This window comes from Anomalospiza imberbis, chromosome 3 (assembly GCF_031753505.1).
Source record: "Anomalospiza imberbis isolate Cuckoo-Finch-1a 21T00152 chromosome 3, ASM3175350v1, whole genome shotgun sequence".
In the NCBI taxonomy this organism is placed as follows: Eukaryota; Metazoa; Chordata; class Aves; order Passeriformes; family Viduidae; genus Anomalospiza; species Anomalospiza imberbis.
In genome coordinates, this window is record NC_089683.1 from 72,710,942 (window position 1) to 72,782,389 (window position 71,448).

At 40.6% G+C, this 71,448-nt stretch overlaps 2 protein-coding genes across 4 annotated transcripts; one reads left to right on the forward strand and one right to left on the reverse strand.

Annotated features, from left to right (window-relative positions):
• Nucleotides 1-21,250: 21,250 nt before the first annotated feature.
• On the forward strand, nt 21,251-54,201 carry COG2 (component of oligomeric golgi complex 2). 3 transcript variants are annotated; one of them, XR_010997397.1, is made up of 18 exons: nt 21,251-21,409; nt 21,956-22,117; nt 22,847-22,912; nt 23,822-23,902; nt 24,516-24,619; nt 25,844-25,952; nt 27,659-27,838; nt 28,833-28,957; nt 30,244-30,370; nt 34,216-34,355; nt 37,806-37,867; nt 39,157-39,308; nt 40,544-40,744; nt 41,534-41,606; nt 42,725-42,867; nt 43,285-43,336; nt 43,426-43,530; nt 46,586-46,722. XR_010997397.1 is itself a non-coding variant. In XM_068185101.1 (18 exons), the coding sequence occupies exons 1-18, from the start codon at nt 21,341-21,343 to the stop codon at nt 48,484-48,486; spliced, it is 2,217 nt and encodes a 738-aa protein (XP_068041202.1). In that variant the 5' UTR covers nt 21,251-21,340; the 3' UTR covers nt 48,487-54,201. The 3 variants fall into 3 exon arrangements, 2 of the variants coding, with proteins under 2 accessions (XP_068041202.1, XP_068041203.1); XM_068185101.1 differs by lacking the exon at nt 43,285-43,336 and adding an exon at nt 48,385-54,201 and having other exon boundaries at nt 43,391-43,530; nt 46,586-46,766; XM_068185102.1 differs by lacking the exons at nt 43,285-43,336; nt 46,586-46,722 and having other exon boundaries at nt 43,426-43,459.
• Nucleotides 53,278-59,442, reverse strand: AGT (angiotensinogen). The gene is made up of 4 exons (XM_068185103.1): nt 58,585-59,442; nt 56,028-56,292; nt 55,441-55,585; nt 53,278-54,987 (listed from the first exon to the last, which is right to left on the reverse strand). Exons 1-4 carry the CDS (start codon nt 59,381-59,383, stop codon nt 54,796-54,798), a joined length of 1,401 nt encoding a protein of 466 aa, XP_068041204.1. The 5' UTR covers nt 59,384-59,442; the 3' UTR covers nt 53,278-54,795.
• Between the last annotated feature and the right edge of the window lie 12,006 nt (nt 59,443-71,448).

Here is a 71,448-nt window from a genome sequence, read left to right on the forward strand (position 1 = left end):
CAGGACATAAGGTGGGAAGTGTTAGTCACAGCATTAGGCATGTATGTCTTTAATCCAGCAAGAGGAACTGTCTGTGTAAAGGCATTGGCTTTACTTTCTAAAATTGTCTGGTACACTGTGTTTTGAAAGGGTGCAGTGAAAGTTCATGAAATGAGACTTTGAATGGTGGGGTATGTCGTGTCAGATGGAAATGTTAATCTTTCCCTTTACTACTGAATCACAATGAACAACATCTCTCTGAACTTCTGCAGTCTGGAAATTTCATCAACTACTCTCTTATGAAAACAACATCCAGCTCAGTTCTATTCACCCAAAGTGGAAGGACACACCACAGCTTTTTCTGGCAGCAATGCTACCAGAAGCTTGGAAATTGATGAGGTTTGCAAATACTTAATAATAATAATAATAATAATAATAATAATAATAATAATAATTTTTAAATCTGACAAAATGCAAAAGCATGTGACAGGTAAATTCAGACAATCAAAGTAACAGATCCATGGTTTTAATCCATCTATTTAAAATATTTTATTTCCTAAAGTTTAGTATCAAATAAAGATTTGAAGGCAAGAGCAACAAAAATTGTTCAAAATCTGACAACTCTTACCAATATTATTGCTAACAAAAATTTCAGCTTGGGCTATATTTATAGACCAGCATTCTGAATCCAGCAACAATCCAGCTGACTTTGCAGCTTTGTTTAGCTGAACTGGCAATGGTATGCATACAACCGATGGCCTGCTGCAAGTTATATTAAAAATGTGACTTTGACCAGGATATCAGAACTCAATAATATTTTCTACCTCGTACAAGGACAAATCTGATGTCTTTTGACTTCCAATTGTTGCAGAAGGATGCCTTGAGAATGCAAAAAGAAAGACAGAAAAGCTCAGCACCTCTTCAGCTTCAGAAGTCATGCTTAGAAAAAGTATGGCTTTAGGGAGTCTGTTTATGTCATGACTGTTTTCCTCCATTGTTAATAAAACTGAGATGTGAGTGTCTCTTGCAAAAGCAGTGTGCCCTTTATTCACTTATGTAATTCCTTGTGCTGGTTTTGACTGCGGTAGAGTTAATTTTCTTCCCAGCAGCTAGTACAGGGCTGTGTTTGGATTTGTGCAGAACACAGGACTGATAATACAGAGATGTTTTTGTTATTGCTGAGCCGGGCTTGCACAGAGCCAAGGCCTTTTCTGCTTTTTATATTGCTGTGCTGTCAAGGAGGCTGGGGGTGAAAAGGAAGTTGAGAGGAGGCACAGCCAGGACAGGTGACCCCAGCTGACCAAACAGATATTCCAGACCATATGGCATCAGGCTCAGTATATAAAGTGGGGGAAGAATGAGAAGGGGGATCCAGGAGATGGCTGAACACCTGCCTGCCCATGGGAAGCAGTGAATTAATTCCTTGCTTTGCTTTGCTTGCATGCATGGCTTTTGCTTTTTCTATTACACTGTCTTCATCTCAACTCATGAGTTTTTTCACTTTTACCCTTCCTGTTCTCTCCCCATTTCCACTGGTGGGGGAGTGAATGAGTGAGTGAGTGAGTGAGTGAGTGAGTGAGTGAGTGACTGACTGACTGACTGACTGACTGACTGCATGGGGATTGGTGGCAGGCTGGGGTTAAACCATGACACCCATAAACACTTCAGAGAAGTGAGGACCAGTCCCTAAAACTGTTGTGGCTTTTCTCTGGGCTGTGTGCCTCAGACTGGTCCATCAGGTGCTCTCTATTCACTGGAAATGAGGTCTGAGTCTGTCATAAATTGCAGACCTGACGTTACCCAGCCAAAGTAGGTCACTGATCACAGACCCCAGGGAAAGGTATTTTTTTTATTTGCTTTCTGCTGAGGGAGCTAGAGCTAAGGGATTTGGGCAGCATTTACAAAAGCAGGAGTCATCCATCCTTCACAGCAACCCAAGAGTGGACATGACTGAACTGATGGACGAGAATGAGCCTCAAACACACATCAGACTGGGGGCTGAGGAAAGAGATGGAGAGGCTCAGGGTAGAATGACAGCTTTTACACAACTCATCCTTCTACACAGGAGAGTTGGGATCTGAGCCATTGACAGGTGGAGTCAAAAGGCACTTCTGGAGTACTGCTCTCAAAGCACAAAGGAACAGTCACCTTGTGAAGTTAACATGCAAAGCCTGTCTGCCTCCTCACCAAAAGATGTGCCACTGCATTTGCAGCTCACAACATTGACTACAGCTGCCTCTTGCAAGGATCAAAATACATATAGAGGTTTAGTCTCTCATCTTCATCACCAGAAAAGCTGGTCACCTTTGCTGTCCTCAGTTTCAGAAAAATAGACCTGATGTACTGCACTGCCTTGCAAAACTGAGAAGTTGTCACATCCCATCACAGAAACAGTGGGTTCTTAAAATGGATAGGTCACTGAATAAGACTGAGGTTTCCAAGGACAGAGAATTGCTACCTAGGTTAAAGAAGCAGGCAGAGTTTTTTATTTGCTTATGTCAATGGCAACATAAATCATAATCCATTAAAAAGGCTTTTCTAGATGGCCCTGGTTTGTAAGATACCATTCTGGAATTTACTGTTCCAGATCGTGAACATCAGAGAAAGCTTCCCTGGGGTTTGTTTTCTGTTATTGAGTATTTGACTGGCTTAAAAAAAATAAATCTATTTGTGGCAGTCACCCAGCAAGGCATGTTTCATCCTAAACAGCTAAAGAGTTATATAATTACAGTCAACAGAAAGCAGTCTTATCTGGGAAGTGTCAGGCAGACTTACAGGCAGTGATAGGAACTCATTCCCTGCCACAATATGCTTTTTCATGTTTCTTCTCCTTTCCATTGCTTTTTCTTTGTAACTTTGTGTCCTGATTTTACACTGATTGGATTAGTTCATTATTAGTCTTCTGTAAAATCAGTGTAGCCTCTGAACTAAAAATACAGATTAAAAGAAAAAAGAAAGGGTTTGCCAACATAATATTAATGTCTTGTCAAGACAGCTAAGTTTGGCATATGAAGGCAGCTTTCTTTGTCTATCCAAAATAATTTCTACAGTAATTGGCTTCTTTCTCACATTTTTGAAGGTTGTATCCCCAGTACAATGCTATACAACTGATGATTTATGCTTCTCATAAAAGAGAGGTAACTACAGGGAAAATAGTGCCTAAGCCACACTGGGGGGAAAAATGGCTAAAACATAGCTGCCAGAACTTTCTTAGGCCACTTCATTAAAAATAAAGAGGTGAGTATACTGTAACAAATCCTTCAAATCAATAAAGCCTAGGCCTCTCACAAACTGCAAAGTCATTGCAATAGGCAAGTCATGGAGAAGATATTTCCCTAGGTGAGTGCAAAGTAACTTGTACAATACAATCTCTGGCGATTGTGGAGGAGGTGTTTTTAGCAGCTGCATTGTCCTAAAGGGAAACCACAGCTGGATTTTGGCATGCTACCCTTTGGATTTGGGCCTGTGTGTGTGTTGCACTCTGCCTTTGAGAAGAGTGGGAAATTGTAACAAAAAGAACAGGGGCTCTGGTATGCCTTCAGCTCTTTTTCCAGGTGGCTTTGTGAGGGATTACTCAACTGGACAGGGCAGAGCATGGCTGTGAAAGTGGGCCTGTGCAAGTGGGCTTGGCCCAGGCAGCTGCTGGTGCCATCTGAACCTCTGCACTTCCTCACTGTCGTGTCCTGGGTATGGAGCCGTTCAAGGCAGAAACACGCAAAAGTGATGCTCTTACACACCTCCCATGCAATGAGAGAAGCCTTGCAGGTCCTAGGAAACAGAGGAGCTATAAGGTAAACAATCATACACCTTTCCCTCTCTGTGAAACAGAATGAAGTCTAGATTATTTTCTATTATGGTTGTAAAAGGTTGTCCTTACCACCTGTAAGGACTTACAGCTAATGCACAGAATCTATATCATAGGTAAGAAGACATGGTTTTTCCACCAGCAACACAGTTTATAACATGAAAGAGAGCAAAAAATAAAAGAAATAGTACTGGGTAATGCTTTCTTGTAGTAACAAAATCATGCTAACACAATAGAAGATAGAGGTGTAAGAAAATGTCTTAGCAATTAATGGATGAATAATCCCCATAGCTGTTCTTTCAAAAACTCCCTATCCAGTTATTTTACAGAGGTCTTTATAAGGACACAGAAACCTGTTCCGGGTGATGTACTGATCCTAGGGTAGTATGACAGCTTGCAACAGCCACAGGACCAAATCTACCACCAAAACAACAGAGCAGTCACAATTACATTGTCTGTGATACTCTTCTGGGGTCAGCTTATGGGCTCTGCTTTCTTGAACTTCTATCTGCATTTGTGCCTTGCTATGTTGCTCAGAGCTGTTAGTCATTAAACCGTGGTTTAAGGAGAGGAGAGAATGAAAGACCATGGCCTTTATCATCCAGAGATGAGCAGTGCTCTACATGGAACTGCTTCATGTTGGGAATCAATTAAAAGTTTGTGGTTTTGAGGGAAGTGGTGAAAAAAGGGACTGAGAAAGTAGAGATCAAGCCAATTAACCTTTCACATTCCCTCAGATCTGGTGGGATGTCCAATCCCTTTCATTGTGACTTGTGTTGACACCTCAGTGGTATCTCCCAATGCTCTGTTTTTGGCAGACTTCTTCAGAGTGGCTTGGGTGGCTTCCTCCCAGCTTGTTGACTGGCTCCTACACTGTGCTCTCTGCCACTTAATCACATGCTGTCAGACACTAATGGGGATGCTAATGAACTAATTATCATCTATTGGTAGCTGATCTTCCTGGGAATGCAAGTGGAGCTGCTCTTCACCTATGTCACTAGAACAGTCTCTGCTCCCAACCTAATCAGCGATTTTCACCTGTTGTTTTTTTCTTTTTGGCAAAAACAAAGCTGGGAAGAGATACACTACACAGTCCTTCTCACATCACGGATCCCAGTAATGTGCATCCATCGGTGGGACAGGCAGCTGTGGGGAAGAGAAACAGAGGATCAGCCACTTGAGTACAGCCATGCATATTCCATAAATCATCCTAAGACATTGGGCTTGATCCCAATGGTAACAAGATTTAGAGGAATTCCTCTTTCCTACTGGCCACAGCAAGAATAATGAACTAAAAGCCTCATACATTAGATACAATAGAAAAATCAATTGAATGTAAAAGGACTTCTTAAAAAATTTGATTCTGGGTTTTAGTTTTTAGGCAAGATGCAGCTTGTCCAAAAAAGAAAAAATTGAAATGGATATTATCTTCAAGGGAATACTGGTACTGCTGTAATAAGACATGTTTACTAGACAGTCTGGATGTTAAAATTAAAAGAGCTCTGGCTAATTCAGAAATTAGGAAACATGCACAAGGCCTACAAATGAACTGTATCCTGCAAAGATAAAAATCAGCATATGGGACAGAGCTGCCAAATTCCAGTGTGTGATCTGTGCTGTGGAAGAAGACACCAGATATGCCAGCTGCCAGTTCCTGATATGCTATTTCTATCTACAGCCAGAATGGGGAGATTTCCCTTGGTTAAAATGGATTTTAAATCTGTCCCAGAATCCATTGGGATATCTAGGAGATTCTCCTAGGAATGTTAAAATGAAGAATTGGAATGGAAGGTGGAGAGAACAGGAAGAAAAAACTGCTGGAAAACACATGAAAGAGTAGCCAGGAAGAGACAATTACTGCATTTCACAATATGTATGTAGCCAAGAGTTACACCACACAAAAATAACTGAAAAAAGGCTACAGAAGTAAAGAAGAGAACATTTCTAATCTGCTCTCTCTCTGCTTTCTGAGAATATCGGAGGGACAAGGCATTAGTCGTATTAAAACTTCTGGTTGTAGAATGGACACATGTTGCACGTATGTCCCCACTTGAGGGAACAATCAAAGAATGACTGTGTGGGCTTTGCACGGTTTGAACAACTGATGGCTTGATAAGAAACACTGGAGATGCCCAGCCAGCTATGTGATTGCTTTTAGGTCAGGGAAGACGGAAAAAAAAAAGGGATGAGTTTTGGTGTACTTGCCATTTTTTTGTGCTATGCACTTCTGCATAACAGTCTCAGATAGGACTGAAATTTGTTAAAAATGTGCTCCTGTCTCCTATGTTGCAGTGTCCTATCAATCTTCATGGCAGTTTGGATTTCTATCAGAGGTTTACCATATGACTTTGAGAAAAGGACCCAAAAAAAGGATTTTTAAAGGAGATTTTACATAAACTTCAGGAACTGTTACTTTAAAATCATCGCTAGTTATCTGCAAAGAAAGGGTGTGAATAAAATGAAAATAGTAAATAATATTTTCAACAGTATATTTTAATATTAATAAATAAATTTCTATTTTTTCCATGTGATTGGATTTTTTACTGATTTACTTTTTTACTGAAATAAAATGGGCAGATAAGGAATTGGTAAAGCTGCATGATACTAGAGATCAGTTCTTGGGTCTATCATTTACTTCATGCACAGCCATACACAAACAACATTACAATTTCTGTGCTTTGGTTTCCCTATGAGGTAAGTAATAGGTATTTCTATTAATATCATCATGATTCCTTTAGAGGAGTGAGATGAGACTTAAATAACATTAAGAATTTTAATATCTACTGAGAATAAATGCTAAAAATATGTCAAGTGCTGTTATTACAGTAAATGGGTTTTCAGAGAAGACAATCAACAAGCTGAGAGGAAACAGTAAATTATAAGCCTCTTGAATGAATGGCCTGACTTCTCTAGATACAATTCATCCCAATAAGTTGGGTCTATTTATTTGCTTTCTCTTGTGTTAGGATCACATCTCATCCTTGCTGCTGCACATGTTATACCAGACTCCATCTTTTGTCCATAGCTGCATGGACAAAAGGGTGGGGGGAGAGGGGGAGCTGCGCTGCCTCATCCCATGTCACACAAGCCAACCACATGCCAGCTGAGCTATCTGAGCAGCTGATGTCCTTCCATCTGCATTGGGAAATCTGTGTTTCCTCTCTGCATTGAAGCTGTAAGGAGAAATAACTGGGGGAAAGTTCCAAAGGGCAGGATTGTGTAGCTTTTATCTCCTTCTTGCATAACACATTATGTGAGTGTCTGAAACACCGAGTTGACACTTATCTTGAATTTAATGATGCTATTGCCCCGTTCCATAGCAAACTGCAGGAATCACTAATTACATCTCTTAGAGGCCAAGCTATTCAGCTTACATCAAAAGAGAGACTGGAAAAAAATAATTACTGTTAACAAGTGAACTGAAACTATTATGCAAACTTCCCCAGTGAGCAAAAGCTGCAAGCCATAATCTGAATGAGATGGAGGATAAGAAACAGCAAATGCTGTTAGAGCATTTGTCCCTCTTTTAAAAACAACCACAAAACTAACCAAACAAAAATCTGAGAGGTCAGTGCAAAAAAATGCAAGCAGAGATTTCTGTCCTAGGGTCACAAAGATAAATTGGGATGCTGATGAGACACTGCTCTCTGCAAAGCCCCTGAGTTGAAGGAACAAATTACATTGTTGCCATCATCCAAACTGGTTGAAGACCAGTTCAAAGTCTGCTTTCCTTTTTCCATGCTATCTTCTTCCAGCTGGCCCTGTCAGCTCAGATGTTTCGAAGAAAATTCTCCTCCTTCTCTGGTGAGGGGTGAATGTGTAAAGGCTGTAAAGACTGGCCTGAAATAAAACTGGGCCATCTGCCAAACTTGGATTCAGAGCTCTAAGTTGTCTTAAAATATTTACCTTTACCCACGTGATGAGAGTCCATCCCATGACTGTTTTCATCCCTTCCACCTCTTCCATGTTCTCTTTGCTCACCTCCAATGCACCACTCCGCATTGTACCTGCTTCCCAAGCCTCACCAGGACTTTTACAGGGCAGTGCTGATCCTAACATGGGCTTCGTATTTCCATGGGGCACTGCAGAAGAGATTTGGGAGCTGCAAACCCACCACATCCCACAAGAACACATCTGCTGCTCCAGCATCACTACTAACTTGTGCTACAGTGCATATCAGGCTGTCTTTCCTTCCAAGGGAAAGGGATCTTCAATTATCTTCAGTTAAATTCTCCAAGCAGTGGCTGCTGCAGAGGGCTGGCTTGATAGAATGAAGGGTCTGGCATGTGGCAGGGTCCTTATAAGCACAAGGCTAAGATAGCCACTGGATCTGGCTGAGGCTGGATCTAACTGTAGGCCTAAGTCTTGTTCTTTTGTTTCCTTAATGAGGATATTGCAATCAATTTTTTGGCATAAGAAGAGATTTTTTTTGACATCTCAGATTGCTAATTTGCTTTGAGGCATCTGAGTCCCTTTGAGTGTTATCTAGGGAGAGATTTCAGTAGAGTATCTTTCAGGGATTTAATAAATAGTCTTATTTTTTTTAGACACCATCAAAGACAGAATGTGGGGCCAGCTGAGCTGTCAACCAGACTTTCTCTAGCAACTGCTATCATCTTAAAAAAACCCCAAAACCTGAATTAGAAACATTTTTAATTTAAAGAGGGGATTAGAGAAAACATTTTAGGACATGGATGTTGCAGAATGTGAGAGAGCTGGAACAGCAGAGCAGAACTGAAATTTCACCTGCCATACTTTATGAGATGATGGGAGAAAATAGCAATGAGTTTTATTTGTAGCAAGGTGACCTAAGGTGCTTTCACGGCTGGACTCACAACTTGCACAAAATAGTCATGGTTTAGGGTCTATGAGTCAGAAATAAATTTAAACCCTGCACTTTTTTATACTGCCCAGAGCACTCATTTCTTTCTTCTGTATTCTCCTGTCCTTGCTGAGTGTGACACTTAGAGCCTGTGATCTGCAGGACTTTAGAGAAGAGAGGCAGGTGTGATGATAGCTTTAGTCTATTTATATCTACTAAAAATGTACTTAAATGTACTTTTACCTTGAAAATTCTCCCAGGCTCTTTTCTCTCTTTATCAAACAATGTCATTGCTGTGGATGACAACATACACAGCTGGGAATCACTTACTACAGCCATGTGAAATGCAGTTTATGAGACTTCAGGGGTGTGCAAAACCAATCAGGCAATGGAGGTAGATCTAAGGGACCTGGTCAAGCGGAATCAAGCTGTGAACAGCGAGGGAAATTGTCATCATAGAGCACCAGATGACTCAGCACTGTCAAGAATTTTGAAGGCAACAATTTAGATGTGAGCTTCAGAAAGGCTTAAAGTATTACATTTTTTCCCTTGGAAAAAAAACAACTTCTCATTGTTTTCCTCATGAGTTTCTCCCATAATTGAAACAGGAACTATTCCTTCCCTTGAGTTCAGTCCACTTTTTTTGGTATTTCCAGATGTAATGTAACTCTTCCAGGTTCATTTCCCATGATTCTATTACCTCAAATGCTTCACACAGCACTCTTGGGCATCTTAGCAGCGTCTGTATATGGGATTGTTTAGTAAGATCAGACCACTCTGGCTCCTTTGTTATTTTTCTACCTCCATTTTTGCTCTCTTGCTCTCCTTACTTGAGATGCAAGTATTCTAAAATACAAAGTAACACTCAATATGTTATGTGGCTCTCCTCAATGCCACGACTTTTTAAAGACAGCAACCCAGACAACACTCTCAAAAACACCTGTCAGCCAAGCAGGTTGAGTGCAGGTTGCACCCTGTATCGGGGAGGTGTGCAACTCTGATCTCAGTCTGAGAAGTTCTCCTAATTTCTCTAATTGTCAATCAAACACATACACCTCATCCCCTGTACATGGCCCCAAGTACAGAAAAACAGTTGTTGTCTCTCTGCCACTTGGCTATGACAAAGAGAAATGAAAGAGGAACTCAAGGAAACAAATGCTGCATTGTGAGACTTTTAATGAAAATTACCAGCAAGCAGCAGGTGTGGGAGCACTGAGAGCAGCTGATATAAATGCCTCCCTCACACTGGCAGCTCCCTCACAGTGGGGTGACCCAGGGGTAGCCGGATCTGTCAGTTTAGAGAAAGGCCACAGGTGATATTGTATCCCAGAATCCTGCTCCCATCCTGACGTTCAGTGTGGGTCTGGGGAGCCCCAGCAAAAAACACCATATATCCAGTGCTCCTCATGCAAGATTTGCAGAATAGGACCACATGTATTCTCTCAGAAATTTGACAATGCCAGTAACCTTGATCAGTAAGGGAGGAGTAGTAGTTCCTCATAGCAAAAGATATTTAGCACTCCTTTTTCTAATCAATCTCCATTCCACATCTTTTCCATATCTCACAGGAACCATATACTCAAAGACATTGGAAAAGATGAAAACACAGTTTTTACATTTGAAGAACTGGGTCAGGATGGGAATTGCCTTTCTGGCACAAAGATTAATTTTCTTACATAAGAAATGGTGACCACTCCATCAAGACAAGTCCTTCTAATCTGTATAAAGAAATCATATCTTGCCTTTAGTCTTCCCCATGACAAATTTAAGCTTATTGGAGCGATTTGTGTTCTTTATTGCACAGCAATTATCCTGCTGTGAAGGGATGAACTTAATGACCAATCAGGTAATTTCTATTGCTAATTTCTTTGCTTATATCTCGGGAGGGTGCATGCTAAAAATTCTTTTTAATAAAAAGAACTTTCTTAACCCAGTGCATATAATTACACCACTGGTAAAGCACAGATACGTCCTACTTTTTAAATAAATGACTCATGATTGTGCCTGCCTTGCTTTTCAGATGCTGAATGTGGTCCATTTTATAGGGATCTGATTCATAAGAAGCCTAAAGCATGGATTTTAAATATGCAGTCCCTTAAAATGTTATAAGTTATCTAAACCAAAAGCTCCATAAAACTAGTTGATTGAAAAATTTCATCTGCAACTGCAATATCTTTCTATATTGCAGCTGAGGCCAGAGGAAAACTTTTTTTTATCAAAAGCACTTGGCTGCACAAGTGTCCTGACAAGAGCCATTTGTTAAGATTAGATGGCAGAGGACAAGCAGAAAATGGTGGAATCAACAGAAAATATGAGCTCATGTCCAATCATTTATTGCTGTGTGTAAATTATTTGGTAGTCCGAGTGAGAGTCTGACAAAACTAGCCTAAGGACAGAATGAAGATTGAAAATCATGGTCTTGTGGTTTGGGTTTTTTCCCCCCTATCTGTACAGCATTAGACAAAGGCAGTGACTCACAACCCTATGTGTAGTTCAGGATACCATCTGTCTCAGGTATGGTCTCTTTCCACTCAAAATTTTTTCTTGGGTAGAATGAAGGGATCTCTTACATTGTCCTATGATTTCTGGGCAGCTGGCATTATTTCTCACTAGCTCAAACCAGCCTATTGTATGTCTGGAACACAGGGATATTTCCTCAGAACATCAGTAGATTAGATTTGCAGTGCTTGGCCTGCAGGACCAGCACATGGCCATGTGGATGGTGTAGCATGTGTGCTCATGTCACCTACCTTTCTCAGGAGCACCAGCTGATGAGCACATCTGTACATGCTCAGGAGATGTATCATAGAAAACTTGAATATTCTATATGGCTTTTGGTATTTAGATGAGTCTTAAAACTTAGGAGCATCACCAGTGTTAATTTACCAAATCCAATACAGAGCCAGTAAAATTTTCTGAGCATATTAAAAAAGGTTGGTTCCCTGTGACTAATCGTGCTGACACTCACCTACCTGTGCATTAACTGGAAACCATGGCATGACAAATACAAAAAAAGAATGACACAAACATTATTTCTATGAGTTCTTGAAACTGTCAAGATGTGCAGGTTTTTCCACAAATATTTGAATAAGGAACAAAGAGAACTTTCCCCTGGTAATGAGTCAGACTTGAGTCCTTTAACTACAAGTGTATTTTTGGTGATTTGAGGGCAAATATAACATTTCCTTATATAGTTGCATCAGAAAGATGCTTTAAATGACTTCTAAAGTTCATGAATTTTTATCTTCTAAGAGAGTATTTGAATCAGTGATCTGCACAGCACTTGAATTAACAGCTGCCTGAACCTGGTTAAGACACTGTGAACATTGCCAATAGAGAAAGTTCATCAGACACAGTATAAAAATAATGGAAAAAACCAGACCATTGTCTTTCAAAATCACCTTGTCATGGTGCAGGAGAGCTTTGTGTGGAGAGATGTCATGCCAAGTAAATGAGAAGCGTCTGCTCCGACACCTGCTGTCGTTTACAAGTTGACACGCTGTAATCATGGAGCAGTCCTGGGGTGCAGCTGGGGAGGAGAAGGTCAACAGCACCCATGGGGCAGCCAAGTCAGGGAACAGGTTCTGCCAGGGGAAGCCAGGCAGAGTGTCTCACTGGCCCTCTTCCCTGAGAGTTCTGCCCGCAGCAGACAGCTTTAAATCCACTCTCAACTGATACACTGCCCTCCCCTGCTGATCCTATTTACTTCTTGGGCTGGCTCCCAGCACCTAGCAGTCATGAGAGATTGCCAGCACTTCATGATGCTGCTCCCACTCCCACAGGAGAAGTGGGAGCCAGAGGAAGATGAGGTGATGAGCAGATCTTGGTCCCTTTGGCAAACAGCAATAAAACTGTGGGGTTGTCAGGGACAGGAAGGATCTTGCCAGGAGGGGAGTAAGAAAGATTTTTCATTTCTTATTTCCACTTTGTTTCTGATCACTTGCTCTGTTACAGGCTGAAGTGCCAGTGTGTACTTCAGCACAGAAAATGGGAGGCTGAGACAGAGCCTGATCTCACTCGTTGCTAAGAGAGTAACCTAATTTGCAGCAGATGGTGTTTATTGTTACTTCCCATCTGCATGAGGATTAAGAATTCTTCTCAGAAAAAAAATGATGCAGCCTGACAGCATCCTGGTAAGAACAGGCAAACTTAATTCCAATCAAATATGACTTTCATGAGCCCTTGGGTAAGCTTAATTGAAATAAAGTTTTGGAGTATTATTTTTAGGTGTTTTTTAATTTAATTTTTTTTCAGTTGAGGATATTTCTTTTTTAATAATGTCACTTAAAGTTTCTATCTGTGCAGAGTAATTTTTTTTAAATATACAGGAATGTACATTAAAAAATATACAAGTAAAGAGTAAGCACATTGTCTCTGATCAAAAAGTAACTTAATGTCAGAGCTAAGATTTTATGTTTCAGCTCTCCAAGGCCTTAAATCAGGATAAAGTCCCACAAAGGAACTGATAACACATCTTGTAGTATCTGTCCTTGGCCCCTAGCACTTTTTAAAGGAGAGCTATGAGGACGGTGTCTGTGAATGATCAGTCCCTTAAAAGCACAGATGTCTCTCTTATGTTCAGCACCCATTGACTGATTGTGCCTCATGGCACAGCATGTCCTTTTGTGCACACTAAGAAACTAAACTTTTATTCAATTCATATAATCCATCTGAAGTCATAAGAGTTGTACCAAGGTGGTTAGTACATTGAGCCTTGTTAAAGTCTTCCTGAGTTTGTTTTTTAACACATACTGTAAAATTGTCACCTTGAATTTACTGCTACTATCACTTTCCATTGTGCCTGGGCTTTAATAAGCACAAAAACATTCACATGACTACAGCTTAGAAACTAGGACAAAACTTTAAAATAGAAATTATAATAGACAAACCAAAAATAATAGTATTCAAAACAGAGAGAGCAAGAAAACCCAAAGACTGAAATGACAATGTGTTCATTAATAATGGCAACTTGCCTTAACATGTGTGCCTTAACATGTGTGCCTTAACCAGACTGGAATGGTTATCCTGTATTTAGAGTATCATTGCCTAAACCTATAGTAAAATCTCTCTGTATTCTTGCTCATAGATTCATTTCCTGATTGGCATGCCCTCTTTTCCTTCCTGCATTTTATGCCCTAGAAGAAAAAGCAGAGTCTGGTTATTTTTTCTACAATTTCTAGAAATCAGGCATCCCCTGGCAGACGGCTGGTGGTGCTTGAGAAGATCGGCTGGGTATGTCAGGAAATTTGTAGCATTCCAGTCAAAAGGAATGTGTCTGAGGCCAGTGGACCTGACCAAACCCCTGCCTGGACTGCAGCAGACAGTGTCCCTTGCGCAGTGGCTGCACAACTGATCTATACATTCACAGCAAGTCTAAAGCAGCTGGAGTATGTCTGGTATCTGGCATGTGCGCTGTATAAATAGAAATCGCTCTCTAGGATTTCTTGAAGAGAAGTCTAGAAGTCCTACACACATTTGTAACAGGTATTGTAGAGGTTGCTAATTTAATGCAAAATTCATGACAGCATTAAGTCATTTGGTATTCTTGAGACTTGCATTGCAAATGGCACAGCAGTGGTGGCACTTATATGGGTATGTTGGCCAGAAGATGCTTTGCCGTCCTAAAGCACATTTATTAAAATCTTCAGATGTGTATTTTTCCTTTTAATTTGTTTATACAATAATCTGAGGCACGTCTGAGCCTTTTTCATTATTTCCTCTGTTGTGGTGTTTCTAGGTGGGCTCCACATGTGTAAGTACAAGATTACATGCAATTTCCATGATATATGGTCCAAAACTCACTCATACACTTTCCCATGCAGAGTTTCTCTTCCAGCTTGGTTAGCTCACACCTCTTAAATGAAACGTGCAAAAAACTTTGCTGGCTTTGTTCCTCAGAATCTTGTAACACAGTATTTGTTTGCCACCTTAAAAATCATCAAGTTAAGCAAAACTTGACAAGCCCAACCTGATCTGTGCTTACTGCAGGCTAATAAGATTTGCTCCCATTTCAAATGGAAATGCTTCTCCTCCAAATCTTGTGCTCTTTAAATAATTTTTTATCCTTTGGAAAAAGTGCACAGATCTCTGTGTTTCTGTGAATCATTAGTGACATCCAGTGGCTAAAATGTTAAAAATTCATAATTCCTATTGTCAAGGGACACCTAAATTTCCATCTCTTTCCCTATGAGCTACCTATTAGAAAAAGGAGAAAGGTGAAAAATTCTGTTCCCCAGCTCTTCCAAAACACATTGTGGATTTGATTAAATCTCACTGAACTTGCAACATACAGCTGTTATCTTTCCTTTGTGATAACTATAAGAAACTATAGAGCTCCCCTAAGGAACCATTGAGCTCCCTTAAGAAATCAAATGGCTGAAACCATGCCACTTTCAATCAAAACACAGATACATATCACAATGCAAAACAAACAATCAAACAAACATGAAAATGCTGAGAAATATAAACCAAATGCAGAATAGGGTTTCACTAAATAGTGTTCCAGGGAGGGCTGTGCGTGGCAGAATGAGACATGCTGAAGAAACAATATGGAACGAAAGAAAGGAACAGCAGAGGTTTCCTGGAAAGTCACAGCATTGCAGAACTACAGAACTAAAGAATTATTTGGCTGGGAAAGGACCTTTAAAGATCATCTAGTTCAACTTCCCTGCCACAGGCCAGGACATCTTTCACTAGCCCAGGTTGCTCAAAGCCCCATCCAGCCTGATCTTGAACACTTCCAGTGCTGGGGCATCCACAGCTTATCTGGACAACCTATTCCTGTATCTCACCACCCTCATTGTTGTGGAATACAACTTTTCTTCCTTATATCCAATCTAAATCAACCTTCTTTCAGTTTAAAATCATTGTTCCATATCCTGTCACTACAGGCCTTGGTAAAAAGTCTTTATTCTTCTTATAAGTACTCTTGTTCAGACTGAAAATCTTCCATTCTTTCAGCCTTTCTTCATAAGAGAGGTATCCAAGCCCTATGATGATTTTCACGGCCCTGCCTGTGAATAATGTAACCTTGATCAAAAATTTAACAAATATTTTTGGGCAAAGCACTAACTAAAGAGGATCTGGCTCTATAAACCAATGCAACATTGTGCTGTTGTTTGAATGTTCTGTCTTAAAAATTGCCTTTTGTAATTTCTTGTAGTAAGCACATTATCAAATTAATAAACAACTCTGCCATTTGTTTCCTCTCCTGATGGTAATAAATTGATAATTCCTGAATTTTGGGTAATAAGTCTGCTGAATCAGGTATAGGCAGTTATCTCTGCTCTAGTCTTGCTACTTCTGTAATGCCTGGGATATCAATGGACTCCAATTAGCCAGCTAACTCAACAACTGAGAAGAAAATTTTCAGGTTAAATCAAAATAATTAAATTCAATTTTGAAAGCTTTCCTAACTGTCATTGCGAGCATGTCAGGAGGAGCTGATGGTGGAAAACCACAGCCTTTTTTTTTTTTTTTTTTCAATTGTGTGGGGCCCTGAGGCAGGATGTCTTAAGTTAAGCAGCTCCTTTACACTATGCCTTGTCTGGGCACGGCAACTCAAGCATGAGAGAACTGAAACCTCCTCCACTTCTCTCCCCTCCTGCCTCTCTCCTTTCTCATGTCACTGTACTCAGCATATCTTTGATGTAAAGTATCAGTCTGTACTTACCCCATCAGGGCAAAGGGACAATTCTGAAACAATTTAAGATGGTGTATGTTCAAAACTGATTTTAAGCTGGCATACTTTCATACTGCAGTTCTACATTTTACACACGTTCACTACAGATCTTGTAGTATGTGTCACAGAAGCATAGGATGGCCCAGTTTGGAAAAAGCCTCCAGAGATTATTTGGTCCAACCTTTCATCAGAAGGGGAGCCTAGGTGAAATTATTTAGCATCCTGAAATTATTTAGCATCCTTATTTAGCGTCCAATTGCATCTTGAAAATCTCCAGTGATGCAGCCATGGGCACTTCTCCATGTCCCTGGAGAGATTGCTCCGGTGAATGATTGTTTAAAAAAATTTTTTTTTGGGTCAAGATTCATGTTTATATCATACATATAAATTCATATTTTGATATATCCACATATGAATGCCATTACTGCGATGTTATGGTTGTCTTCCAAGACCCATCACCTGAGGAATTTCCAAACTTCTTTGGTTTGTTTACTTAGGACCAAGTCTTTTTTAATCTACTTATTGACATTAAGCATGAGTAGACCCTCACCAGCTCAGTAGGCTTATTAACACCTCTGGAGTTGGGTTACTGACAGTAAACCACAGAAATCAGCAGCATTCACACACTGACTTCAGTGTTCAGGACTGGAGTCAGGTATATAAACTCTTCTACACTTTTTCATGTATTTAATTCAATTTCCAAAAGGAAATAAAATAAAGGTGTCAATATTCGGAAAATGTCCTTTTCTCCCTTCTGAACTTCTATTTATTAACTGATGCTCTTTGTTTTTAACATCTAGTGAAAGCAGCTAACATAGATTATTCCTTACTCAGTTTTGCTGGAGGGCCAGAAGATACATTGATGGAGGTGTCATCTTAGAAAGGCAAAGTACTCAAAATAATACATTAACACTGGCACCTCAGTTACTACCTAAATTTTTGAAGCTTCTCAGTACCTGGAGTGTTGTAGAACATATTAACTGTAGTATATCTGTCCCTACATGTTGTACACAGTCACACTTTTCCTATTTAATATAAATTGTAGGTGATGTCTTCAACTCTTGTAAATAATAAAACCAGAGATGACTTTCAAGAATGTGGTGGAAGGTAAAACTAACTGTTATCCTTCACAATTTAACTGGTATCCACCAGTATTTCCAAGATAGTGGATTGGTCACTGGCAGCCTTCAGTAAAATGATAATACAATTATTCTAAACATAATTTGTTTTATCATTCATTATTCCTCCCTTGAAATGTTCTTTATTTGCGAATAAGAAAGGGTCCTAGAATCTTTACAATTCAGTGCCCACACAACAGCTAAAACTAGCTCTTCTACTCTCGGGCACCTACATTCTCCTTATTCATATAATAACAATAATAACTGAGACAGACTTTCAGGAGCTCTCTCCATTTATCTAATGGGTCCATTAATGATATGCTATTCAAAGCTGCAGATTAAATGGTGATTTAAAGTTTTCAAGAAATTCTTAGGTGCCATGATTTTGTTGTTGGGGGAAAGTGTTTAAACCTGTGTTTTCTAAGCCAGGATGTACTGAAATGACAGTAACAAGAATCAGGAAAGGAAAGGGATGAAGGGGCTTGTAGTACAAATGAAGTAAGTAAACAAAAGTAATGGAAGTATAGGGAGCTTTGCAGGACTCTTTGGAATGGCTAGATTCCTCACTGCTTTGCCTGTCTCTTCTTGGAGAAACTTTAGTTTGTGCACCACTGCCCCATGTGAAAATGGCTGTACAGAGACAAAAGACATGTGGAAATAACCTACAACTCCTAATTCTGTTTTTAGCATTAACTTACTAAAGTGCCATATTGCAGTCTGCACTAGGAAATTGTTAAGTTCCACAAACTTCATATTTGAATTTACAATTACATCAATAAGAGTGTAAGAGCTCATCAGTAAACAAATCCAAGTTAGAAGCATACTTTTTATTTCCTCAAAGCACTTCATAATTAGAGCTTTGTAAACAAAACCATAAATGGCACTAGCAATTATTTTTAGAGCAAGATTTGTCATAGCTAGTACACTTAGAAGAAGTAGGTGTAACTACTTGTTAAGAAGTTAACATTAAATGGTGGTTAAAATTTTAACTTCAAGCATCCAGCTCATTAAATTAAAATATGGCTAAGCAATAATGTAGCTTTGTTCCTGTACCAGAATGTAGACATTTCAATATCACAATGTAAGAAACCTGACATGCACAGTCGTAGCTATTACAAAAAAATGTGCCAGTGTAGATTTGGGAGGTGGGGTGTATTGTTTTCTGCTCTCCATCTGGCAACACATGACACCTATAAATCATGCCTGCCAACCTCTGAGATCTCTGAGAGGGTTGGACGCTCTGAAACATGTCAGTCTTGAAAAGCTTTCCAAAGGGACAGGGTGAAAGCAAGTGGGGGCAATGAGCACACAAGGAGCCAGCCAGCAGGTGCACATGTCCACCATGCTTACCACGGACCCACTTGGCCCTTTGTACTCCTAGTAACTCAGGGAAGTCCTGAGAAACTCAGTGCCAGCCATGAATCCCTGGCACAAATCTTTGCTGGTTACAGACCAGCCAGGCTCTGTGGCAGTGCTGAAGAACTTAGGATGGGAGATATGTGTTGGAGCTGTCAAAATGTTGGCTGCCCAAGAGGTCTGGGGGTTTCAAGCCCAGCATACCACTGAGTCTGCGTTCGTCAGGCCTAGGAAGTCTTCTCTGTCATTATCCACAGAGCAACTGGCAGAGAAAGAGTTGTGCAGGATGCACCTTTACAACTCTCTGGTAAGTCACTGGGATAGCTCCTCATTTGAGTTCACTGAGACAAAATTAAATCCGTAAAATGCTCATGCGAGGAACAAGATCATTTGCTGTCTTCCATCCTGAGGCGCAAACAGAAATGTAAGTGACAGCAGGGAGGCTTTCTAGAGCTAAATTTGTCTTCACTAAGTCATCAGTGACCTTGAGCAAAAGATTTTGAAGGAAACAAGAGCCTAAGAAGAGATTCTGTTGAAAAGGATGGGGGAAGTAAATTATGCTCTGACTCAGTTCCTGTTACTAAGGATCACATGGACACAAACTACAATAAATTTAAACATGAGAAAAAGCTTATTTTACATTAGAGAATGGTCTGACCCTGGCATTTCTTGCCTGTAGAGGCTGGATATCCTCCACCCCTGGTAATACATAAAACCTGAAGAGATGTGGCTGTGAGCTACCAGATCTGGGTGACCCTGCTCAGCTTCCATCCCCTGGAGCCCCCTTCCTTCTCTGCAGCCCTGTGACTCCATGGCTTTTGCCGTGGGCCCTGATGGCTGGGCCCTGCAGCTTTACATGACTGGGTCAATTTGGTGCGCTTGGTGCCCATTGTGGGGCACGCACCAGGCACCCACACCAGCAGCACAGCTCAGCTACCCTGACATCTCAGGGTGGCAAGAACCATAGGTTTAGATTAGATATCAGGAAGAAAGCCCTTACTGTCAGGGTGATGAAGCACTGCAACAGATTGCCCAGACAAGCTGTGGATGTCCCAGCTCTGGAAGTGTTCAAGGCCATCTTGGATGGGGCTCAGAGCAACCTGGTCTAGTGGAAGGTGTCTCTGCCCATGGCATGAGTGTTAAAGCTATATGATCTTTAAGGTCCCTTCCAACCTAACCCATTCAAGGACATTATCCTTTCCAACCCAAATCATTCAAGGACATCGCAGTGCTGGAGTATGTCCAGAGAAGAGCAGCAAGGCTTGTGAAGTGTCTAGAAACATGTCTTATGAGGAATGGCTGAAGGAGCTGGGTTTATTTAGTCTAGAGAAGAGGTGGCCCAGGGGATACCTCATTGCTTTCTGCCTGAAAGGAGGTTGTAGTGAGGTGGGGACTGGTCTCTTCTCCTATGCCTGCACTGACAAGACATGGGGAAATGGCCTTAAGCCGAGATCCAGGTTAGATATTAGAAAAAAAATTTACTGGCAGGGTGGTCAGGCATTGGAATAGGTTGCCCAGGGAAGTGGTGGAATCAAGAGGCATCTGGATGTAGCTCTGGGTGACACGGTTTAGTGATTTGGGGATTACAGTAGTAGTACTACTGGATGATCTGGATGAGGGGATTGAGTTTAACCTTTGTAAATCCACAGGACACAAAGTTGGGTGCAAGTACTGAGTGCTGAGTCCTACACTTTGGCCACAACAACCCCACGCAGTGCTACAGGCTGGGGGAAAGGTGGATGGAAAGAGGCCCAGTGGAGGGGGACCTGGTGGTGCTGGTTGGCAGCAGCAGAACATGAGCCAGTGCGTGCCCAGGTGGCCAAGAAGGCGGATGGCATCCTGGCCTCTATCACTAAGAGTGTGCTCAGCAGGACTGGGGCAGTGATTGCCCCTCTGTCCTTGGCACTGGTGAGGCTGCACCTTGATTTCAGTGACTAGTTCTGGGCTTCTCTGTTCAGGAAGGACATTGAGGTGCTGGAGTGTGTCCAGAGAAGGGTGATGGAGCTGGTGAAGGATCTGAAGCATAAGTCCCGTGAGGAGCAGCTGAGGGAGCTGGGAGTGTTTAGCCTGGAGAAAAGGAGTCTCGGGGGGACCTCACTACTCCTCTCTGCGACTGCCCAAAGGAGGTGGGGGTGTCAGCCTATTCTTCCAGGTAACCAGCGACAGGATGAGAGGAAATGGCCTCAATCTGCGCCACGGAAAGTTTAGATTGGACATTGAGAAGGATTTTCTTCACTGGAAGAGTGCGTGGACATTGGATTGGGCTGCCTAGGGAAGTGGTGGAGTCACTGTCTCTGGAGGTGTTTAAGAAAAGACTGGACGTGGCACTCAACGCCATGACGAAATTGCCACAGCGGCGTTCAGTCACACGTTGGGCTCGATGATCCCAGAGACCCCCGTGACTCCCGGCCGTCCCCCGCGGAGCCTGGGCAGGCCGGCTCCGAACGGCCGTGCCCCACACGCCGCCCGACGGGACCCGCCCGCAGCGCCGCCCGGAGCCCTCCAGGGGGCGCTGCGGCGGCGGCCGCGCTCGGCAGTGCCGCGCTGGCCGAGCGGGCGGTGCGGGCGCCGGGCCCGGCATGGAGGCCAAGATGAACCTGCCGCGGGGCCCCGAGAACCTCTGCTTCGACAAGGACGAGTTCATGAAGGTGCGCCGGGGGCCGCCGGAGGGTTGTGGAAGGGCGAGGGGCCTCCTGAGGATGGGAGTGGCGGGCTCCCTGCGGGAGAGAGCGGCCCGGAGCCTTGGTCGGGATTTTAGCGCTCCGCCACGGCCTTTCCCCCGGCCGGGGGCTGCGGGAAGCGCCGCGGGGAAGCGCCCTGTCACTGACGGGGGGATCCGGGAGGCGACCGCGTCCAGGTAGGGCCGGGCTCTGAGACTGACGGGAGCGAGAGGCCTCGCTGCTTGGAGAGCGTAGATTAGTTCTCAGTACTGAATTTCGACCCTTGGCTGCTGTGTTTCGTGCTTTGTTTGTGTTTTTAAGTCTCCTGTATTTTGGAGAGCTGATCTTTGGATATTCAGCCCCACGACACTGTGCTTTTCAGCCTAAAAACCGAGAGTTTAACTTCTGCGTTAAGAAGCCTTTTGCCCACTAGGGCTTTAGTTTGGTGAATTCACAGACATATGGAGTACTTTATTTTGGGTGTGTTCCTTGTGTGAACTGTTTACTTACATCCTTCTCTCTTTCCTGTTTCAGGCGGATTTTGATGTTGATCACTTTGTGTCAGACTGCAGGAAACGTGTGCAGTTGGAAGAGCTCAGAGAGGATCTGGAGCTCTATTACAAACTCCTTAAAACTGCTATGGTAGAACTCATAAATAAGGACTATGCAGATTTTGTTAATCTCTCAACAAATCTAGTAAGTGTTACTGGTTGTATTGTGCAGTTCAGGCTTAATGTGGTTCAGTGGGATTTTTATTTTTCATATGAAAAGTATTTGGCTTTTATTTTGGCATTTTATGATTTAAGGCCTCTTAAACTGAGGTCTCTAATTCTTGCACTGAGACACCATTCCTGTAGAATTTACAGAATTCCTGTGCAGAATTGCTGTTGGCCTTTAGTAAATGTTTTAGATGTATGCGTTTTGTCTTGAAAAGCTGATTTGTTAGGGAGTTAGACTCAGGGCAAACTTTGTTTCAGACTGTCAGCACTTTTAAAATTGAAGGAAATAAATTATTATAATAGAATAGCAATGCTACAACTAAGCCTGTTCTGAAGGATTCTTCTAGAAATCTTTAAACTTTTTGTACAGTCAAAGTATCTTAAAAAATCCCCAACTACGTGTCTGAAAATTGTAATTGTTCCATTTATACAGATTCAAAGACTGAGACTTAACATACTTCTGAGAGGAAAAATTTCCATAGGAGGAAATTTTGTTTATCTTTTGGCTTTGTGTTAAAGCAGTCTTACATCTTTATGCTTGTATTTGAGGTAACATATTTTTGCATTGAATTAAAAACTGTAAATTATAAAGAAAGTTATGTTTTCTCAGTTCTCTTTCAGTATCTGTAAAATGATGGGCTTTGTCAGTAATTCACATATGATCTTGTAATAAAAGTAATAAATGTGTTTGTGGTAATTTCTTTAGGTTGGCATGGACAAGGCTCTCAATCAGCTTTCAGTACCCTTGGGACAGTTAAGAGAAGAAGTTATGGTATGTTCAAAACAATCATTGTCAACAGCTTGATAAACTTCAGCTCGTTCTCATATGATGTACAGAACGTCTTCTACTCAAGTTAATATTTGTTACAATAAACTCTTTGAAAACTGATGACTTACATTGCTAGTAGGAAAAGCATTGTGTTTTGAGGCACGTGTATTGCAGTAAATTTTTGTTTCCTGTAGTGCATTTCAACCAAGAGATAAAGAGTTTCTAAAATTTGACAAGTGAATAAACTCTTGCAAGACAAGTCTATGGAGGTATCTTGGAGCTGTTTTAATATTTGAATAACTTAAAGGTGGTAGAAAATTCAGATGCAGCACAGTCCCTTTTTGGACTTACTTTTCTCAGTTTGTGTTTTACCCATAAAACATCACCCTCTTGAAAGTGGATCTTATTCTGGCTCTGCCACACTGACTTAGTATTTATAGGAAGGGGCAATTTTTGATGATCATCTTGGCAGCCATTTCAAAGGGATGCTTGCTGCATAAATGTGCCTTCAAAATATCACACCCTTCGTGTCTCACAGAAAACAGGGTCAGCTAGCACAGAGAAATCCTTATTACATGAAAAATACTATTTAAAAGTGATTTATAACTTCAGTTGCAAGACATAAAAACATAGTGAGTTGATTGCCTGTTTTTAGGCAAAGGTAATTTGTTCTCTCTAAGGTACTAAAAGAGCCGTGGAAATAATTGTATTTGCAGTGGCAATACCTAGGGAGCATGTTCTGCTTTCAGTTACTTAGTTGTATTTATGGCTTTTTCACTTGATGTACTGTAGCTTTTATTAGTCTCATAATCTTATTAATCTGTATTTTAAGTTTAGATTATTTTTTTTTAGTTTTTTTTTCCAACCCTTAAATGGGAAACATGCTTCACATACTGACTTTTTCTCTCACAGAGTCTTAAGTCATGTGTCAGTGAAGGAATTCAAGCAGTAGATGACCGGATGACTAAACAAGAAGACATTAGAAGAAAAAAGGTACAACAGATAAATTACCACCTTTAAAAGATCATCCTTAGGATGACTTTGATTTTGCCATTAACCCAGAGAAAATGAAATTTAGAAAGTTCTAGGCTGTCTAGATGAACAGTGCAGGATTTTGTACTTGAAAAATGTATTGACATTTTGGTTGACAGACTTCATATTTTACAGTGTCTAGTTGATCATAAATCTTTGTTTTACTGTAGTTGCCCAAAACATATGTTTGATTTAGTTGGATTTTTTTTTATTATAGTTACTCTTGTTTCTGACTGCAGTAGCATATAAACTTACTTATTATGAATGGAATTGAAGTACAGCTGTTAAATTTTTATGGGCAGGAGACACACTAACATTTATCTTTGTGCTTAACTTTGAAAAACATCAGGGATAGGAACAGCTGTCCTGCATCTGTGACAAACATTTATTTGTGGTGTGTTATGGACTTATGTGAGCAGTACTTCAACTGAAACATGACTCAAGTGTTAAGATAAAGGGAGAAAACTTAAAACTGAAAAAAACCAAAGAACTAAGAAACCATCTAAAATATTTTCTTTAGGTGATGTCAGTGGGGATTGGGGTTAGACACGAAAAAATCTTTCTTTAATTACAGATGTGTGTCCTGAGACTTATTCATGTTATTCAGTCTGTTGAGAAAATTGAGAAGATTCTACATTCCCAAGGCACTAAAGAATTGTCCTCATTAGAGGGAAACAGGTAAAAAAAAATGTAATGTTCAGTTTTGTTTGTAATTGATGGGACTAACTTAATTTCATGGTGTTGTTGAAGGCAAATGTAGAAGCAGTAGGCTGTATCTTTAGAAATGTAACTCTGATGGAATAAATTACTGTAATTTTAGTATTTTCTTGGTTTTAGTCTTCCGCAAGCCAGTCATTCACAGAATGTGTAACTCAGACTCCAAAGTTACTCATGGTGCTTTCAGTAAGGAAGCTTTGTGAAGTTAGTGTGCAGTTATTTTATTTTTCTTTATTTTATTAGAAGTCAGTAGTCCTGTCACGTCTGAAATACTCTCTATAGTTTATTCTGATGTCATTTGTAAGTGAAACAAAATAGTTTTTCTTGTTTTCCCTGCTTATGTGTAAGTGAAAGGACTGCTGCAAGAATAGCTGAAGGCAGGCAAGGCAAACCTAGTACAAGGAAGGTTTGTGACAAATTCCAGTCAAACTTCTTCCTCTGCCTTTGCTGAGGATTGCAGGATGTCGATCAGCCAGTTTTGGAACTGATGTACCAGTCATGCACTTGAAAGGCTTGACTGGGATGCAAGTACAATTTAAGCTGGAGGGAAGGCACAGTGTGAGACTGTCTCTTCAGCTCAGTGTGCTGGATCACATGGTAGTGGGGGTTAGCTGTACCAGAAAGTAGGTTGATATCTAGAGGGACAAAAGCAGATGTTTTCAGTCACATGAGGCACTTTGCAGAATTAAGTGTGCAGTTAAGATCATACTTGAACAACTGAAAATTCGCCTCATTATTGGGATTGTGTGGACTTGAGAAGGGCAGGACTGTTTCTCTAGAGATAACTATCATTAGTTTTACTGTATGACAGAGTAAGAAAGAAACAAATCTGGATGGCGAAGGTCACCTGGTGCAGTTGCTGAGCTCTCTTAAGACTGACTTTTCACGTGATAACAAAACTGCCATCTAGAAGAAAGTGCTTCATACTGCTGAGGCAAGAGCTTATGCTCCTCTCAGCTTCTGCTTCACCCACTTCATGTTAGAGCTGCAAAACAACGCTAATCATGTAGTGTGCTCCAGATCATTATTGCTTGATTGCAATAATTATAGTAGTACCTATCAGAATTCAAAATATTTAAACTACAAAAAATTGAGGGAGAGCTCTATCTATCTGTTACAGATGAGAGTGAGTTGGTTTGAAAGGATCTAACTGTGTATTCTCATTTTGTATCATGTCTCTTCTAGTCCACTTCTAACTGGACAAGTTTTAGAGAGAATTGCCACAGAATTTAATCAACTACAATTTCATGCAGTACAAAGCAAAGGAATGCCCCTTTTAGACAAAGTGAGACCAGTAAGTATTGCATGACACTTAACACTTGCACAGTCAAGCAAAACCAGTATAAGTGGAAGACAAATGCCTGTTTCCACAGAGTTTTATTGAATTAATTTATGGAGAAAAATGGGTTTCATGAGGTCATTTTTATCAGTTGACTGGAACTATTGCTTTTTCTGAGGATTTATGCCGTTTGTGTACTTCTTTAGGATAAATTACTGAGAATAAGAGTAGGAAATACGACAGATGTTTTTGTCAGCCTAATGTATTTTGCAATTCATCTGCTTACTGATACTGAGGCCTCATTCTAGAGATTTATGTTGGCTTTGTTAGCTGTAGTGTACAGACCAGAACATAAATGGAATGTGCCTACACAGGGGCTGGCTTGAATATATTCGAGTTTGTCTTCTCATGAAATTATGCTGGCCATTACTAATCTCCCAGGGTACTCTTTCACCTACTGTAAAATATTAATTGATGTTTTGGTGGGATTTTTTTCTTCTGTTCATTCAGTGGGGAGATGGAATAAATGAAAACTTGTGCTTAAAGAAAGCTGAGAATATAGAGATGGGGTAATGCTTTAAGCTGATTAGCATGAGGGTGTCATTCTTAGTGGCTTTCAAGCTATTGAGGTAGTTCAGAGTTCCAGTTTGTGCCTCTGCCTGTTGGCAATATAAACTTGTTTCAGCTCCAGATATCCATGGAATCATGTTGTTATGTGGACAGTTTACAAGACTGCTCTGGCCACAGGGTTATCAAACTTGGATAATAGCAGCAGTGAGCATGAGCAGCAGAGTAGTGTATGTGGTGGGAGAATATTTGTCATGTGGGAGAACATTTGTCACGTGGCTTCCTTAATGGTGTTTGCCAGGACTTCTGTCCTGTACCTGTTGTTGCTAAGGCTCGTCAGAATGTAGCTTTCATGACCAGTCAGCAACTGGGTTCCTGACTTTGCATGTTCAGTACATGAATCATTTTAGGATGGATGGACACAATACAGCATGTAAAAAGGGAGAGAAGCTATATTCTTAGTTCAACTCTGACTACCGTAATGTGTGTTGCTGAACTTCTTTCAAATGCAGAGTTACAGGGACCATCTTGGGCCAGGAGTAGATCTGCAGGTAGTGTAGCGATGAGTCGGATCTAGTAGAAGAGATGTCATGGGAGATCAGGAAAAATGGTTTGCAAAAAGTAGAATATGTGTAGACTGAAGAAGCTGTTTGGCAGAAGCCGGAAGGAATGTAATTTGTTTGGTGTTTGCTTGTGTCGCTCAGTGTCATTGGTTTGTGGTAATTCGACAAGTAGTGCTGGGTACATGCTGTTTAGTCTCTGACAGGGAGGGATAAATGCTACAATTGTTATCCCTGGTCACTTACTGTAAATCTTTTGTTTATTGTCACTTACTGGTTCAGTTGAACAAGGAACAATTATTGACTTATTGCCTCAGGATAAAGCAGACCTGATATAACTTACTATATAACTTAAAATATATATAGAAGATAACAATTGCCTTTAGCTTTATTATAATAAATCCTATCTTATATAGCGTCAGTAACCCATTAAAATTGTGTTAATGGTCATTCAACACTGGCAGTTATCAAATTCTTGTACTTTTCAAGTAAGGATAGAAAGCTGAGTTAGGTACATCTGGATGAATTTACTTCAACAATGATGACAGGCTTTGATTTTGGCTTTTCATGACTATATTTTCTTTCTCTTTGTAGCGTATAGCTGGAATAACAGCCATGTTGCAGCAGTCTCTGGAAGGGCTGCTCTTGGAAGGCCTTCAAACGTCAAATGTTGACATAATACGCCACTGTCTACGCACTTATGCAACAATTGATAAAACACGAGATGCAGAGGCATTAGTTGGTCAAGTGCTTGTAAAACCTTATGTAGATGAGGTAAGATAACATCCATAAAAAATTCCATTTGTTTTCCAAACATGCTTATTTTTCCTGTGAACCTCCAGCTTTTGTTAGCAGCTTCAAAATATCTTTGTGGAGAGAACAGGAGAAGTGAGCCACAGCAAAATGTCAATTTGCTATTTAAGAAAAAAAGGATGGAGGAATTCTCTTACCTGCCTGTCACCAATTGCAGGTTACATCCAGTGTGGATTATTTTTCTTACCTCCATTTTTCTTGGGCTAAAGAATCAAAAAATCAAACCTCTCCCATTTAGGACAGGTTTCCATTGGGTGTCTGCGAAGTGCTGTAACAGCTGCTACAGTGTGGGACATGTCACTCTCCCTCAGTTTTCTCAGGGTCTATTCTTTCACCACTTCTGCACCATGCCACTTGTTTATGTAGCAAGAGGCAAATGTGTTCAGACATGTGGAAGAATACCAAGAAACAAGCTATTGTTCTTTTCCTACCGTCTTCCTTCTCTTTATGGCAGAGATTATCCATTTTCACTGAGTATGAGGCACTGTCCAGACAAACTTATTTGCTAACTACATTAAAGACTTAGCAATGTCACAGAAGATGCGTTGCTTTGGCTTGTCTGTATTTGGGATTGGATCAACCACCTCAAAATTTAGAAGGGGTTTTTACTTTATTCTGAGTTTGATTAGCTTTTACCAGTTGCCTGTTTAACTTGACAGACTGCTTCAGGTGACAGTGATGTGGCAGTGGGTTGGGAGCCAGACACAGTGGCTCACATTTAAAACAAAGGATCTCCTTCCCATTTTTGGGGCCAGTCTTGGCAGTTAAGAGTGCTGCTTTAAAGGACTTAATAATTCAAGCTGGCAAGTTATACTTGGAAAATATAATGAAAAAAAAGTAATATACTGACTATCCCAATATTTGAGGTTATAGCATTAAGAGTTTTGTGAGTCTTGCATTACAGCACTTTTTATATTCACTTTTCTGGCATTTAACGTTGAACTGTTCCTGGCAGGTGATGGTGGAGCAGTATGTGCAATCTCACCCTAATGGCCTTCAGGCTATGTACAATAGGCTGTTGGAGTTTGTTCCTCATCATTGCCGTCTCCTGCGGGAAGTTACAGGGGGAGCAGTTTCCAGGTGAATTTCATGGGCTTCTCAGCTGCACTGAAGTTACAAGTATCATATGCTTTGAAATCCTTTGCATTATCAGCTTTCATGCACTAATGACTTATCTGGCCTTTCCTGAAGAATCGTAGTCAAGTTTGATTTGTATCTCATGCCTTTGTTTTTTAAAACAAAATAGTGAACAAACTTTACTGGTGCTGCAGCCCAGACCTTCAGAGGAAGCAAAGACAATCCTGTATTTCAGTAGTAGAACTGAGTCCTGTGCATAGTACAGTGTATCAGATAACTTAGTTTTTTGAATCCATTAAATATGATTGTACACTTCATCCAAAGAGAAGAGCATAATAAAGCTATTAAAATATAAGTTCAGAAGTTATTGAGTTGTTAGTGTACATCAGGAAAGTGGGGATGGTCCTCAGAGGTTTGACTGATTTATTGCATGTACTGAAACTACAGGTTTAATTTATTTGTGCTTCCACTGTGTTCTCAAAAAGTGCTTAATTCCTTATGCAATTAAATTGCCTGTTTTTCAAGCTTAAATAATTTAGGGATACTGAATTGTATCCATTTGTTCATCTGTGTGCAGGATGGTTAATACAGCAGACTGCTGTAATTCGCAGAACTATGGATGTAGCCCCTAGGGACTGCAGAATTACTTTTCTAATTAGTCATCCATTGCTGAGCTTTTAATGACTCCTAAGTTTTACTAACATTTTAATTCTTTTAATCCCTCAGCAAGTTATAATTGTTCTTCTTAATAATTGAATGTTTCTACTTTGTAGTGCGGTGTACTAAATTGGAATTGAATGCTTTTATCTCTTCTCTCAATTCTTAGGTTTTCATAATCAAGGTAGCTTTTAATCTTTTGATCAAACACAATATGTATAAATTAGTTTGGATCAATTAGGAAAAAGTTCTTATTTTCATTGCATTAGTCACATTATTCCTGCTTGGTAGGTCTTGGAAGTTTGGAGCTATTAAAACTTGAATTATACCAATAATAATAGGATTTCTCAGCTGAAATGTACTGATTTTTCAGTACACACTTGCAAAATATATAACTGATAAATTTTTAAAACACTTTGAGAGTTACAAAAAAACACCTTGGATTTGATGAGACTGTGGAATCAGATAAGGAATCTTCAAAGGAAGAACAGTTTAGGGAATTAGTATAAATATGAAAAAAAAATTTGTTGCATTTTGTATAGTGCAGTGCATCTAATTTTTAGTGATTCCTGTCTCCAGATAGAAGCCTGGTGGTAAAATATAACCATGGAATAATTGCTGTTGTTTTACAGTGAAAAAGCAGATATTGTTCCTGGATATGATTTCTTAGTGAATTCGGTGTGGCCAGAAATAGTACGTGGTTTAGAAGAGAAATTACCATCACTTTTTAACCCTGGAAACCCAGATGTGTTTCATGAGGTAATTAATTTTAATTTTTTCCATTTCTAATTTCTGTGACAGACACGAGAATTGAAAGAGTCATGTTCTCTAGCTTCTTCCCCCCTGCTGCTTTTGTCTAAATTTGTGTTGTTGCATGACTTGGAAGAGGACGTTATCTCAAACCACTTGGTTCAATTTTCATAGGAATTAATTCTCCCCTCAAATTTGTTAGGAGAGCTCATACAGAAGTTATTGGATGCTATTTAGTCAGATGAACTAGTGTTTATTTTGGGAGTAGAATTGCAATGTTATTGAAGGTGGGGGTGGATGACTCCAGTGTTCACTCAAGTCTAGAACTTCTGTATAGCAGGAGCTGTCATATTAATTAAATACCTGGGTTGCAACTTATTTTTTTACTATGGGAAGATTAAAAAAATCCTTTGTTTCACTTGCTTGTTTTAGCTTTTGCTCTCTTGCACTACTGCAGATTGTTATATTTATACACAAGTCAACTAAAACCTGAAAATATTTGACAGCGCCATCAGGTTTAGAAAACAGAGATAGTATTTCTCTGGTATCACAAGGTTACTTTAAAGAATGAATTGAAAGTACTTGTCACTCTTGTATTTTCTTCATTGGTACTGCTGCTCTGTCTCTAAAACATCATCTTTTACTAATGGTGAAATAGATTTCTTGGTCTAGTTTCAAGATTGGCTCTGGCAGTGCTTTACAGTATGTCACAAGTAAAAATATGAACTCTGCTTTTCCTCGTGTACTGTCTGCTTGTGTTTAACCATGATTACTGACAAATTTGGGTTTCTTTCCCCTGGCAGTTTGATTTGTGATTAGCGTGAAACATTTTATTTTCAAGATAGAGATGGGAGGCAGGGATAAATTGTCTGAAGGAAGGCATTGTTGGTGTATCAGGACAGATTAATTAAAGAAATGCTGGCTTGGCAGTAGATGTTTATAAGGCATGTGATTTTTTACGTGTTCCTGCAAAACTGTTTTTACTAAACACTTAGGTATTTTTTCTTTGGGTTTAAGATCTCTTTGGTACAGATAGATTGAATAAGTGAAGGCAGGTAGGCATGACAGAGTTTGTTTGCAGTGCTGTCTCTGAATAAGAAGCAAATTACATGGATGTTGAAGAAAGCTGTGGTAGTGCCATGCAAGTGACACCATAATGTGTTCCTCCTCCTTCATGAGAATTCTTAGTTTACCGTGAAGTTTTAGAAGGTAAAAACTTCTTCAAGCTTTCACCTTATGCCCTACATACTGCAGATTGTGAGCCTTGTTAGTTTTTTTCTGTACTGTGCTGCATGATGTACAGGAATGTATTGTGTCTTCAGAAAAGCTGGATTTGCTTGAAAGGCCTGTCTTGCATTACACTGATACTGGCCAACAAAGGCATTGCATTTATTTAAAAAACACCCAGCAAAAAAAAAAAAAAAACAAACAAAAAAAAAAACAAACAAACAAAAAAACCCCAAAACACCCCCCCAAAAAAGCCCAAAAAAAACCCCCCAAAAAAAACCAAAACAACAAAACAAACCATGAAAACCCAGCACCCACCCATGACTTCCAGGTGAATCACATAGTAAGTCCCAAGTACTTTCCAGACTGCTTTTGACTACTTAAGTGACTCATAGTCATTAAAATCATGAAAATATTTTACTTTAAAATCAATACAAAGTTGAAATACTAAGTGTAAAAATGCTATTACACCTATCCAAAGATTAATAGTTCTGAATTGAGAGGGAAGGGAAAGCCTTTTAAAATTGTTTTTGCACTGATGATGAGCCAAGTAATGCTACACAGATTTTAGACAATATTTTTTCTTCTCCATTTTCTAGGTTGATAGAAATGCAGAACAAGTTTGTTTTCTCAATGTTTATTTGCATATGTACCTATGTATAGGTTTAATGCTGAAAAGTTTGAATATGCAGTGTATTCTGTTACGGGGTTTTTAGGTGTAGAGGAGACAGAGGGATTGAAACATTTGTTTAAAATCCTTTAAAAATCAGACTGGCAATGTTAAGTATGTTAAAATAAGTGTTTGTGTGAGGTGGCTTTTAAAAATTGTTTCAGGTTGTGATGCACCTTTATTTGAGTTAGATGTCTAGATTTATGGGTATTTGAAAACAATACTTTTTTATCGCTAAACATTAATTTGAGATTAAGTTTGGATTTCCCTGTTTGGAAATTGCTCCATTTTGGTGCCCGATTTTACTGCTCTTAAATAACTGTGCAGTCAACAATCCAATCCTAGAACCTGAAATAGGAACCAGTCTTGCAGTTAATTCCCACTCCTGGATATAGTGTTCTCAATATTAAGATAAATATCTCTTGAGGTGCCTTCTATTTTGAAAGTGAGAGGTCTTTACAGGGTGTTTGATTTATATCTCTGACTTACACTTAGGGTAGCAGAGCATTAACAGCTTGTTTGCCTTTTTACAGTGCTGGGTTTATTATCTAAGAAAGGAGGCCTGAAAGAGAGCTAATCTGTCATTCAGTCTGGGTCTAACTCCCATTCCTTTATGGGTCCCTTGTGTTATAAATACAGCCAGGTTAGGAGAAAAGTAGTTACTTAAAAGCTTTTGTGTGCATTTTCCAGAGTACTATCTTGACACTGAAACTACCACGTCACAAGAAAGGTATTCCATAATTATACCTTTAACAGAAAGTTATGAACTTACTGAGATACACAATACAAGAGCATCCCTGTGGCAGTTCATGTCCTTTGTTCACAGAAGAGCTTTTGAGAGCAAGCCCTCTAAGCAGCAACACAGGGCCTTCTCCTGATAATGTTTTACTGCTTCACAAGAGGCAAAATCACATTGCTCCCATAGTGGTCTGGCTTGTGGATTGAACCCTAATCTTGCAGTGAAGTCAGAAGCACTGAGAGATTGTCAGGCTTATTTCGTTAATTCAGTAGTGGATTTGTGAGAATATATTATAGGTTTTATGGCTGTTTCCTATTTTTTTTAATAGAAGAAACTTGCACAGAAATCAAACTAGTTTTCAGTTCATAGAAATAATTTTAACTGCAGTTGTTTTTTGATTTTAAATTTATTTATGTAAGTTTTGTGGTCTGTTAGTGAGGTCTGTTTTGTATGAAGTAACATTTTTTGGGCTGTTTTACTTCTGATTTTCATCAAGTGTTTGGCTTCCTGCTTTGTACGTGATTTAATTTATTATTTAATTATTTTCAGTGTTCTCATACTGTTGAGACCAAATCCACAGTATGTTTCGGGATTAATGTAATTTTTTTTTGCTTGCAACCAACTTAATACTATTCATAAACATCTTACTAGAAGTATGCACTGGATGAATCTAGTTTATCTGAAATACTTTTAAGTTCTTCTGCATATATTTGATATTTGCAAAACATTTTTAGGGAAACAGCTCTAGGAAATCTTATAATACAGGTCCTGTGTAACAGACAAAGATATTGTGCTTCCATTCTCGTGTGCAGTTGGCTATGTGTACTTCTGAGTTTCGTTCCTGATTATTTCTCCTTGTTGTGTAGTTTTATCTGCTGCACCTGACTCTGTTAGTACTGTGCAGCACCACGCCAGTGATTGAGCTCAGAAATAATCATGAATCTCTAATCAGTTCTGCTTTATCAGCGTGCTTGGACAGTTTTACGCTTTTTAGAAGTGTCCTTACTATAGAGTAACACTTTGAAGTTAATTTGGTTTTGATGTCTCCGCAGTCCAGGCTTTTAGCCTTGTGTGATTAGGTGATGAGGGTTAGTGTCTGCCCATCCGGAACCTCAAGCTTAGTTGTAGCATGGTACAAGGGTTCTGCTGAATAGGTGGTGGCCTTCCTTGCTTTCTGGGAGCCTGTGTGTGATCAGAATGCTCTTTCTCTTCCTGCAGAAGTACACCACCAGTATGGATTTCGTACGGAAATTTGAACGGCAGTGTGGCTCCCAAGCCAGCGTGAAGCGATTAAGAGCTCATCCCTCTTACCACAGCTTTAACAACAAATGGAATTTGCCTGTATATTTTCAAATAAGGTTGGCATGCATTTTTTTGTTCACTCTTTCAAAAACAGAGGTTAGTTGTCACCGCAGGCTCCCAGCTGGGTAATAATTAGCATTGACTCTATGATCAGTAGAGTAGAAGGCTGATCAATTGCTTTATTATATTATCTTATACTATATTATTCTATACTTATTCTATAATATACTATATTATTCTATACTTACTAAGAAACTCAGCAACTTTTACAGCCACTCCAATACAGCTTTGACCTAATTGGTCAATTAATCTAAACACTATCTAGTGTCTAATTAAGAAATCACTCTTTGGTAAACAAATCTCCATGACACATTCTACATCTGCACAACAGCAGGTGCAACAAGTGGAGATAAGAATTGTTTCTCGTTCTTTCTTTAATCTTCTCACAGCTTTCCCCGGGAAAATGCCTGAGAAAGTCTGCTGCCATAGTTATAGCAAAATGATCTGGCTTAAGGTCACACATCATCGTTGTTCAAAGTCTCACTTGTCAACAAATCATAGCGGAAATCAAACTAAGAATTTAATTACGTGAAGTAACTTTTATATATCTTTCAACAATTTAGCAGAAAACCACATAACTGCTCTTCAATATGTACTGTGTTGTTACTCCAGATTTGATAAGCTGCTCCTAAGACTTTCAGGAACAGATCTAAATAAGTCTTGAATTCTTGTTTCAAATTATTTTTCTCCAGTGTCCCTGAAACTAAGCTGTATGTTGAATGCTGCATATGCAAATCCAGAGGAATACTTACTGTGAGGGAAGAAGTCTTTTTTTCTTAGAGGTATAGAACTAAAAGACTTAAGAACTTACAGCTTTTCCAGACCTAGCCGTGTTTCTGGCATTCTTTTTGTCTCACAGGATGTACTCCTTAAATTGTAGCCTTGCCTTCCCAAAGATTGTCCTCCTATTCCCTGTTCCTAAGGAGCTAAGTAATAACTTCTAGGATATTTTAGTAGCAGGTCTGATGTATCTGTAATATTTTCTTTTACAGACCTTGCAGCTAGAAAAGGACAGAGAAACCCAAGAAAGCTCTTTTTTAATTCTAGTAATGTTAGAATTTTAATGAACAAAATAGAATGTAAAACTGTATTTTTAGAAAGTGTAGACTACATGTCTGATTGTAGGGCTGGAGAGCAACCCTTCAGGGCAAGGAACAGAACCATTAATGAAGTCTGTTATGACCCAGCTGTGCCAAGTGGGATCTCTCTTGGTCCAAAGCTTTCTGACAGCCTCTTAAAAAAAACCAAACAAACATAATGTGGAATTTCCAAAAGAGGGGGGAGAGAAATTGATGTTTATTTTTAACCTGGATCACTTTAGTGGCCTTTTTTATTGCACAATTCTGTAATTGGCAATAACACTACCACATTTATACAGTTTATTTAATCCAGAGTGAGTCTACACTTGTGCTGAAAAATTCTATCCAGGGATCTTATGAGTGGTAGAGTTAATATAAGTGACAAGAACATGGGGCTGGGAGCTGGGTCTTAATATTTTGGTGGTTCATGTTGTTTTGTAAAGTTGTAGTCACAATATCCAATACCCTGATTTAGTTTTTTGCTTGCACATCTACTCCTGCAGTTGTGTAGTGACCTGATAAGGACCTGTTACTCAGAAAAAAAAAAAAAAAAAGACTGATTTTCAACACCAGTCAATTTCCCCAAACCACTTAACTGTAAAAATATTCTCGCTGCCCAAGGGAAGGGGCAGGAGAATTCACTACATAGTGGTGCAGAGACTAAAAGTGTCTGTGGAACTGCAGCCATTATGAACCTTTTAACAGATATGTATCATTAATTGCCCTTTTTGTTTCAAGTCCAGCTTTTCTAGTGGAGACCAATTGATCAAACTTTGATAATCTTGCTCATAAAATTGCAATGGAGCTTCAGCATATTTCTCTTCAAAATGTTTCCCATTAGGTATTCTGAGCTCTGATTGAGTAAAACACTTTTAAAAAATCATTTTCTTTCAATCCAAGATTACTGTAAGTCTGAATAGTGTACTATTTTGAGAAATGTTTGGATAACATTCAAACATTCATTTTCAATGATAGTATTCCTTTATATTGGAAAAATCTAACTTTGGAAGTGCCCGTGAATTCTGTAGTGCATAATTGTGAAAATAATAAAACATATTAATTATATATATCAGGGAAGCTTTTTCTTGATGTGTGTTAATATCCTTTATGTCATACAAGATTTTGATTGAACTGTTATCTCACACTTTGGCATTTATGCTTAAGATTGTTTTTTTCTTTTTTCAATTACAGAAATTCCCCAGAAAACTCAGCCATTACTAAAGCCTTTAGAAATGATCCTTGGAGGAACAGATGGATGCTCAGGCATTTATTCTGTAGCAGTGCTGGCACAAACAGCACCAGTAACTCTTTCCTGTGTTTCACTCTTTTGGTTATGTCAATACGGCTGATTGTGGAGCTGTAGTGAACTCCACACTGGGGAAATTATTTCCTCTGTAAGACATACTCAGCAAAAATTAGGTCATTGTTAAAAACCTTATTCTGTTCCCATATCTTTTTCACCATATGACTTAAAGACACTGCTCTGTTGGTGGAAGGAGTGCATAGGCAGAACTGAGGTTTTGAAGCCATTGCTAAACATCCATCCTCGTCCGTTAGGAGTTTGAGCAAAAAAAGCTCCTGTCCTTCTCTGAAAATGATGGTTAAGAGACTTTAAGAGAAACCCTACAGGTTTTTAATTACTAAGTTTGATAGAAAGACTTAGAGTTATTATGATGCACATAAAAGCAAAAAAGAGGAAACCAGTGACAACAGACCTTTCTACAGGAAAGCTTAAAATTATGCAAGTATGGAAAAGTATCAGAGGTTTTAATAACTTTTACTGTTACACCTAAAAAATTTTGGAGATGTCATTTTGGTTTGGGTTTTTTTTTTTTTTTTTTGCTTTGAATGGTGAATTTTTAAAAAAAGGGTATTTTAAAAGGGGAATTAAAAAAAAAAAACAGGTCTCCTTGAGGACACCTATTGATTTTTATTAGGTACAGAATTGTTTGCAGAGCCTTATGTTACTGCTCATTAACAAACATGTAGAAAACTGGAGCTCCGGTATCACATGACATATCTGAAGGTTAAAGAAAGTAGTTTAAAAACAGTAACAAAGAGGAAACTTCCCTCCTGGAAAAGCTGAGGACTTGTCACTCTGTGAGCTATCATTTTGATAATGTTTGCATCCATAACTTTAATAATATCCCAAAGTATAAGCTTTGTATATGCCTGTAAAATGTGAAAGGTTTTCTTTCAAGTGTTTGAATGCTGTTGTTAAGTTAGGCAAAAATAACCCCAGGTTTAAAATCTGTGTATGTCCATTGATAGCACATAGAAATAATACTAAAGTAAACATTGAAAAATGTTTAGGCATCAATTTAAGCAACTGTTGAATTGTGATATTCAAAATTTTTTTTCTCACAGATTCAGAGAAATAGCAGGGGCCTTAGAAGAAGCACTTTCAGATACACTAGAGGAAGCACCAGGTAAACTTTTATTGCAAAAAATAGTTATTGTAAAGGAATCAGTCGTATGAACAGCAGTGCTCACTCTGTCTCTTGAGTATTCAGTAACATGCATCCTGTGGTTCATATGAGCTTTTTTTATTTCTGATTAACTGTTCAAACAGTATAAAACATTGTTACAGAGATGGCAATGTGAGAATTCTGGTCAGTGATCACTTTGCTTACTAAAAACCCCCTCTTTAGCAGCTGTCACTGACATACTTATGGAACCATCCCTTCAGTGCAAGAAGGAGTTGTTAGCATTTGACATCTTCTAAGTGACAGCCAAAAGGCTATGCTGTGTTACTGCAGCATATTTTTCTTAATTGTTGTAGCACTGTGTAGAGGTGAAAATGGCTGTCTCTTGGCAGCATTTAGGCTTGCTGTCATTCATAGTGTTGGTGTCTGCCCCAAAAACATACATTGATTTATGAAGAGATGAGGAGGTATGCACAGGAAGAATAAGAGTGGAAGAGTATAACCTGATTCATGCATTAGAAGCATATTGTAATCAGAAGAACTAATTTCAGCTAACAAAGTGAATACTTATGAAGAAGGTATCTATGGGCCACCTAAATGTCTGTATGTGTGTATCCACACATGTCCTCTGAAGCAAAGCAGGAGAAAAAAATCCTAATGGAGACAAAATATATAGATCTTACCACTTCAAGGTGTAGGCCTGGAACTTGCAGACACATTCCTTATCTTTCTAATTGTATTTTCTAAAATGTTAAAACTGTGTAAACCACTTTAAATGTAAAACTGTGTAAACTGCTTCAAATGTGAAACTGTGTAAACTACATTAAAAGTTTAAATATGGATATTTGTACAGTGTTTTAAATAAATATTTATAGCAAATATATCATATAACTGGGAGAGGAGCAATAGTTTAGTGCTAAGGAAGTCTTATGCTATGGCTGGCCAGGATATCTAATGTAACTTCTTCAAAAGACTGCCAAAAATTATTTTGGAAATGTTATTTCCTAAAGTGGATTACTTGGCCAAGCTGTTTCTGCCTTTATTGCGGGCAAATTCTTGTTTCTTGCTTTTGCCTGCACAGCTACAGCAAGACTTTAGTGGAATTTGAAATCTAAAGCATTGAGGAGATAGTATTAAGGGTTTGTTTCAGGCAATGCTTAATACCTTTCTGTCCTATCATTGTATCTTTTAGGAGAGATCTTGGTTAAATCTTGGGTAATGCAATTACACTGATGTTGCATCTTTTAAAAACATGCTTAGGAACTTGACCTTTGTTGCCTAATCATTTGTAGCTGGGAGCTCATTCTGTCTCTTGGCCACTCACATGGTCTGGACCAGTCTTGTGAAGTGCTGGTCAGATCAGCTGTTTTTACCGCTGTTAGCGCACCGCCTGTGGAAGCTCAGCCTGCAGATGTTGGCACGCTACTCTGTGTTCATCAGCGAGGTGAGAGAGCAGCCTGCTTTAAGGGGTTGGTGATGGGATGTGTCCATCAAAGAGACTTTTTGAAGCAACGTATGTGACCTCTTTTTAAGAGTTCTTTAAGCAGTTCATGAGTTTGGCGTATAAAAAGTATGACTGCAAAATACGTGATCAATCACAAATATCAGTACTGTTGCAGTGCTGCTGTCTAGTGGTTGCCAAAGCTATACTTCTTGCTGCTTTATTCTGCCTCTGCCACTGAAACAAGAAGCCAAAATCTTAGTTTTCTTCTGTTCGTGTGTTTTTGATTGAGTGAGTGAAGTTGTGAGACAGAGCCAGGTAAAAAATAACTCTTCAAATAAGAAGGACTGATATAATCTGAATCAGTTGTTTAGTATTGAGAATGCAAAACCAAAGTTTCCTGGGCAGCTGACTCAGCATCAATGATCACTGCTTCTGAGCAGAGAAACTGGACTTTGCTCTTGTACTGGCTCCCAGCCATACAAGTGGCCCCCTGTTTCTTGTGCCATAGAGAGACAGTGCAATAGAATAACGGGGATTTGAAGAGATTTCTGGAAGTCATTTGGTCCCAATTCCTACTCAAAATAGAACCAGCTTAGATGAGGTTGTGCAGAGCCTCTTAAATTGAATTTTGAGTATATCCAAAGATGGTGATTGCACTCTTTCCTGGGAACCCTGGTCCAGTGACTGATGGCTTTTTCCTCCTATTTGATCAGAATTTCTCTTGCTACAGTATCCATTGCCTATTACTCTCTCACTGTACCTCAAGGAAAAATCTGATTCTGTCTTCTCTGTACGTGCCCCTTTGGTAGTTGAAGACAGCAGTAAGATCTCCATTTATAATTTCTTTTGTGACTCAGTGACTTAGTTCTCTCAGCTAAATGAGCTCATGCAAAGTACTGATAAGTACCAGAGATAAAACACAGTAGTCAAGGGAAGCACTTGCCTGACAGCAGAGATCTTGAGGAGGTGGGAGAAAGGAATGGTTTGACAGCAGGACTGGACTGCTCTCTACTAACCTTAGACAAATTTGTTCTAAATTATCCAACTTTGTAGTGCACTCAATTTTTTTTAACATTTACTTTATACTTATTTTAGTAATGGTATTTGGTAATATCCCTTGGAAGTGTGGCATTCTAATGCTGAAGTATTACAAATCCTTGACATACTGTTTCAGTTTGTCCAGCTTTAACTGCCTTCACTATTGCTAGGATTCACACTTCAGTTTGATGTTTCAGGTTTCTGTAAGGCCCATTTCCAGTGAGAATACAAAGGAAAGCAAAAAACCTGTGCCAGTTGGTAGAAAGGAATCTTCTTTAAGCCTCAACCCCAGTGAAGACCAAGGGAATGGATGTTCTTCAGAAAGTCTGCCATTGTCTTCTATATCTAGTACTCAGCTGATACATGTTGCTGCAGATCTGGACAAACTGCAGGATCGGGTTTGTGCTTTTGACTTTACTTAGAAAGAATTTTCACTGATGTTTGTAGCATCTTGTAAGGGCATTAAATTGTTTAAAATAATGTACCATATTTTTTTTTTAAATCTTAAGTGCTAAAACTTGGGGTGTCTGATACCTGAAATACATGGCCCACTCTGTGCTTATTTGGAATGTCAGATTATGGGCAAACCACTTCAGGTATTTAAGTTCTTTTTATCAGTAGCTGCTGGACTTAACTCCTAAAAAATATCTTTCTACAGTTTTTTGGTGTGTAGTGTCACTCTGCCACTCTTACCTTTTCTAGTGAAGTCTGTGTTGCAGCTTGGAATGTGGTGCAACATTCAGCTTTAATGTGTTTTAAGTGTTTGCTGATTTTAGTCTTTGAGGTTGGCAAAGGTTTTATCATCATGATTACACTTGAATTATGATCCAGAGTCTTGAGGAGAGATGTATGGTGTTAATTGTCTCCCAGTAGGGATTATTCCTGTGTATTTATTTTCAGTAAGGCTGAATTTTCTGTAATTTGTGAAGTTGTAAATTGCAGAAGAGTTTTGTTAATTCTAAATTATTTCCTCTGAGTACAATAGTAAGGTAAGAGGATTTAGTGTGTAAGCCTGAATTCCTGTGCATATTATAAACTTCTAGTATTGATTGCACAGAAATGCAGTAAGCCCATAGAAATTGAGGGTGTTTTGTGTGCACTTCAAACTTACAGAATGTAGGAAAAGTAATTAAAATTTTTATAGCATGCCTATATCTTTCTCAGCTTTGGGTTGTTTCTTTTTTCAGATTCCTGACATCTTAGACATGATTAAACCAAAGCTTGAAATTATTGGCTTCAAGAATATATCTTGCATTGCAGGTAAAGCTGAGAGGCTTCTTCCCCTTTCTCCCAAAAAAATAAAATCAACTTTTACAGTTTCATTATTTAGGATGAAAATATTTAATGGAACTTGCCTTCTGTTTAAATTGTTAAATAGAAACAATCTTGAACAGACCTGTTGAGTCTGGATAATGTTTAACGATTAAAATTGAGTGAGTCTAAAGTGCGTTTAGGATTTTTTTTCTAGAAAGTGAGGACTTCATCCTAGAAGATTCATATCATTAAACTTTTGAAGGAATTGGGGAAGAAGACATAAGGAGAGGCTTTCCATTATCCAGTGGAAATGAAAATGTTTTTCTAAAATGACTGTTCTCTCTCAGGCCTGATGAGTCATTTGAGGCAAAGGGTTATCAAAGTATCATAGTTAAATACCTTAACTTCAGAGGGTAGAAGCAATTCAGTATTTTAGTCTCCTTTTTTCTTTCTGGGTTTCTGTTTTGGGTTGGTTTGGTTTTTGGGTTTGTCGTTTGTCTCTTTGGTTCATTTGTTTGTTTTTTTCATCTGATCATTCTTTATGTGAAATATGGAGTTTTATTTTAATTTAATAATTAAAGCTAGGCCTGTAGCTGCATGAGTGAACTAGTCCTGGTCTGCAAGCATAGCCAGGAGCTCTGCATCATGAATTCCACCGAAATCTCTAAATCAGAACTACTGGTAGATGTCCAAGTCTATTAGAGATGTAGGAGCTTGTGCACATCTCCTGCTCAGTGGATGGTCTGTTGCCAATCACGTCTTTGAGTTGAACATGTTCCGGTCATTCCATAGGGAATTTAGAGAGAATTTCACACAGTTTTCTTTGGAAGGTCAGAGCCTTTTGATTCAAGCCCTTGCTTCATTAGTAATACTTGAAAAACTTGGAACCTGAAGAATGTTACTTTACTCCACTTCTCTTTCCTTGCCTCTGTCTGTGTTTCTGACTAAGGAATGGTTGGTGTTACTGGCAGTGTTTTATTAAGTGGATGGTGTGTATTTATTTGGTAAGCATGTCCTGTACTTGACACCAGATAGTGAGTGGGATTAGGAGGCTGGGAGGATTCACATATTTTGTGTTGTGTTCGGGCAGAGTAGTTTAAACTTCAGCATTTTTACTTTAATAGGAGCCTTGGAAGATTCAAAGACTTCTCTATCAGCCTGTGTGCCTACCTTGAATAACAAGATTATCCAGGATCTCAGTGAGTCCTCCTTTGCATACCTGAAGAGTGCACTGGAAGTTCCAAGATTATATAGGAGAACGAACAAGGTCAGTGCTGCTTGCAAATGAAAGAATAAATCTCAGAAGGGGCTGTGCTGAGATTGTTGAGAGTTCTTCAAGCCTGTCCATATCTGCTTAACAGAGCCCATGATAATGTCTTCAACCTAGTGAAGTATAGTACAAAGCTGTAGGTATTTTAACAAAGGTGTAATAGTCTGTTTTGGACACTGAGTCTGCTCAGCTTTGTCTGGAATCAGCATGAGCAGAAAGAGCATTCAGGATCATAACGTGGTAATAGGAATGACTGGCACATGCATCTCTGAAAAGGCTTTGGGCATTTTGAACCTTGTTCTATATTATATCGTGCTGTATAACGCTACTGAATAATTTTGTGATGGTGTCTTTCCTGTGTAAAATGATCTCTCATTGACTTGTCCTAAATGGCTTATGCATTTCTTTGCTTAGGTACAAGATTAGCATTTTTTACCTGGGATAGAATTGGGTGTTGATACTTTCAGTACGTAAATGACTGGCTCCTTCTTCCCCAACTTGTTTCCCTGTCATCTGCCAGGAGGTGCCAACTAAAGCTTCACCTTATGTTGACAGTGCTCTTAAGCCCTTCTACCGACTACAGAATGACTATGGAGATACCTTGAAGCAGCCCATGATTCATCAGTGGTTGGAAGGTGCTCTCTCTGAAAGCACACAGAAGTAAGAGAACAAATACAGAACATTATTTGCCTTAGATAAAAACTCCAATGTCTGTTGAACAGGCACAGGAAAAAAACAAAATGCTATGAATTAATACAACTGTAAAGAAAACCAAAATGCAGCACTCTTTAGGTGCGGTATATTTCCTTGGATCTACTCTCATGTTGCATGTTTAGCAGATGAAAAGCTGGGCAGGGAATCCAAAGACCTGGTTCCTGCTCAGATCTCTGCAAACCATGACATGGTGGATAGGGCATTTGAAAAATTGGTTGGTTCTGGGAGTGCAGCAGTGAACTAAAGAAGTGCATTTTGTTTCAGAATTGATGCAAGACCTTAACCTCAGTACTTTCAATGAAAGTTACTAACCTTGTTACTTTCAATGAACAGTGGTTGAATTTTCAAGAACTTGAGTTCTACTGTCCTTTGACTTCTTTAATGTATACAATGATTATCCAACTTTTAGTGGTTTAAAGCTTTGGGCCTTTTAAACTGCTGAAGAGCTAATTGTTCACAGTTTTAATAAGGCTGTCATAAAGTAATACTTTCTTTAGCAGATCTTCTGTTTCCTAGTTAGCATCTTGAGGGCTTTTGAACATGAGTAGTCATATGCATTAGATTGCTTAATTGATTTTTTTTCCATTTGTCTAGCTGTATTTTAAATTCTTACTGAGCAGGGATTTTGCATTTTGTGAGTTCTGCCAGTTAAAGCATGTAACGTGACACAGCAATACTTATTTTTGTTTGAAAGTTCTGCCAGAAAATTTCACAGGATACCACCTGCTTTTTGCATTGTGGACAATTTGCTCTTCGTGTTAGCTATATTTTTTTTTATGTCTGACTTTGCCTAAAAGAGTCACCTTAGCCTATTTGGATGTTTTTTTTATCCTTTTCCCATCTTTATAGTTTTGCTTTGTTGGTTTTCTTTGACCATTCTGACCATAGATGATAATATCAGAAGAATCCATGGAGGTTAAAGTATAATGTGTGCTTTCTGTCTGTCCTTACATAGTTTTTCCCAATAATTCTTTGCATATTATACGGTCTGTTGGCTGCTGCTGAACATAGATTGATTTTTTTTCCTGAGATTTAACCACATAGTAATACTGAGGTTTTAAACCATAGTCAGAACACGAGGTTTTTGTTGTTCTTTGCTTCCTTTTGCGTCCCTACTCTTCCTCTTCTGGTACCTTTCAGAATAGACTTAAGATTGTACGACAATTTTACACCTTCACCAACCATTCTTAAAATTTTTCTTAAGTATTTTGGACAATGCTAACCTTAGGTTGGTCTTGACTGCACTGGTCATTTTAATTTTGCCCAAAACTTTTTTTCAAGCTTGGTGTCTCTTCATCAGTTTTTAGTGCATAGAAAAAAGCTTATTGTTATTTTTTAAGTAACACTGCTGAAGAACTGCAAAAGATGCCTGGAATCTCAAGCCACTCAAGGTTATTGAGCTAAAATATCTTAGGGTGAATTCTTGTCTGTCACTCTACATCTCTGTGCCTGATTAGTCTTGCTTTTAAAACTTCAGTAAATCTGGTGACACCATGCAAAGTAGCTGTTATGTAGTTCCTTGGACCCAACCAGAGCTTTTTTGCCCCCCAAAAAGCAGTTCTTCACTTTCCAAAACTTAGGTTAAACATGGTGACAGTGGTTAAACACCAGTAAGACTGGCAGGTTCATTTCTTAATTCCTTAGAATTTTCTGTCCAATTCTGTTTTCATGGTTTCTTGCTACTATTTTCATCATTTTGTTTTAAAATATCTTATCCTCACTGACAAGCGACAAGTCAAAGAAACTGAATTTCTTACATGAAGGAATATTGTAGTTTCTTTATTGACAATACAGATGCAAATAATTAATTTCTTGCTGTCATAATACATTCTTGCATCCAAATAAAAAAAGAAACAGAAAAGAGCATAAACTAGTTAAAAATCACTGGGGGCTTAAATGGCAAAATGATTTGGGAGTAGAGCGGAAGTAGGAATTAATCACGAGTGGGACTAGGAAATACCAAGATATGAAAAGAGGATACGACTGACTTTTACTGGAATACTTTTGCTTTTCATAGAATGCTGTTGTGAAACAAATTTCCATGGCACTGGCAAGCACTTTTTCTTTAGCCATCCCTATCTAATTATCCTTTTAAAAAGCTTGTCTGCTTTCCGTTGCCTCCTTGTTTAAAAATAATCATCAGGAAGATTGTTTCAATTCTTAATTCTTAGAGTAATATTTTTCATGGAGAGGCTCTTTGAAAGTTACATATTTTAGCAAATTACAGAACATAGCTCAATCTGGTAATTTCTCTCGTGGATCTTTTAATTTGCCATTGTTGCTCTGTTTTCTCTTCTTATTGTTAACTCACTGTCCTGGGCATCTGTTAATTTGTATGATATATGCTCTTCCCACTTCAGCATGAGATTTCAGTCCATAAGGCTTTTTGAATTTTTGTTGTGTAGTTAATGTTTGATTCTATGCTTTCTTTAATGTGGATCCCACTCTCTGGGCAGTGGTATTTTATTTATCTCTGCCCTTTCTAAATTAGGGTTAGGGTTCTCCTGAGTTTTCCTGCCAGCTTCCTGAGATTCCTGTTTAAATCAGTTTCTTCATTTTAGAAATAGGCATTTCTGACTGGTGTGTACATGTGTGCTCTCTTATACACTTATACTTGCCTAAAAATACATGGGTTTTGGTCTGTCAGGCTGTTTATAAAATCAGTTTTACTCAATAGTCTATTGATTGTAAAGAGGGGCTGATTTTGATTCTTTAAAATTGAGCAGTTGCATTCCTTGATCACTGTTGAGTACAAACATCTTGAACAAGTCAAAAATGTTGTGATGAGAAGTCTTCAAGACTGAGTAGTAATCTTCAGATTAACCTCTGGAACTAATAATGGAAATAGTGATTAATTGATAATGCTAATAAGTAGCTTCTTTGCAAGGGAAGTCATTCCTTCTGGCATTGTTCAGCAGGGCCAGTGATGTACTTCTATGTATGAAGTAGGCTCTTCTGTAATGTGGAATTTTTTATTTCTCATTAACCTTCCTTAATTCAGGTATTATGAAACTGTATCTGATGTGCTCAGTTCTGTTAAGAAAATGGAAGAGAGTCTAAAAAGGTTGAAGCAAGCCAGAAGAGCTGCAACTTCAAACCCTGTTGGTACAAATGGGGGCATGAGTGATGATAACAAAATCCGACTGCAGCTGGCCTTAGACGTTGAGTATTTTGGAGAACAAGTAAGTTACGACAAATAGGTTTTTTATTATTAATAGTTTTGGAAGGGAGAGGAAAGGGGAAGGGGAATCTTGACTCTGATTTTGGTCTTGAAAGCTTTGTTGGTGTGGGTTTGGGGTTTGGGTTTTTGTTTTGTGTTTTCAAGTTTGTATAAAGGGGATGATTTCAGATGTTGGTGATTATAGATACCACTTCAGCAATGTATACTTCCCTGTCCTTTCTTGTACAAATGCAAAGCTTATATTTCTTACTACTTAAAATTCAAGTACTGCTCAGTGCTTGGAAGCATTAAGAAGAAACACTGTACAGATGAGAGGGCAGGGACCTGACTTAGGTCTGATAGAAACCTCTTTATGGCCTTTCTTTTGTTTGTCTTCTGTCGGGGTGTTTCCAACCTTGACTTTCTGCATCGTCAGGGTCTATTCCCAAGAGCTGTGAGGATGTCAGCCTTATTTGTTGTGCTAAATAATTGTAAGTGCTTTTCAGTGCCAAATATGAAATTTTAAATAGCAAAACATTGAAGAAAATATTCCAGGAAATACATGCAGTAGCTACATTAAATTGTATAAACATGCTGTTTTGTACTCCATTATTTCTAAAATCATATCTATTCCAACTAAGTCAAATTATATCTATTCCAACTATTATATTCTATTATTTCTATTCCAGCTAAGGGTCTATATCATTAGTTGCCAAGGAATTGTCTGATCTTGTTTATGAGTAGATGCTGTTGATGAATTATAAGAGGTAGATTAAGTCTGCTTGTGTGTGAGCAGATGCTTTTCTCAGATATGAGACTAATCACAATTGGGTGGAACTGTGGAAATCTTACTAACGAAAACTATCATTTGTCAGTTTTTGCCTGGGGTTGTGCTTTTGTTCTTCTTTTCCATGACTGCCATGTGAATTTAAGCTGAACTGGGACAGATTGTTCATAATCATTTGGGAGTTGTTTTGGTACATGTGACTATTGCAAAGAGGTCCAGCAGCAAACACCTTTTCAGAATCACTTCATTACGGTTTCAGTTAGATCCAGATTTTTCTGCTTCACTGCACTCTTAGTTTTTTCATGGCCATATTTTTCTTATTGTCAGAGCAAGAGATTTCCTGGCTAAGAAATTACTTTCAGCAACCTCTGTAATTGTAGAGTTGTTTTTGTTTCCCAGGAAGTTCAAGGCTAGAACCATAAGCTCTTGCAGCCTATTGAAATGCTTTCATCGTCATGCTGTTGGCTCTTCTTGGATGTATTCATGTTGATCTTTAAAGTATTGCCCAGAAACTTCATTTGGAGTTGGAAAAAAAGAATCCGTTTAAATCAATGCATTAAAACCAACTACAGCCAAGTTTCTGATTGCTTCACTGGGAAACTTCCAGCTGGCTTTAGTTACAAGTTGCCTAGAAGATGGTGAAATAATTCCCTGTAAGACACTTCTGTAACCAGAGGGACTTAACTGAGCAAAGTTGGATTTAAATTTTTATCGTTTGCAGTATATGCAGTTGTGGTTTTTGCCACATGTCAGTGCAGAACAAAGCATAGGCTTCACTAAATGTCTTAAGTAGAATAGTTAGTGGGTTTTTAATGTTTTAAAGAAAATTAATGGATTTTCTATATCTCTTTAGATACGAAAGATGGGACTGGAAACAAGCAGCATAAAAAGCTTTTCAGCCCTTGCAGAACTGGTTCTAACTGCCAAGGATCAGGCTACAGTGGAACCATCCTAGATATTTTTGAAAGCATGTGATTGAAGATAAACAATGTCCCTAAAAGAAAGAGAATTTAACTCTGCTTTGTTTTACCAAATAAATAGCAATGAAGTGCTTCCTAAAGTATCTGAAGCAGCAAATCAATGTATCTTCTGCCTCGATGAACTTGCTTCACCAAAAGACTGAGATTTTATCAGTTATCCATTATATGGAAAGCAATCAAAGTTCTAAACTTTCTACTGCAGAATAAAAGTAGAAGAAAATGTTTTTCTTATTTTTGTTGTACAACTTGAAATGTACAAGAACAAAGTTCTGTGTTGAAAATAATATGTAATAAACTGTCTTCCTAACTTTTGATGTCCCATATGTTTTTGAGTCAAATGTATTGATTGATGGCTGTGTTACAACCCACTCCAGAGGCAAAGTAACTGAGGTTCTTTTTAAGAGAACCCTTGATTAGAGCAAAAGGACACTGCATGACCAGAGTTTTTGCATCTATATACATATATATAGAGCTATATCTATCTATTTATGTGTGTGTGTGTATATATATCTCAGGTTTATTTTAGAGCCGTTTGCTTGCAGTGGAAGAAAGGTATGTAGCTGTTTTGGTTATTGTCTATAGAAATAGAACAATATGAAAGTATAAAGATATCATTTAAGAAAATACATAAGGAAAGAAAGAGAGAAAATATATGACTACATAGTAGAGATGAAAGACATCCCTATCCAAGGATCCAACAACAAGACTTGATTGTTGGTATTTTAGATGTTTGTTGGTCAAAGTGTTGGTCATAATCTTGATCCATCAGGGATCGGGGAAGCCCATGAAACAAAGAGGGTTCATACATGGGTTCAGTGGGTTCATACATGTTTTGGTTCAGGTGGGAATGCCCTGGTTCCTCCCCTGGGAGGGAGTTCTATGCTGTCAGATGATAACACTGTGAATCATGTGCAGTCCTCTGGTGGGAAGCCCGAGAAATGAGTCTGGGGGCACATTGGGGTTGTTGGTGGTCACAGACTCCATCTGTCCCATAACTGAGAGTGATTTTAAGCAGTGATACGAGTACGAACACTTGCTTTCTCTCCCACAGTTTGCCAGAGAATTTTTGCCTGGATGCATTAACCAGGATGTGCTAACCAGATCTCATCACTGATAGGTCTGGAATCAGCACCTTCCTGTCACAAATTCCTCCCTTCTGTTCTTATCTCGAGTTCCTGCTGTGGTGGCTTATCTTAGGGCAAGTTCTGTCTGTGGCCTTGACAGTGTTTGACACAGGCAGCTGTGTGCTTTAAATCTTTACAGGGTGTCAAAAACTTCCAGACGTTATTCCAGCTCTCCTGGGATACAGTACTCACAGGAACAGGGTTCCGCTATTTCTCATTACTGCTTTGCACTTACCGGCCCTCCTTCATCATGGGATGTGGTTGTCTCTTGTTTAGGTTTTGAATGTTTTCATTTTAAGTGATGTGCTTTTTTTACAGACCATGTTGGTGTGAAGGGCTGTGTGACAAAAGCTCATAAAGTTCTTTAAATTTTTAAAGTAATTTCTACTACAAGTATCTAACTTAAAGGTTATTACATCCAGACTACCTGTTTTCCTTCAAATTAAAGCTTAATTCACTGAGCCAGAATTTATTCAAGGCCGGTGTATTTCTGATTTGTATTACATTATCTATTAGAACTCACCTGCCTACATGTAGAATTTTTGTAACTTCAAACCTAGTTACATCAGTGCAACGTGCATCTTTATATAGCAGGAAATTTGAAAGTGTTACTATGATTTAAAATGGTAGAAGGAGTAACAAAGAGCTTTCTTGAACCTAGAGAGACCTGCCTATTGATGCTTCTCTTTCATATGTGAAGGACAGGCAACATAGTCTGGGCACAGTAGGAGTTGAATTTAAGGCTTTAAAGTCAAAAAATGCCCTGTTTTTCTGTTTTTGTTTGTGTTTTGTTTTTCTGATTTTTTTTTCTTTTTTTTTTTAACCTTGTGAAAAATTTAACACTGGAATTCTAGCTCCTGATTATTAATTAAAAATACCTATTTCTTCCTAAAGTATTTAGAGAGCTTGGGGCTTCATGCCCAGTTTATGCAAATTTTCCAAGTTCTTAGAGATAGGAGGTTTGTAGCACATGGCTATTGCGTGAAGTAAAGCTGTGGTGAGAAAACCTTTCACAGCTTGAGGGCTTTCATTCCTCACTGTTGGAAACTTATAATATTTTACTTGAGAAGATACAACCATGTGATCACGGTGTTTTTGAAGCAATTAGGAAGGGTGGCTGTTACGACTTTTCTAATACTAATTTTTTGAAGGGAGGCAGTGAGGAAAGCCCTGCTCCTTAAAATTACATACATGGTGGTGCTTGCATTCAATCTTGAGCAATGGAGAGCAGGATTTGGCTTTTCTGATTTGCTTAGCATCTCTCCGTTCATGGCACATACACAATCGAGGGAGCATCCAAGTTTATTGCTGAAAAAAGAAACAGCAAAGGGAACCAACTTGTCAGATGACAGATCTGTTTGTCTCCTCAGGCACGTGGAAATCCTCAGCCTTAGGCATGCACAGCTGAGTGGATGTAACTCTTAACTGCTTATGAACAAGAAGTTTGTGTACATATTATATTTTTTCCAGGCTTCTAATAGATGAACACAGAAAGCTTGGTCTCCCCACACCTCTTAATTTTCTTAAGAGTCAGCAGTAGAAACATCTTCCTAGTTCTAGCTACTGTTGTTTTCAGCAATGTTTTCTTGTTATAAAATGGATGTCTAAGTTGTATCCTGAGTCTGAGATTGTAGGATTGTAAATGCGCTCTGCAACTGCTCACTTCAGCAGGTGTGCATCTCTGTACAATTAAATTTCTACAACAGCTGTCACCAAAGCAGCAGATTCTGAGATCGGTGCACACTAGTGATTGAAAATACAGTTTTGTTTGTGTCCTCCAAAACTGGGGAAAAGGATGTAGTCTGTGTACCAAACCAAAAAGGCACAAAGAGATTACTTGGCTTGAGTTGCAAGTGATTTTCCACATCTTCCTGCAATTACAACACTTCCTACTTGTCTTGATCAACTTTCTGAGGATATAGGCTGAATTCTGTTCTTTTCCATTGAAGACCAGCTTTAATTTCAGGGCAGGAAATAACATTGTGCAGCAAATCAAAATTACTGAATGTCCTATGATTGCTTTAAATGTCTGTATCACTAGTTCTGTGTCAGTTCCCATGTTTTATTTTTGTTCACTTGAATAGGATTGAATTTTCTTTCAGTAGAATAAAACATCAGTTAAGAATTTGTGTGAATTAACTTTGTCTTTGGTTAACTGAATTTGCCATTCAAACACTGTGCATCATTCAGGAGAGGACCTACCATCTAGTGTTCCAATGGAGATGTCTTCTGCTCATAATTCTATTTCTTCTATTCCTTAGGCAATTTTTGAAGTGCACTTCATGACGGTAATGCAGTTTTGATTTTTGTGCCTTTTTCTTCCTCCATTCTAGGACCTTTAGAAAACTTGCTATGCCTTTCTAATCTTGGAAGGAATTTAGCTGGAATAGGTTTTTTGTACAATATTGAGGAGCGAAAGAGCAGTGGCATGTCTTCCTCTAAAATGGTAACTGGATTCTTAACTTGGTATGTTATGCCAGAAGTGGACCAGACTGTTCTAACCTCACTGTTTAAAGATAACTAGCAGTATGTGTATTTGGCTGAACCACTCGAGGAATATTTACTCTCTTTTTTCCATCAACAATTGTATTTTCAAGGTTAAACTGGAGGGATGAGGAAGCAAACTGCATAGATTTCTTAAAAGTTGTTTTGTTTTTTAAGCTGTCTGTAAATTGTCTGCTATGCTCAGGGATAAACTGGGCTGTTTGATGAAACCTAAAAAAGCTTATCCTTGCCTTTGTTCTCCTCCAAATCTCCCACCTTTTAGAGCCCGAGTTTAGGTGCTTCATTCACTAGATTATTAGGCTGTAGACTGCATTTAGGATCTGAGTATGTGAGTGGTGTCTAGGAAGCTTGGAATGTGTCTGATCATGGTGTGCCTGACAGAGGAATTTGCTAAAATTGGAGGAGAGTAAAAAATGCCATAAAAATTTTACACATAAAATTGTTTCAGAAACAAGTCTCAGGAGAGTATACATTGTTGAGGAAGCAGAGACTTAGTTGGGAATTGGGTGGGGTTGTTTTGTTAGTTGGTTGTTTTTTACGATTTGAATATGTAGGAGAATGGGTACCTGTACAGACAGCTTATCTCGCTGGTACTGTAGCATTTGCTCCACCACTTCTCTCTTTGCAGTCCTTATTCTGGTCAGTTTACTTTTAGTTCCCTGTCTCTGCTCTTTCCTTCTTCCTTTTCTTTTCCAGGGTGTCAGTGGAGAGGTGCTCTCCACCACAAAATTTATTTTCTGAAATGTGTGTTTGGTTGGTTTGTTTTGTTTTTCTGCCTGTAACCAATGAACAGGGATATGCAGTTCCAGAGCATGCAGCCCCCACCTGTGAATAAAGGCATTTTTCCCTAAACTTTGTCAGTGTACCCAGGGGCTCCCTCTTGTTATTTTCCACCTTCTTCATAAAAATGGAACATTTCATGGTCTGAAATTTTATTTGTAGGTGATGCTACCTCCTGACTTCAACAAGTAAATGGGATAGCATTTAAATTAGTATGAAGCTGCTCTTTCATGCTTAGAGCTATACCATTGGCTGTAGTGCTTGATAATATGCAACTTCCTGTCTTAAAAACTTAAATCTGATTTGGAGCAGATTTCAGAACCCAGAACTTATTTATGGACAAAAGCCCAACCAAACTGTGGCAAAGAAACTTGGAAGTGAGTTTATTTGCATCTTTCTACCTCTGAATGTTCATACTTAATTACTTCTGTATATAATACAAGTACAGTATTTAGATGTTAGAGCATCAGGAGTCCATGCAGTATAAATGGATAAATACATGGATGCTGTGTCCTAGTATTCTTGAGGGTTATTTTATTTATGATGTTACAGCATTTTCCATGAAGCTACAGGGATGTGTCACATATCCACATCACTGATACCAAGCTGCTGGCATTAGTGCATTTAGATTAGATATACATTGTGGCCACTGTGGATGGTAATGAGCTGCTGTGCACTGTAGGATACGTCTTGCATGATCTGCCAAAGAGGTTTGCAGTTATTTTTAAGTGCCATCAGTGCTAACAATAAATCTAGAGATGACAGGTGGAAATCCTTGTTCCAGGCTCTCCTCAGTACCAAGGTCTGTCTCCCAATTCCTCACTTACTAATTCAAGAGTCATCTAATAATCTGTTATTCCACTTTAATGTTTCAAATTTTTATGACTCTGTTAAGAGTTGGACTGGACTGCTGTAATCATTTTATTCACAAGTAGCAGCACCACATCCACTATTTATACTAATATACATTATTGCTATTAATGCTATTTTTAAAGAACATATGGTTTGGATATGTTAAAGTTTACAGAATTGGACTCTAACCAGTAATGTCCTCCTTTGCTATAAGGCTGTAAGAAATGCCTCACAGGTTATAAAGTAATCCAAGAAATGGAATTGTGTTGCAAGAGTAGACCTTGTGGGATTTTTTTCACCTAAAAAAATCAGAGATAATTCTGTCAGACTCTGAGAATTTATCCATCACAGTTCATTAATATTACCAAACCCTATTTTTAGTATTTCCACAGAGTTAAGAAGTGAACATATCCATCTGGGCTGCAGAAAGAAGAAATTTCCTCTAAGCATGGTTTTGCTTCCAAGGCAGAAAAATCTTGTCTCAGTGGGACAAGCAGAGCCTGCCTGTGCTGTTGGCAGCATTTTAAAGGAAAATGTTGCTGATGAAGCTAGAAATCTCTGTGGATAATTTAAAATATTTTAAATATATGTAATGTAAAAGGGAGTCTCTCTTGCAAAACTGACAATACAATTAAAAAAGCTTTTTAAAGAATGAAGAAGTTCTTTTCTATAGTAAATAAAAATACTATAATAAAAGCTGCTTATCTGTCTATTTTTTCAAGTTGATGCTTTGCATTGAAACACTGCCCTGCCCCACTGCATCCAAAAAGGGAGCTAGGAGCAAAGGAGAGACAAAGAATAAAATGGAAGCTGAAGGATGTGAACCACCTCACATGAAATAGATGAACGAGGATGAAATGTTACAAGGTGTTAGCTTTCAAAAAGCTGTATTTTGAACACTAACTGCTTCGTCTCAAAGCTAAGTAGAGCACTCAACAACATCACAAAAATATCTGATGAATAAGACAAAGGTGATGGGAAATGTGCATCATTCCACTCCTTTCTTATCCTCCGTGTTTGCATTTAATCCTCATGCAGAGGGTTTACTACTCTGCCAAGAAAAAGCATTGCCCTTGACTGCTTTTCAAAAACAGCAAAAAGGAATGGCTTATTCAGTGTTACATCCAGGTATGCCCCATCTTCCTTCTGTGCTTCAGGGTCTTCTGGTTGATCTGTTCCATCACTAGCCAGTTTGAAAAAGGCTTTATTTATTACCTGTAAGGGAAAACATATGAGTAACTCTGGAGTCATCAGAGCACAATCGTGATGGGACAAATGAGAGTCTGAGTAAATGATAAAACATTTGTACTCCAGAGATGTTTAAAAAAGATGTTGGAGTACTTGTCCATAATGTGCAAAAGCTGTGTAACTGCTTTTACATTGGGCTGGTCTGTAATCCTCTTACCCTTGTGTCATGGTTTAACCCCAGCCAGCAGCTAGGTACCACACAGCTGCTCACTCATTCCTCCCACGACTTGCCAGCAACTAAAACTGATGTTACCAGCATTATTCTCCTACTACATTAAAAGCATACACTGTATGTGATACTCAGTCCCCTACTAAGCATGTCCCCTACATGACTGCTTAGTTCTAGGTAAATTTATTCCATCTAGGAGGCTGAAACTGTGGAGGAAACATTTTCTTTAATGCCAGTGATATGTACTGTACCTTTCCAACTGTTAGACTGGCATTGCTTATCTTACTGAAATCTGCCCCCTTCCCCAGCAGTTCAGGCAGTTCCATATCCGCAAGAAGCTCCTGTAGATCAGAGCTGTCTTCTAGTGTTAATGCTGGCAGCACTAATTTAATTTCTCTGCAGAGAGAGGGAGAGAGAGAGAGAGGCAAGTGAGTGCTCGTTCACTGTGAAAGCATAGTGGTTGGGCAGTCCTGGGAAATGGGCATATGAGAACAACACCAACAAGTGCTTGGTGTGTGGGCACAAACACAGTGGGTGCCTGTTACTGTTTCCAAGTGTGAATTCACCCAGACTTCACCCAGGGTCTGCTGCTAAACCCCAAACCATCCCACTTAATGGGTGGGATGCTCATTTTCTTGAAATACCCCTAGATAAAAAGCTGATCCCACCAAAGTGGCACTCCTTTGAAGTGACCCCTCTGGCTGTGCAGGGATTTCTCTTTGTGCACAGCAGTAAAGCCTCCCTGGCAGGATCTGACCCCAGGTGAATGGGCAGCCCTGTGTGGCTCACCCCATCCCATCATCCCTTCTCTGGGAGGGTGCACATGCTCCTTCCCTACCTTGGGGACAGCCACTGGAGCCAGGCTGAGGACTGCCACGTCAGCTTGGACTCAACGCTCTCCAGGTCGCTGCCATTGATGGGCTGCAGCAGCACCAGCAGCGCCGTCTTGCTGATGGGGATTTCCACCACGGAAAAAGTCCCACTGGCATCAGTTTTGTACTTGAATGTCCCCATGACAGACAACATGGGGACCAAGACCTTTGTGTTTGAATCCACCCAGAATTCCTGAGGCTCTTTGAGCGGGAAGGCTTGCTTAACATTCACTGAAAAACAGATCAAGAAAGGAGAAATTGATTCTTCTGTTCCTTCCCTCGTCCCCTCTGCCCCTTAGCTGGTCTTTTTAAGAACACACTGTGCCTGAGAGAAGGACTGCATGTATAAAATCACATTTAGCTACTGTAATCATATGTCTCCCCCTTTTAATCTGCCTTCTGGTGACATCAAGCTCACAGCAGAGGCACCATGACCATCAGGACTGTGACTAACCTGCTGTGTTTCTGTTGGCTTTGTGGCCTTTCCTGGGGACAGGAAAGTGCTTGCTTGGTAGCCTGCTTCCTCCCAGGCTGCCACATGGTCCCCAGGGGCTCACAGGCTTGTGCAGAGGGTCTGCTTGGTTTCCTCTCTGTCCCTCGAGTGCACTGATGGCATGTTTGGAAGCACATCCATCAGGGCCAGCCCTTGCTGCAGGAGCACTCTCAGGCAGCCGGGTGGGCTCAGGAGAGGGAAGGCAGCACAAGGTCTCACCCTTCACCATCTTACAAACCAAAGCAATGGGGAAGGTTGTAAGTACAACACTGAAGTGTTGGCTGAGCCAAGGAGGTTAAAAAGGACATACTCAAACTTACTAGACCTTAAAATAAATTTCTTCCCCAGTTCACAACTATGAGAGGCCTTGCTCTCACCTTGCACTACTTCTGTGCAGCTTTGCATTTCACCGTGTTATCTTCTCACTGCCACTGCATGCAGGGGAGGACCTGCTGTAAATCAAGGCTGCTGCCCAGCTGGGCAGATAATCCTGTTCTGCACTAAAGAAACTACTGCCCTCAGTGAAACTTGCACCTGATGTTCTACACTTAATTCTAAATGGCAGGCCCTGCTTGGCAGCAAGTCTACAAATGTGAAGAAAACTGTGTAAGTGAACAATATTTGACACCACTGGAACATTTAGCCGTTGTTTTGTATGGATTTCTGCCACTTTATCAATGCTATGGCTGTTAATAGCATCTCAGAGCTTATATAACATGTTTCAGAGAAAAAAATGTACTTTTTCTTTTCTGCAGCTATGGGGACAGACATGGAGCGTGACAGCATCAGCTGTCATGGATGCCCCTTCACAACCAAATGGCAAACCAAATGCTGAGGTCATCTTCTGTGTTTATTAGAATATAATTGCTTGTGCAATTCATTTGTACTTGAGCCAATTTTGTCCCCCCACGTGTGGGGACTGCAACATTTCAAATGCACCTTCTGATATAGAAGGTAGTAGAGGTGACCCAGCGAGGCAGACCCTTGAACATGTGTTTCTATACCAAGTAAAAGTTTCCAATAGAGAAGAAGAGGAAAAAATGGTTCTGCTAAAGGAAAACTGCTTTTGTGACAATGCCCAAGTCTGTAACACAATTACTTTTGTAGTATCATATCTATACTAGATCTTACAATGAAGAGAAAGCTGATGCCCACAGCTCACTGAGAGAATGACAGCACCCATGAAAGCAAAGAAAACCTGACATCCAGTTTTGAAGTGGGAAGATGGAGGCACAGAAAGGTTTCCTGAGCACCACAACTCCACCCTTAGCAGTAGAGGCCCACTCATGAACTTAGGCCTCTGCAAGTGTTCTGAAATACATTCCCAAGTAGGCAAGCTGTCTGAAGTGTGCAGTCTTCGGTATTGCATTAAGTCACGAGGATCTAGGAAAGCAGCTACACTCAGAAGAGAAGGCTCAGTTGTAGTGTAGGGGGATTTCTGGGACAGCAGCATGGAATGACCCTAGGCAATGAAGGGATTGCCTTATTCTAGGTTTGTGTAGGTGTCCTGCTTCCATAACTGATGACGTCCAGTTGCTTCCTGAGCCAGATTTTGCCTCCAGACTTTTATGGTTAATAGCCACCAGAGGAGTCATGTCCACTGCATTTTTTAGCCTTTTTTGTATCTATGCCTCTGGCCTGCTACTCTCAGCTCCTTTGGCTTTCTTTAAAGCTACACCCTGATCAATCCTGCTGAAGGCCCCTCATGACTTTTAGCTCCTTTGCAGCCAGAAATGCTTCACAAGTCTTTCTAATGCACCTTTCCACTCCTTTCTTAATCCTTAGTTTACTGGACAAGGAAAATTTCTTGGAGGCTATCTCCCTCCTCCTCACTTCCCATTGCCCTTGTTGGCTCATGGCAGTGTGCAGGCAAATCCCTGGCACAGTAGTGGGGAGCAGAGGTCCAGCCTTTCATCTGAGCCCTTCCCTTTCCCCACTGAGCAGGTGTGACCTTGCTTCCTTCCCAGGAGCAGGGTTACTGCCCGTCCTTCCCCAAGCCCGTTCCCAAAAGGAGCAGTGCTGCCTCATACCTGCCAAGCGGACGTCCTCCGCAAACAGCAGCTGGGTGGATGGGCTGATGTCTGCCAGTAAGCCCTTGCTCTGGCCCTCGCTCTGGCCCTCACTTTTGGCCTCCACAAAGGCATTTATTTGTTTTGCTGCCTCGCCTGGATTTGCAAAGTCAACAGCTCGGGCGTAGAATGCATCCGCGCTGGGGAGCAAGTGCTCCATGAACAGCTGGAAGAGGGGTATGCCCGGGGCAGAGAACAAGCTCAGTGTCTTGGAAAAGAGCAGCTCCTCATCCCCGCTCTTCACGAGCCTTTCGATCGTCCTCAGGCTGGAAAGGAAATTGCTTCCGACTGCCATGGAAGTGCAGTCAGGGTTTCCAGAGGGGGGAACAAATCCCAGCAAACCCTGCAAATCAAGTGCTGTCTGGTTTGAGGCCCCCAGGTAGAATGACACCAAGGAGCTGTAGAGGCTGGTTGGGGACAGGAGCACGTTTTGGCCCTTCTGTGCTTTCTGCAGCACGCTGTAAAACCGCATGCCCAGGACATACACCAAGTCACTCAGGTAGCTCCGTTCCTCCTTCCCCCAGGTGCTGATGCTTGGGACTTCCAACTTGTTGTCATTCACGCCACCTTCATATTCAGGTGCGGTTTGGGACTCAATGGAGACAGGGACAATAGTCTTTCCCTCCTGAACCAATTTTTCCAGCTTGTCACAGTCACTCTCTTTGAAACAATACAAATTGAAAGGGTGGACGTAGACCCGGTCACAAGTCACCACGGTAAGGCAAGCCAACAAGTAGAGAAGATCTGCTACCAGATTCATGTTGGAAAATTGCCTCCACCGTGTCTGCTGAAAGAAAAAATTAAAAGGAAAAGAGACTGGTCAGACTGTTTCACGTACAGTTTCTCTTAATCACAGGGTGAGGTGCTAGTGCTGTGTTGGAGTTACAAAGGTGGGAATTTCAGTATTTATTTTGGTCTGACTCTGCCCCTAAAAAGCCCAGGATAAGACAGACACCAGTTTCAAGGGTAGCAGGTGGGAAATGGTAAGCACAGATGTGACTCCATTACCCACCGCAGTACCCTAAGGATTTTTCATGGGAATGGTTGTGGATGCTGGTTATGCCTGCAAACTAGATCATGCTACTTCTGCGAAACATTTGTTTTGCAACAAATGCAACAACATTTGTTCCTGGGACCTGGTCAAAGCCATCCATCTCTGCAAATTGCTGCACTGAACCTTGCTGACCCATAGACAGGCTAAGCAATGTACCTGCTGTTATGCAGGAAGTAGGTTTGAAAACCAGTTCTCTTAAGGTCCAAACACAGAACGGTCCTGCTTTGTATGTCTAGTCAGCAAAATACTTGGCACTAGCAGAGCATGTTATGTTTTCATAGCCCAGCGCAAACATTCATTCTAGCTTCTAGGCAAACACACTCCAGGCTCCCTTATACAAATGTGCTCACACTGAAACCATTTTTCATTGCTCCTTCTATGTCTGAATACAGAGTTAGAAGGGGTAGGCTGAGTTTTACTCAGCTGTGCAAGCAGTCTTCTCCTGAGATAAAAGACCACTTGCTGCTCATGTTTTTCCTGACAAGAAGCAGAGAATTTTACTGTATGTGGATGTCTCTGGTGTTTTAGCACAAAGGATATAATGCAAATTGGGAAGAGAACGTCATGGACACGCACAGACAAATTATACCCACTGACAAATTTTATATTTTTAGAATTCTTTCTTTTCCTCTATCAAACTTTTTGATAACTAATAGCTCTGCTGTACCGTTCTTGGATTTCTAGTATATAACTTTTTATCTGCGTATTTGAAATCCAAACTGAAATGTGTTGAAAATTATGCATCTGTAACACATATCATCAGCCAAAATGCTGTTATTCCCAGCTGTATTTTTATTCTACTAGTAATTCCTTGTTTATTGTAGCTTTGTTCACTCTTTTTCACCCATTTCAAGTTCTGCAGAGCTCATTGGATGGGCAAAATGCTATCAGCCTTGCCAGTACCCAAGCCCTGATCTCTGCTTTCTTCCTCCAAGGCTTTTTGAGTCACACCAGTCTGTCAGATTCTGGTAGCCTGAGCCTTTTGAGAAGACACAGAGCAATGTCTGTCACATCAACACTTTAGACAGGGTGGAAGCACTTGTGTTTAAATCCAGCTATTCAAGACCTGGCCCCTTCCCAGCCTAATTTACAATGTACAACCATATTTTTTCCCCTGAGGGGTCCCCAAGTATTTAATGCCTAATAATATTCCAGTTTGCAGTACCACCACTCTGTTGCACATACAAAAACTGAGATGTGCAGATGCTCAGTAACTAGACATACCTCGCTAAGTACATCTAACTGCTAACATGGACATCTGCATTCCCAGGCTGTAGGCTCCTATCTAACAGCTGGGTTTGCAAATGGAATTTATGCTGCTGTAATGGTCCCTCAGGATGTCTAAGTGTCTTCCTACTGAATGCTTGTGGGTCAAGCCTGAAACTATTTGCTCCCCAGAGGCATGCAGGGGAGGACCTGCTGTAGATCTCTGTCCTTGTGCCTTCACTCAAGGATTGTTCTTCCCCATTAACTCCCACCTCATCCTCTAAATTACTGTATGGGCAGCACAGTAGTGCTGCTGTCCCCTCTGCTCTCGGCCCCTCTTCACCTCCCCAGCCCCACTGGTAGCATGTGACATGCATGACAGAGCATATTCATTGCTTGTGACTGGTTAAAAAAATTATCTTGGGAGGTGCCTTCCCAACTTCAGTTAGCCCAGCTACTGTGCTAGTGGATTTCTAGACTACTCAGTGCATTTTTCACATTGCTCAGGAAAACAAACCAAAAAGCCACAAATTAGAAGGAATTCCCTTCCCACACTGTTCTCTCCATCACACAATTCTTTTGAGGCATTACTTAATCTTTCCTGCACAGCAGGGAGGGTGACCCTGTGCCACCCAGTCAGGCTGTGCCATTAGGCACCATTGGCACCCAGTGGTCACTTCTCTCTGGCTGCCAGAGCCCCCTGCTCTGTTCAGCATTTGTTACGTGAGCGGAAGCAAGAGGAGCAGTTCTCACTGCCAAGCACTTACCCTAAGCCCCATCTGTGGACAGTCAGCGTGGTTTATTTGGCTAAAGAAGAGAGCCCCAAGCCCTTTGGAAAAGCACGAACACCTGAACTGAAAAAGCAGCACTCAAAGCAAATGCACTAAGAGCGGGTACTCGCCTCTGTCCTGGGGGTGTCGCCCCTTTGTTGCCCCTCTGATGCTGCTGTCCCTCAGGCGAGCTCCTCACGACACCTGTTCCCCCCACGGGGTGGTGGGACTGCGGGTGGAATTCTGCCCTTTCTACACGGCTGCGGCGGCATTGCGCAAAGCTGCTTTACATCACAGCCTGGGGGCTGAGAGAAGTTACCTCAGGCCAATGAGACCTGAGCCCGGCCTGACAGCGGCTTCACGGAAAGTTCCAGGGATGGATACACAACCTTTAGCCAGACCCAGCACACCTGTGTAGCCTGCAGTTACACATTTACCAAGGCAGACACTGGCGGTTTTACTACGCAGAATAACTGATTATAGGAAAGACATCATTTGTGCCAGACTGAAAGGAAAGCAGATTTCTTTGTACTTATATTTGTTGTACAGTTGGATCAGATTTTTGGCTTCACAGATAAATTGCCTTTAATCTCTACCTTGCAGCCTGGGGACCCACCAGTGTGTGAGACGTGTATGCTACTGCAGAATAAAGTTATTAAGCTCTCAGTTTTTACCCCTTCTTTCCCTCTTGAACTCTTCAGAATGTCAAGGCTTTGTTCTTTCTCCTCTTGAACAAGACATGTTGAAATGGAGAAGATGAAAGCCAGATAGGTGAGATTGCCAGAGCTGGATTACAAAGACTTCATCCCTCCCAGTGTCAGCCTCTCAAGTCTTGTTTGGGAAAAGGGGGTTGGGATTTGCAGATCTTTGAGCTGCTTTTGAAACAATCTTTCAATTTTTGCTGTGCCCCTTTTTCTTATTTAAGCATGTAAACAGTGACTCAAGCTAGGGATAAATGCAATTGGTTAGACTGGGTCTTGTTCAGTGCCCTTTATTCTTAGTCCCATGGCTCTAACAGGAGTAGGGCTGATTTATCATCTGTGCTTTGATTTTAGAGGGCCAGTCAGAATGATTTGTACTGCAGTGCCCAGCTACATGTTGGGCTCAAGGAGAGAGCTGAGAGAGGGGGATGTTTTTAGTGTGCCTGGGCAGCTGGAGCTGGTGGAGATGAAGGTGGAGACAGGAGCAGCTGAGTCCTGCCAGCCCAAGGGCTGTGTGCCAGGTGCCTGACGCCAAAGAGATGAGAAATTTCTGTCTCTGCCGTCCTGCTTTTCATTTAAACAATCTGATTACCTTCACTACAAGGAGGTCCAAAAGTGGTTCTGAGCCCAGGCTTGTATAAAATGCTGTCATGCACTGAAGGCTTAAACAATCAGCTTGTAACATTCAAGGTGTTTTGTCCTCTTGCTGCCTGAGCATCTCAGTTGAGGAAACATCTGCCCACAGAACAATCCCTGAGCATTTGCACCATCCCCAGACAGCTTTAAAATGCTTCTAGCTAAGCAAAGAATACAGGCAAAAGGAGAAGGATGAAAAATAAAAAATACACATTGCTCAGCTAAATGCTAAGAGATCAAGTTAGGTTTCAGGCCCCCCTTCTTTCCCCTCTACCCTGGAGACTCCTTCCCACAGGCAGACCAGGGGAGCCAGCTGGTCCCTTAGAGGCCAGTGGACCTGCAGGTGGGACATGAGCACAGCCCAAATCTGTATCTCCTGCACCACCACCCACGTGGGTCCACCTGAGGCACTAGGCAGGCATCAGCAGTGCACACGAATGGCCAGACCACACCGAGCCTATGAGCTAGAGCTGGTCTGCTCCGTCCCCCTAGATGAGGCTTGAACAGAGGTGAAAATAAAACCCATCCCAGTACTCTCTGCATCGAGGACACGCAAATGAAAGTTGTTTCATGGAAGGGCACCTTGTATTCCGTAAAACTCTGAAAAGTATCCTTATTAAAAATAATTACTGGCTTTGCCTAATAAGCTACAAGTGATGCTAATAACATATAATACAGCTGTCAGACTTACATGTTTGCTGTGGACAATAAACACTGAAAGGGGAAATCACAAACCCTTCACCCACTGTACTTTTTTTCCTTAGATCATTATGTCTTTGTTCTGCAGCATCCAGACAATGCTGTTGTTTGGGTATCTCCTGCTTCCCTGAAGGTCATGACCAAGCCGTGCTGCAGCTGTTGGTCTCCTTGTGCTGTAAGTACCAGCCCTGAACAGGCAGCAGCCCTGGCTGCAGGTGATGCTGCCCTGAAGAAGAGGAGGAGCAGGAGTCACCTGAACAACAAATCTAACATGCGGGTCTGGGGGTTCTGCCTCATAAAGAAAGTTGAATATTCTCAGGGTTTTCAGCCAAGTTGATCCTTGGGTGTCTTTTGGTGTTTGTGCACTCAGTTCTATTGTTTTCTGTCCATAAAAATATGGTCAGTGTCTTTGAGGAACACAGAAGTCTGTCTTTTGTCCCCCACCCTTGCCTCCACATCAATAAAGTAATCAAATTAAAATACCTAGCTTTCTCTAGAAAAAGAAGTTTCACCAGGTAATGTTCAATGTCCTGTTTTCACCACAGTCTTCCTCTTGCCTCCTCCTTCCTCAGCCACTGGGAATTTGGCTGGCCCCAGTAATGAGGAAGAGCCTTCGATTTCACCTTATGTTCACGCACCACTACAAAGCTCAGATACAGTTCTCCCCCTCATTTTCCAGTCATTTGTGCTCACTTAATTAATATTCCCCTATTAAGATGCATCACACACCAGCACATTTCTTAGATCTTTGTCTTTTATCTTTTAACACTTTCTTCTAAAGGAAAAGGCTTCAGATTACGAAGAACATATCCTGCCACACCTGCAACATGTTTTATCCTAGTAGTACTTAACTACAGTTAGTCTTTAATTTTACTTCTGAGACATTTTTAAGCAGGAGTGCATGAGCATTATTCCAATTACTATATGTGGACTCTGTTGTCAGGCTTTTTTTATTGGGTTGCCATGGTTTTAGGAATGAGAGTGTGCTTAAAGGTAGAGCTTTGACTTTAAAAAGCGGAGTCTCTATCCTGCCCTTCAGCTCTGGGGTCCAAGGATTTTGCCCCTTAAAAAGAGCTGTGCCAGAGAACTTGCACTGGGCCAAATATGAGCAAAAAGTTTTCTGGCAACAAGGAACCCAAGAAGGTGAAAGCAAGGCTGTTCTACAAGCATCCCCTATCCAAAACAAGCCTGTGGCCCACACACGCTTTCTAATGAACCTCTCCCTGCAACAGCCACAGTAAAGGTACAAAGAAACACAGAGCTCTCAAACCTGTTCTTCAGCGCTGAGGCGTGTGCTCTCCTTTTGCCCCACTCTCCGATTTTGGAGGGGTACTCAGCTCCCCCTTTTATACCCACTCTTGCATAAGACGGGCCCGCCCCCCTCCCCCCCACAGCTGCCCTCATTTCTCTTCAAAACCTGCCTCTGTTTTTTCTGCTTGTTATTCATGGTAGCTGCTGAGAGGGAGCAAAGAAGGGTGGAAAAACACTGGTGCTGCGGTTATGGGTTTCCTTGCAGCCATCCTAGGATCAGATCTGCTGGTCAGCCTTACTGTTGTGAAGTGCTAATGTGGAAGCACTCCCCTGCCCCATGAAAAAATTCTCGTTGATGGTGCTCCAGCACTTCTTCATGCAAATACTGCCAAAAAGGCTTCGGAAATTTTTAACCCTGGCAGTGGAACACTAACCCTACAGACAGCAGCATATAATTCAGCCTTGAATGGGAAAATGTTTTTGTCCAAGCTAGAATTTTGACTATCGACCAGGCAGCTATTTTTTTTGCTGAAGAACATTGCGTCTCCACTTTGTCAAAAAGTGTTTTCATTGATCTGAATTGTTCTGGGAAAAGCTGTATAAAATTCAGAACTTTGTGCAGAGACAATAGTAAATATTTTATTCTGTTCAGTTCTGTTTGTTTTCCAGGTTTCCGAATTTTGCTCCGAGACCTGAACTCAAAAGGGCCAGATGTACTCCTGTGATGATGCTCTTGTCTCCTGTGAGGCAGCAGACCTGGAGGAGGGATAATAAATTACTCTGCTCACAGGCTCAGACCACAGACCTTCACATGACATCTTCCTGACTTGAGTTGGCACGTCTGACACACATAGATTATGAATTAATATATGTATGGCTAATTTAGACATAATAGCATGTACATGGCATATATAATTCATTACTAAATTTGAGGGTTTCCCTTATTAAGCCTAAAAGTTTCTTGAGTGAGAAACGGGCCACAAACTGTTTATACAGCCTGTGAGTTGACACTGGCAATTGTAAACCTCTACATCCCATCAACATTCACAGCATTCCCTCTCTCGTCTGTTTTGGTAAGAGAACACAGCCTGGAGTCTTAACAAGGCTCCAAATGGAGACGGTAAACAGGCACTCGGAAAAGGACAGGGAGGAAAGGCAAAAGAGAATGCCTATGTGGGAGGATCTGACAAAAGGAAGACTGGGGACTATTGCTTCATCGGCTGCTGCAGTGGTCACCCCAGGTGTGGGAGACAGTCGTGGGGATGGAATGGAAGAATGATTGATTGTGAGACAGCCAGGAAAAACTTTGTGGAGCGATAGAGTGCCTACAGAGACCAAGACATTTCAATTTGGAAGAAACTCCACTGGTATGGGAAGTATAAACATAAAATGCTGAAGGTGAACAGAAAGTCTTGAATCACTCTTTTGTAATATTGCCAGAATCAGTGCATTGCTGGTAAAATTATACGTCAACAAATATAAAGGAAGAATCCTTTTGCATGCTTGAACTGCAGGAGACACTGCCATTGGATGCTGCAGAGACCAAAGATCTTGGTACAAAAAGCAATTAAATTAAATAAACAACAGAGGGTGTGGCCATTGGCCTCGGCAGGACATGATGGTCCAGGTGTGATTGCTAACTCAGGAAATCCCCAGCCAGCCAGCTGCCATGAATTTTGCTTGCTCCAGCATCTCTCATGTTTCTCTCCAAGGGATTGTCTTCAACTTGCCGTGGAAATAGAGCTGAGGCCAGCTTATGCTGGCTCATTTTGCAGCACAGACCAAGAATACTCTCTCAGTAGTACTATACTAAAGAAACATTGCACTCAGCAAACCTGACCCTCAGCCTCACCGTTGTTCCTGTGCACAGAGCATTTAGGAACATGCTTCTATCTCTTCAAAATCAACATAAACCCTGGAAAATAGGAACAGTTTTCAAAAACTGTGGCTAGGCTTTTCATATTAATTAGCCGTGTTTCAGGTTTTTTCTCTTTTAATCTCTTTTACGTGCACAAACTGCAGCAGAGTTACTGCATTGGACTCTAAAATGTGTCTCTGTCTCCTGCCAGACCTACGGGCTCTGTTCTAACTTCAGCTGCACAGAGTATTTGGTGACTTTTTCCAGAGCGAATAGGTAAGAAAGGAGTACCACTCTGGCAAGTTTCTGTACTTTAGTAAACCAGTTTTCCTCACATTCTGTGAGAATTGTGGCAAGCTGCCATGGACCTGTGTTTATTTGTTTATTTTAGCTGTCTCTAGTAGAGAAAGGCATTGCAAAGTAATATTTTTTTAGCTGTTTTAATAAAACAGGAATAAGTTTGCATGTGACGTTTACTGTGTTTTTGCTGTATGCCTGACCTCTGCCCACGCTGGCTGGAACCACTTCTCTGTGAAAGCTTTTGGTGAGCATTAGGGATGTACTCAGCTTGCCCAATTTTTTGTGTAAAGAGGATTGCAAAAATGCTTTTCAATAATAACATTCAAAGTACAGATGATGAAAGAGAGGGATTATCCTGCTTCTGCCATGGGTTCTCACAGCAAGGAGCAATGGAAAACTTGGTAACTTGGCTCCCACAAATCCCAAGGATCATGTGTGTCATTCCTGTGCTGGGGTGGAGGGAAACAACGTGTCTGCCTGGATGATGCCAAAATGCACATGATGAGTGGGCAGGCTGAGAGCTGACTCAGGTAGAAGGGCTGGTGTGGCACAGTGCTCCCTCCCCATGGGAGAGGTGCCCTGGCTGAGCCAGCTGCCTGGCCTACCCTCGCCCTGGCAGTGCCACAAATCCTTCCTGCTGGAGGAGGGAGCACCACCATCTTGCCGTCTCTTTCAGCTTTTCAGGGAAGCTTGTATTAACACTAGTACAATCAGCCTAAAATTGCATTTGGTTTGTCATAGCTTGTGTTTACAGGCCCTGAGAGTAAAGATTGCTTCGAATTTTCATAGCCCTATTTTTTTTTTATCTGTCCCAGTGGAAGATGCAGTTTTTAAGAGCACTTTAAGAATGATCTGTGCTCAGCCTGCACATGCACACAGAGGCATGACTGTGGGCCCACTGTGTGTGTGGGCAGAGGAAACCTCCTTCCCTGAGGATCTCAAAATAGTTTGCAGTCTAACAGTTACATCAGCAACATATAATTAATTTTGGGTCCTTTCCTGTGGCACAGGCTGTGCCTGCCAGGAGCAAGAGAAAATCCCAGACTGAAGCAGCCAGGACAGAGCAGCCTGTCCTGAAAGTGGACACAATGAGGTGACATGAATCACCTTCAGTCATGCAACAGGTTGGCAACATCTCAAGGACAAACAGCCAGGTTTCTCTACTCCCAGCCCAGTGTGTTTACCTTTTTAGAGCTCACTCTATCTTCATACAGTCCCGTGGATAAGGCAGAGCAGCAAGAATGGCAGCACCAGCACAGCAAAAGGCCTGCCTGAAAGAGCTGGTGCCAGCTTTGTTATCAGAACTCTGGAAGATGCTGTTGTGTCAGGGAGGGATTTTGCATTGTCCCAGTATTTGCCAGCTGGGTCAGCCACTGAAGTCCTCAAGCTGTTACCCAAGTTGAGCAAGGGAAGCATCCAGGTGACCACTGTCTGGGAAATGCCACAATATTCAGCTCCAAAAGCCTCCACCACCAAACATCTGGCTGCCCTCAGAATTGCAAGGATGCTGCAATAAGCCCAGTGATTTACTCCCTGGGGATCTCCTAAGTGATATCTCTGGTGGCTGATCTTTTCTGTCACTACTGAGGTTTTGAAACTCTGGTTGTAATTTTTGTACTGCAGCCAAAATTTCCACAGGGCGCTATGCACAATTGTTGTTGTCTCCTAGTCTGGAAATTCAAAGCATAGCCATAGAGAGACCTGTGGAAGATGGGATATCCGTGCTGCCGGCACAAAGTCAGGCTCCCCTTTATCTTTTGCCAAGCCTCTCTCAAGACACCTCCACCCTTCCTGCTGCTCCTCTGCCTGGGTGGGCAAATAGTTGCAACCAGCAGGACTCCTCTATTTTGGGCACTATCTGGTGTTCCTCTGAGCAGACTGTCTGTGGTGGTCTCCTGCCTCACTTGAGGAGTGTTTTTAATGATGTGCAGCGTGTGCAGTTCATTAGTGAGAAACAGACTGGCTCCTTCCTCACTGCAGGCATTACGGGACTCTTCCATCTTCTGGAGCCGCAGCAGCTCCCACTCAGCCAGCTACAGGGGCAAAACAGCAACTCTCTTGGGAGAGCAGCCGTAATTTTCAGCGCTCCAAATACAATCTACAGACCCTTTTGCGACCTGAGATGAGGGCGGGGCTTTCAGATTGGCCTTAATTTGAGGGACACACAACTAACGAGTGTTTGGCTACACTGGACTCTGCGCCTTTCGGATCCTGCTACAAAGCAGAGAGACGGAGCCGGGCAGCATTAGGGCTGCCCAGTTTGCAGGAGCCGCGCAGGATCTCCCTGCTCGGGGTGCTAAAGCCACCCACTCCTTCAGCACCAGCTCCAGCCCTGCCACGCAGGAGTGGGAACCAAATTCCCAGGCGTGGAAGTGTTGGCAGGTCTGAAGTCTGCCGGGAAGGGAGAGCAGTGTGCATCCCGCCGCTGGTCCCGGCGGGCCCCGGCGCTGATCCCGCGGCCACAGGACCGCCGCACATCCCAGCCTTTCCCCTCGCTGTCTCCTTAGCCGAAGCTGCCGCCGTGCGGAGGCTCCGCCGCATCGCTGCTCCCGGCGCGGCCGCGGCTGTCCCGGCCAGGAACATTTGGAAATGTTATTACCTTACTGCCCTTTGGTAAACCAGTAATTCTGGAAGCAAGAGGAGAGGAAAGTTAAGTATATATCCAGTAATATTTTTTTTTTTTTGCTACAGGAAATAATGAAAGAGTTCATAAGTTAAAGTTTCTGGGGCTTCAATAGAGCGGCAAAAGTCAATCTCCAGGCAGATCTTTTGTTTTTACTGGATGTTTTTTAAGCAAAAGCTCAAATGCTGCACTTTTGGGTTTATTTTTATTTTTACTTTCCTTTCTTTTTTTACCTTTTCTGTTTTAACTGTAAAAACATGAAATAACAATTTAACTTACTGCTTGAGGGATAAATCGGAAGAACAGTATTATTGAGCCCAGAATATTCATGATGAAAAAAGGATTAAGATTGCCTTCTGGCAACATACCCTGATGAAAGCCTTTGAAAACCATAACTCCTGTGATTAAAAAAAAATAATAATAAAAAGAAAAAGAAAAAAGATCAGTGAGTGCTCTTGGAGCTATTCTATTAGTCCCAGTAAAAGCTGAGCTCCCCTAGGGACTGCTGCTGACTCAGGGAGCTGAAGACATACTGCAACTTGGCTCCTCTCCCATACTGCCACTTGGTGTTTCACAGTCTTAAGAAAAAGAATAAAAATAATCTTAAAAGCCCTCTTTTGTTTGTAAAGCTGCCACTCCCCCAAAGTGATGAATTTATGCAACATTGTGTGCTTAGCTCTGACAAAAGCCTGGAACAACAGCCCAGAAAGCTGTGCTGTTTGGCTGGGTAAAGCACTTAGATGGTTGTCTAATGATGATATTTCAGCTGCCAGCACAGATAATGTTGTCCTTACTTACCCAAGCATACAAAAAAAATGTTTCACATTTCTGGGTGTGTAAAAGGGGTGGTAGCCCTTCAGAGAGGCTGAGCAAAAACGGGAGAGCAGAGCTGCCTCCTGGTACTGCAGTGCTGTCAGGGTAAGCTGGGTAAGGTGGGCTGTGGTGGGGGAGCCACCCCTGGTGACAGCTCAGCACCCCGCTGCCCTCAGCCCCGCAGCGTGGCTGGGCCACACCAGCATTTCATAGCCAGCCACAGCAGTGGGCAGTGACAGCAAAGCTGCGGGTGGTGTGAGCACACAGTAATCCTAAAACCACATCTGAGACCGATGCCTCTTTAGCAGAAGAATCTATGGCTTTTGCACAGCACAGTGAAAGTAACCAGACTTCTTACATTCACTGTAATTTTAGGATCCTCCCTGAATAAGATTTTGATATCCTACAATTCCTCCAAGGTTATTTTTTTCCCTTAATCAGCAAGATTTTTAAAGGGCACTTCTTAAAAACCCTCCCTTTGATTTTATGTACCCTTTTTCTCATTGCTCTCTAGCCTTTTTCACTAGGCTGTCCACAGGGCTGTCCAGTCCTCAGGTTGTCTTGCAGAATCCCTACAGCTGTCCTTTCTCACCTTCCTTTCCTCTGTCTCGCTTCTGCCTGGAAATGAAGGAGAGGAGGATAAGTCCAGCCCCTCTGTAGCAAGTCATGTCTTCTCCAGAGAAAGTATTACTTTACTTCCAGAAGACAATACAAATTTCCTTAAAGAAACAGCCCCAAGCTGGGCTTAATTGTATCTGGTCTCAGCTGTTCTTGGAGCAATAGAAGATGTCCCCAGTTAGCGAAGATGTGTGCAGGAGCATGTGCAAAGCCTGCCAGGCTGCAAGCCACTGGGCAAAAGTCCATGCACTGCATTGAGCCAAAGTAATGGAAAGTATCAGAAACAGCATGGTTTC

Bases quoted from the DNA above. Each gene is read 5' to 3' on its own strand.
- AGT (XM_068185103.1), bottom strand. From the start codon at position 59,383: ATGAATCTGGTAGCAGATCTTCTCTACTTGTTGGCTTGCCTTACCGTG. The intron at 56,293-58,584 runs GTATGAGGCAGC...TCTGTTTTTCAG, and splicing joins GGAGGACGTCCGCTTGGCAG to TGAATGTTAAGCAAGCCTTC. The intron at 55,586-56,027 runs GTAGGGAAGGAG...CTCTCTCTGCAG, and splicing joins CTCCAGTGGCTGTCCCCAAG to AGAAATTAAATTAGTGCTGC.
- COG2 (XM_068185101.1), top strand. From the start codon at position 21,341: ATGGAGGCCAAGATGAACCTGCCGCGGGGCCCCGAGAACCTCTGCTTC. The intron at 25,953-27,658 runs GTAAGTATTGCA...TTCTCTTTGTAG, and splicing joins TTTTAGACAAAGTGAGACCA to CGTATAGCTGGAATAACAGC. The intron at 40,745-41,533 runs GTTTGTGCTTTT...TTCTTTTTTCAG, and splicing joins TGGACAAACTGCAGGATCGG to ATTCCTGACATCTTAGACAT.